The sequence below is a fragment of the Pinus tabuliformis genome, chromosome 4_1, assembly GCF_031772625.1.
Source record: "Pinus tabuliformis cultivar Carrire ecotype Pingquan chromosome 4_1, CPIR1, whole genome shotgun sequence".
Lineage (NCBI taxonomy): Eukaryota > Viridiplantae > Streptophyta > Pinopsida > Pinales > Pinaceae > Pinus > Pinus tabuliformis.
In genome coordinates, this window is record NC_142303.1 from 827,845,909 (window position 1) to 827,917,997 (window position 72,089).

Consider the following 72,089-nt stretch of genomic DNA (forward strand, 5'->3'; position numbering starts at 1 on the left):
ATTTACCTGCTTTGTATTTATTGACACAGTTATGTCAGGGTCTTCAATCAGCGGTCCTTGAACCTCGTGATGGCCTTCAGTTTCTAGAATGTTAAATTTTCATGGATCCTTGTTGTCTTCTTCATTATTTACATTATAACACTCCAACGTGCATCTCAACTAAGTAACCCATTCAGGCTGAATCAATTCTATTGGATCCTAGGGTATATTAAAGATAACTTCTTTTACTTCTTGTAGCATGTCATCAACAGTGTCCCATCAATGATCCTCAAATGTGAAGGTTAATAGGAACCCTTCACGCAAGATATCCCATCCACTCGTCCCATGGTGGAGCTCCAATTCTATATACCAGTTCATGGGTATAACATCTAGGGTATGACAGAACAGGTGCACCCACTCAGGCTGTGGTTCTTCCCCATAGACCTTTTTCCACTTGGCGAGGTGCACGCATGGATCATCCTGTTTTTCATACTTGTCTGTTAGTCACATCTGAGGCTTCCCAAAATGCATGCGCATCATTCTCCTACATTTGTGATAATCCTCAAATCTTCCTTGCTCCATACCCCACCACTTCACGAGCGTAGCATGTAGTACCCATTTCAAAGCCTCGAAAAGTTGTTGTTCTCACACCTCTCTTTCAAATCTGTTTAGGAAGGCATCTACCTCGCTTAACCCATCATATGTAGGCAGATCCCTTACTTCATTTGATATGCATCGCAACGATCTTGTCATCATGTTATAGTTCAGTGTGGTTACCTCATCTAACTAGTTCTACCATCGCTCTATCTCTTCATCTAAATCCGACATACAGGAGCTTTCAAGCTCCCATGAGATTCATCCATCTACCGTGGGATTTACCCAATCTTTCTCTCACGCAGTTATCTTGTAGATGTAGTCTAAGTCATTGTTGTTTTCATAGTCGCGCACTGGCTCCATGTAGTGACTTTTTCTCAAAAATCATCTTGTGCTTCTTCAGATTTATCACCCCGTTCATGTTAGTGGCCCAATCCTTTCCTAATAGCACAGGGTAGGGATTGTTGTCATCAACAATCTCTATCACTTCAAAGTTCGCTAGTGCGCTTGCTCCTTCAATATGCATGGTGATTCCCTACAATCTCCCCATAGGTATTATCTTTTGCTGGTTCTTCATTCGTAGCTGGATAGGAGACCATTGTAGCATAGGCCTTCCCATGTGCTCCCATGTCTGCTTTAGCAGAACGTTCGCGTCCAACCCTAGGTCTAGAATCACTTGGTCCATCTCATATTCTCCAATCTGCGTAGTCAATCTCATTTCTCTTCCCATCCTCGTCACATGCTTTCCAATATTCTAGACTATGTGTGGTTCTCCTGCCATGGTCCCAGCACATCTATTTATGAGTTCCTACAATTCCTTTATAGCCTTGTTGTTGCACAGTAGCTTCATGCATGTTTCTAGGAATGTCATGAGCATTGATGGGTCCATTTTTGGCTCCAATCTGTCTTTTCTTTCTGAAGTGGAGGCATCAGCGAAGCTCTTCCTAGCTTCCATGAAGGTTTCCTTAGCGTGCTCCAAGTCAAACTTTGGTTCTTTCGTCGGAGCCTTGTGAACCCAAGTACTATCTTCAGGCTGCTTTGCCTTTATCATCCCCTATTGTAATTCCACTTCAGAGCATAATTTTCATGTTAGGGTCTTCCTTGCGCGGCTAAGACTTCATCATTTGTAGGTTCTGAGTTGGAGGAGGTTGGAGCGCTCCCTTGTCGCGCAGCCTCGCTATCAGTGTGGGAAAATCCTCCATCTCATGATCAAACAAGGTACAATACAGACATGATGGACACATTGGATTCATACAATCACAGGCATAATGTCCCAGGCCCCTGTAATTGTAACATATTAGTTTTCTGTGACCTCTTCCAGGTCCTCCTCCACCTCAGCCTTGTCCGCACCCATGAAATCCAATTCGCGCCACTCCTCTGTTCTAGTCAAGGGGCCATGTTTCGGCCTAAACTTTGTAGGTAGGAGTCATATCCATCATCAGATCATAGCTTCTACAGGTGCTCTCATCATGTCCCACCGATCTACAGAAATTATAGAACAACCGCTGTGAATTCTATGTGTACTTTTGCAACAAATGGCAGTTGTCCATAGCATGCTTTCCTCTTATTTGACAAATTGCGCACCACAAAGCAGGTGCCACGCTAGGTCCTACTTTTGCCTCCAGTCTTAATGGCATCGGTCCTCCTCCTGCAAGGTAATTCGCGAACACTGGGGAATGGTTGTTGTCATGACCCTGACCCTTGCATTTAACACACCATACCTCTTCGCACACTTCTGAGCGAGCTATCTTGTCCTATTTCAGACTCTGCATCTCAAGGCATAGGTTTTTCAACTGTTTGTGGATCTGCTGAACTCCCAAGTTAGGATCCTATATCGAGGTCTCATGCAGCCTCATCGTGATCTCCAAGGCCTCTGCCTTAGTTTTTAATCTTTGTTGTGACAACGTGTTCCTTAAATGTGGCGTTAGTGATGCTACAAACCATTTGCAGTGTTGTCCATCCGTCAAAGTCATATTAGCTTCACGAATTGTGCACTTCAGTATCTAATCTAATTCCCAGGGGGTCTCGCCTGGTAGTATCATGATCTTCATAAACCCAATGATCGACTACACCTCTGACTTCGGCCTGCTAAATTCTCTGTTCAGCACAATCTGGATATATGCGATCCCCTCATTTGGATTGTCATTAGAATGCTTAATATACCAGGTCAGTGCATGATCTTGCAGAGTGCTGAACAACATCACTTTGTTTATATTGTCATCTGTAACTCCTTGCGCTTCCCATACAACTTTTATCACAAACCAAAACTAGTTCGGATCTTCATTTCCTACTCCCTTGAACACCGACAACTTTATCACACTTGCCATATTGACTCGCAGTGGTGGTGGAGGTGGTATGGGTAAAGATGGGGGTGAAGGCAGTAAAGCTTGTGGTGGTGCAGGTGGAGGTGGTATGCATGGAATCCTCTGCCTTATCAAATTGATCACACTTCTTGGTGAGACCTTTGCGAGCTCTTCCTCGTCCCCTTGCGAAGGTGAAATCAAGGGGCTAGTTTCTAGTTTTGCACTAACTTAGTTTCCATAAATTCTCCCACTTCGTGTAGCCCCGAATATCAATGTATTCGCATAATTTTATTTTCAGATAATAGCATTTTAATCCAAGTTTTCAGAGACTTAGTGTACTTACCTCGCGGTCCTTTGAGAAATTGTCGCTCTACCTCACTATAGCTGATTGAAGTATCTACCGCAAACTCAGTAATGAATCCTCCTATAATTTGATCAAGCCAATGATCAATAATGCACACGATCTTATCCTCTGATGCTTCCAATCTGCGCACCAACTCTGGGGTCCACATAATATCTCTATCAAGCTCACACCTTCCTTGGTTATCTGCTAACTTCGTGATCCACTTGTACAACTTAACAGGGAAATATGCGAAGAAAATTTCATGGATATTTGTGTACAAGTAGCAGTCTAACCACTCTTCTTTTGACAGTCGTGGATTCTTGTTCTCCTGCGCCTCGAACTCGTGAATTCTCCTGTCTAAACAACCGTCAATTTAGTTCTTAATTGGATTCCAATGATATGACATTAGACATCTCTATGAAGATTCCGGTCCCAGCAACGGAATCATTTGTTGGCTTGTTGGGGCCTGACCGAGGTTTATATTAATTAGCCAAAAAAATCCCTATACTACTGGCCCTTTCGGCAATAGTCCATGGAGCACGGACTGAGGTCTCACCCAAAACAGTATGGGGGGATGCTAGAACTAGGTTTCTGCACCCTTGAGATGTCTGAGGGGTTGATTTAGTCTAACTTTGAATACCTTCGTGCACTTCCCTGACCTGCGGGCCCTTCACGCCCTGTTATATTCGTCTTCGCATAGCCCTAACTAGGGGTTGTGGGGCTTTCGCATTGTTGGAGCAGTGATATGCACTATTTCCCCAATTCACACCATGGATCTTACTTATCCTCTTATAACAGTTAGTTATCTTCGCATAAACAGATACCTTATATTATATTCACTTACTCAGCACATTTATATAAGTTTGCATAGTAAATAAACAGTAAACTTTCAATTAACACCCGATATACTTCAATGCTTAAAATAGGAAAATATACATAGAAATATGGTAAAACTTCTATTTATTAATGCTTCCAATGGTTACATACTCAACCTGCCCTACGCACTTAGTTGCAGGGGTCCGCGCACTCCACAGTGGACTACCAAGCCTCTACGTACTCAGTTGTAGAGCCTTCTCCTACTCTACGACCCAAAGACACAACTCTACCCTTCGACTCAATGCTTCATGGCTTGATTTCCTTATATCCTTGTTCAGATATTAGATGTATCTTTACACTTAGAGCCTCACTCTATTTATACAATCCCATGGTTCGCGGACCATGGGTAGATTCCTCAAACCGACACTACATTTACAAAAGTAAGGGCGGACAACCCTATGACTATATTACAACTTCATGCTCCATGCCCACAAATCACAGAGTATTTACAATGGAATTAGTCAAAACTTGGGCTTTAAACCCCAAAAATTGCCTTGCGAGGATCCCACGCCCAACAACACGCAATCAGGAACCGATCCTTGAGGGATTGCACTATTTTTAGAGGCTTTATTTCCCTTTAAATATAAGCTATCCTTGATAGGAATTACACATTGGAATAGAGACTTGGAGTGCTTGTGAACTGGCTAAGTTTTGGTCTTGAGCTTGCTTATGAGTTGGAGATTGAATTTGTTGAGTGGTGAGATTGTTCTAGAGAGAACAAGCGTTGTAATTTCATCTTGATTTTCTAGATTAATACAAAATAGATAGTGGGGTTTTGGGCTGTGACTTTCCCTAGATATTTATTGTGTTATGTTCCTTTGATTCTCTTCCTCTAATGATTATTGTCTTCTTTATGTTTATTGTTGAAAAGTGTGCAACAAGAAATTCTTGTTGAGATTGCAACAAGATGATGGAGCTTAGTGAAAAGAGTCGCCTTCACTAAGTGGGCCCACAGGCAAATTATGGCGTAAGTTCTATTTTTGATCCCAGCAGGGATGATCACAGTATGGGTGATCACAGTATGGGTGATCACAGTATGAGTGATCACAGTATGGGTGACCACAGTATCGGTGACCACAGTATGAGTGATCACAGTATGAGTGATCAAAGTCTATTTTTAGATTGGCTGTCAAAAATAGAAAAGTCGAATATTATTGTCTCATAATAGTATTTAGACTATAAACTTGATCTTATTCTCTTGGAGCACTTCAGGATGAGCTACGGATGTGGTACATGCAGATCCCAGAAGAAAATACATGGTTACCTATGGGATGACTAATATTTGCATGCAGGACTTCAGTTAGAACTCAAGTGAGTTGAGTTTAGTGGACTGGAGGTGCAGTTGATAGAGTTGTGTTCAATTTAACTTTGTTAAACTAGTTGTATTTAGTCTAACTGATCAATAGACTAGAGATGAGTTGGGTGAATTAGTTATTAATTAATTCACAAGTTATTAACTCATAATGCAACTATAGAATACATCAATTAACTTAGTTGCACGTCAGTGCATGTTCAGTTCAACAGGGACAGGTGTTAGAGGATCAGATTGCTATCAGTTGTGACTATAGCTGTGCATGATGATTTGCACAATCAGAGGGATTGATTATGCCAATGAATTGGCCAATATCAAGAATTGTAGCCTGTGCTCACGTCCAACAGAGTGTGAGTGATTATTTGCAGGTCAAATACGAGTTTGGTAAACCATTCTCATCAATTCTTGAGCAGGTATTGAGGTGGAGAGGCAGGCAAGCAGTGGAATAGATTTGGAGATCAGATCTGAGCTGTATTGTGTGTAACAGGTGGAGCTGGTACTAGATTGCTTGTGATAAGCATTGTACTTTGCAATGTTACATGATTCAATCACTATAATATACAGATAGTGTGGGGTTTTTAGCGAGATGCTTTCCCCGGGATACATACTGTGTTAATGAGTTTGATTGATGCTTCTATGTGTGCCTATGAATGTTTCTGCTTCTGTAAATTGATGATCAACGTAGAGGAGATTATGTATTATACATGTTTTGCTTATAATTGTATGATCAGGATAATCTCTGTGAATATGTGTTAAATTATTCAAAATTTCTACATTTATGGTCTTCTGTTGTAAAGAGTAGAAGTACATTCTTATCTCTTGCTTTAGCTTGGGAATCTACAGGATTTTCTACATGGTATTGGAGCAAGATTTTTTTTGGGGGCCGAGATTTTGTAGAGAAGATCTGATAATTTATGTGCAAAATTTTCAAAAACAAATTTCATATTTGGATTCCTTGGGAAAATATACCTAAATTCAAAAAAAAATCACCCGAATTGGAGTTCAGATGAGGGAGATATCTTTGATTTAAAACCATCTCTCTAGACGAGATTTCGAAGTTTTGAGTTCTGGGTTATAGGTGAAAGTAAAATTTGCATACATACTTTAAGATTGGTAGATGGATTTCAATGGATTGAGGCTTGAGTATGCCTTGGAAGGCAGCTCAAATTTTATAGCCTGGAGAGATAGGATGTAGGTTGTGCTACAAGAAAATGGCTTGAAGGAATTCATTGGTCAAGAAGTCCCCAAGCCAGCGGCTATGGTTGCACAGAACTTGGTTGAATGGAAGAAGTGTGTGGTGAAGGAAAGGCAGATAATCCTTGAGGGATTTTGAGACCACATTGTCTTCAGTCTCCATGGCAAGGGAATTCCACATGCTATGTGGAAAACATTGATGGACTTATATTAGAATAACAGTGATCAAAAGAAGCTGGCACTGAAGGATAAAATTGATAAAATCAAGATGGAGAAAGTCGAGATGATTCCAAAATACTTGACCAAGTTCACTCAATGTCAAGATGAAATTGGAAGTGTTGGAATCATGGTTTCTGAGGAGGATATGGTGAGCCTTTCTCTTCTTGGACTCCCAAAGATTTGGCATAGTTATCAGGACTCTGTCAATGGTTAGGAGAAGCTGCCAAATTGGGAACAACTATGGTTGGATTCGATGCAGGATGAGATCAGGAGGAACACCAGGGATGGATCTTCTTCAAAGACTGATGATGAAGAGAATTGCACCTTAGCGATTAAAGCGAGGAAGAGGAAAGGTAAAATTTCCCATTCCAAATCAGATTCTTATCATGGAGGTAAGAAGAAGGACATAACGAAAGTTAAATGATTTCATTGTCACAAGATGGGTCACTTTGCTACAAATTGTCCATTGAAGAAGTCCAAGGAGAGGTCCTCATGAGGAGTGGAGGGTGAGGCTTTGACCTACCAATTTGAATTGGACTTTTCCCTCATTGCATGCATGGTGTCTTTAATAATGGGAAGTGTTTGGTAGTTAGATAGTGGAGCTTCATTCCACATGAATGGCGACAATGAGTTATTTAGTGAACTAGATGAGAAAGATCTCAAGATGCATATCGAGATGGGTGATGATGGTGAGTATAGTGTTACTAGTGTGGGCACTATTACTTTTCAAAAGGAGAATGCAGCTCCACTCACCTTGAAGAAATTTATGCATGTACCCGGACTAATGAAGAAATTGGTATTTGTTGCCATGCTTTAGGATAGAGGCTATGATGTGATATTTTTGAAAGGAAAGGTATTCATTCAATACATAGCCATGGGTCAAGTAACGAAAATAGGGATTCGAGTTCAAAATCTCTAAAAGATAAAGGTAGATTTTTGTGTTGATTTGAGTTCAAAAGTGGAAAAGATGTTGAGCTGAGACATCAGTGCATTGTGGCATAGGTGATTGGGCCACTTGCATGATGGGGCATTGAAGATATTGCAAAAAATCTCTACTGGTCTTCCCAAAGGTACACTTGAGCAAGTTGGTACATGCAAGGGTTGTACTTTGGGAAAATACAGCAAGTCTTCCTTTGGAGACAGAGATAGTCAAGCATAGTCTATTCTAGAGTGATTCCATTTAGATGTGTGTGGACCATTCTCGACATCATCAATGGACAAACACAAGTATTATGTTATATTTGTTGATGATTATTCTCGTAAATGCTGGGTATTTTTTATGTAGAAAAAGGATCAACCTTTCAGAAAGTTTTGTGAGTTCAAAGAATTGGTAGAGAAAGAGTCTAGCAAGAAGGTTAAAGTTCTACAGAGTGATAATGGTGGTGAGTATGTCTCCAATGAGTTTAAGAACTTATATGTAGTGGAAGGGATTAAAAAAGAGTTTACGTCACCACATAACTCTCGACAGAATAGTGTTTCTGAGAGGAAAAATAGGAGCATAGTAGGGGCAGAAAGGGGGATGTTGCATGATCAAAGCCTACCACTACACTTGTGGGTGAGGCATGTAACACAATGGTTTATGCTCAGAACCGTAGACCACATCAGATACTTGAGATGAAGACACTAGAGGAGGATTATTCCGGTAAGAGGCTAGATGTTGGTCACTTTAGGATTTTTGGGTCATCGGTTTATTGCCATGTGACCAAAGATGCATGGAAGAAGATTGAGCCAACAACAGAGTTGGGGAACTTTGTGGGGTACACTGATACACCCCACAACTATTGGGTGTACTTGTCGACTAGTCAGATGACAGTGGTTCGCAGGGATATCAGGTTCGATGAGGAGAAGGCCATGCGAGTATCCCTTGAGAGGGAGCTTCAGCTACATGGATATGAGGAGCTTTTATCTCCTAAGGTTGAGGGACCTCAGATTGATGTGCAGAAACCAAATGCAGTGGTTTAGAGAGTGGAGACATCCACTCAGATAGAGTCTTCCACAGAGGGAAGAAAGCACACTAGAGAGGTTGACAGATTGTTGGATAATACATGGGAGAATGTGGGATCACCCTATTCTCAACATAGAGAGAGGAGGTCACCAGAGAGGTACACTGGATACCTAGCACTTATGGGTGCATGTGTTGTGATAGAGCCATCTTCCTTTTAGGAAGTAATGTAGCAGCTAGTTTGGGTTGATGCGATGGTGGAGGAGTATGAATCCATAGTTTGAAATAGTGTTTGGGATGTGGTCCCGAGATCGGAGGACAAGTCAACTGTGAGATCCCATTGGATTTACAAGGTAAAGTAAGATGCAGAGGGTAGTGTGGAGAAACATAAGGCTAGATTTGTGGCCCGTGGATTTTCACAGGTAGAGGGGATTGAATATGAAGAGACCTTTGCTCCTATATCAAGGTAATTGTCAATCAAATCTATTTTGGCACTATCAACATAGATGGGTTGGAATATCCATTAAATGGATGTGAAGACTACCTTCGTCAATGGAATGATTGAGGAAGAGGTGTACATAGAGTAGCCCAAAGGTTTTGAAACCTTGGACCATGAGTCGCATGTGTGTCGACTCAAGAGAGTGTTGTATGGGCTGAATCTAGCACCTTGTGCTTGGTACACTAGGATAGATAGCTACTTCATTGGGTTTGGCTTCACAAAGAATGAAGCAAATGTGAACCTGTATCACATAGTGGTGGAAGGTAAGCTATTGATGATTGTACTTTATGTAGATGATCTCATACTGAAAGGTGATGAGAAGCTTATCAAATCTTGCAAGGAGGACCTTGCAAGGGAGTTTGGGATGAATAACATGGGGCTCATGCATTACTTTCTTGGCATGGAGGTATGGCAAGGAGATGGGGAGTTGTTTGTATCTCAGGGAAAGTATGCCAACAAGATACTCAGGAGATTCCACATGGAGAGCAGTAAACCCATGGAGACTCCTCTTGCTGGTCACTGGAGGAAGGAGGATGTTACTTCAAGGGAAGTAGTGGAAGCTACTATTTATAAGCAGCTTGTGGGTTCACTCATGTGCTTGGTGAACACATGACCAGATATGTGCTATGCAGTTAACAATCTTAGTCAAGCGATGGTTAGGCCTACCAAGTTGTATTAGAAGGCGACAAAGCATGTATAAGATACCTCAAAGGCACTACTCAGTTTGGGTTATGGTACAAATAGACAGACGAAGTGAAGCTTCAAGGCTTCACTAATGCATATTGGGAAGGGAATCCATCCCGATAGGAACAACACATTAGGAGGGATATTTAATATTGGTTCAGTGACAATTTTTTGGTACAATAGGAAACTAATATTTGTTGCACTCAGTTCAACAAAGGTAGAGTACATAGCTACAACTCAGGAAACATGTGAGGCTGTCTGGATGAGGAAGATCATGGTTGGTTCATTTGGTCAGCAGATGGATCTGACAGTGATTGATTGTGATAATCATAGTTGTATCAAACTCCCTGAAAACCCAATATTTCATGATTAGTCCAAGCATATTGATATTTGGTATTATCATCTCAAAGATTGTGTATTGAGGCAGATTATGTTGTTAGATTACATTCCCATAGAGGAGAAAGATGTTGACATATTGACAAAGGCATTGTGAAGATGTAAATTTGAGTTTCATGAAGACAGGATCGGGGTAGTTGGTAATCCCTTTCTTGTTGAGAGGGAGTGTTAAGAAATGACAACAAGAAATTCTAGTTTAATTTGTCCTTGAATTAAACTGTGAATTAAATTTGAATTCTATTTTCATAGCAACTTAAAATAGTTAAATTAAGTTTATTAAACTTAGTTAACTTAGGAATTTTGAGTTCAAAGTCTTTTTGAAGTCTGTATTTGGTCTCCCTATATTATAGGGGTCCAAGATGAGTTAATTATGAGTTCTAAAATAGAAGACTCAGTTTCATGAGTCAGTTCAGTTAAATTACTTTTCAAACTAATTGAGAGAACTAATAGTGAGTTAACAATCATTGGTGACACTAATGAACTCCACCAGTGATACTCTAGTTAATTGAATAATTTCTCATTAGAAAATCATGCATGTCAATTTTGAGAAAGATGTAGAGAAGACTAGAGTGCAGGTACAATATATGGTTTTTTTTATATTTTTCTGAGTTGCACTGATAGTACATGCAATCAAGGACTGATCCTTGAGGGATTGCGCTACTTTTAAAGGCTTTATTTCCCTTTAAATACAAGCTATCCTTCATAGGAATTACACATTGGAATAGAGACTTCGAGGTATTTTAAATTGGCTAAGCTTTGGCCTTGAGCTTCCTTATGAGTTGGAGATTCGAATTTGCTAAGTGTTGGGATTGTTCTAGAGAGAACAAGCATTGTAATTTAAACTTGATTTTCCGCATTAATACAAAACAAATAGTGGGTTTTTGAGCTGCGGATTTCACTGGATATTGATTGTGTTATGTGGCTTTGATTCTCTTCCTCTAATGATTATTGTTTGCTTGATATTTATGGGCTTCCGCTATAAAGAGTAGAAGTAGATTCTTGTCTCTTTCTTTAGCAAATTGCATTAGCTTGTGAATCTACGGGATTTTCTATAGTGCTAACCTAGATTGACTTATGCAGAGGTGATAGCCCCCTAAGATACATTGAGGTATGCATTTGATTATGTCGTTTACTTGGTTTATATAGCATGTTATGTTTACAAGTTGTTAGAATGTTTGATTAATTGTATGTTATGAGTATGTGTCTATAGGATTGCATGAAGGAATGATCTTGTTCTAAGACTACTTTACTAACACGTTATGTGTTGATACAATTGATATGCTCTTGAGGGAAAAGTAGGTAATAGTTGTAGCATTATGATTAATGATTGTGAGCTGATTGTTGATTCTGACATGGATGTTAGCCTTAGTAAAGTTTTATTTCAAATTAATAGATATGATGTCTTGATATTTGGAACATGTGATTGAAATTTGTGAGTATTTGTAGGGAAACAAGCTTGGCATTAGTGTGATAAGATAACATTTGATTTGTTTATTTAGCTAAAAAGTAAGAGTAAATTTCAGCAAGGTAAAAGTTAAAGGAAAGGAATTGGGTGAGAATTCCTTTGTCTATGTTTGGAAACCACAATTCGAATTGAATGAGTGCTTTGTATGAACATAGGAAGTCTTATTAACCTTGATTTTGTCTTACATTATGTGGATATGCGCTATATTTATGAAAATGTATTTGATAGGTCTAATAGATAATTTCTAGTTATGGCTAGATTCATCAAGGAATTGGAGTCCCTTAAGAGATGATATATGTATGTGTTCAGTTCCATGTCATTGTGTTGGGTAGAACAAGGTAGGGTATCTGGTATATTGTTATATTAATTTATACATAGAAAATTATATGTTTATGGAAATATGATGTAGGGATTGCATGTCAAAAGATACTACAAAATCTTCAAGAAGGCTTGGGTTTATATTTCCCATGGCAGCATTGGGAACCCATGGGGATTGAGTCATGGTGTTTGTTGGGAGTTTTGTTATTTTTGTCTTTTGTGACTTGTTTTCGTTTGACTTGTGGTATTTTTTATATATGGTGCATGGCCATGCCACTTAGTTTGTGGTGTCATATTTCTATTAGTGTTTCATGGTTTTCTTCTTTTTTGTTTCTTGTTCTTTCCTTTTATGTTTTGAGGGTCTTGGGAAATGGTTGGGGAAAGAGGAAAGATAATGGAACTAGAGAGATCTGAATGAAAATCAACAGGTAATGTAGGACCTAGAAGAAGCTCAATGCATGAGTAAAGGGACACTAAAGGTAAGAATATGCAATCGAGTTCCATTGGTTGAGTCCACTAGGGTAAATCAATGGTGGTGGTACAATCACGAGGAAGGTAATTAGGAAATGTAAAGTGAATGGATATGAGGCATCAAATTCTTTGGTTATCTTTGGAAAGATTGTTCTCAATGTTGTGCATCTTGTGCATGGATAAAGGGAGTTCTCTTAACCTAAACCTTACGAAATCTAGTAATTATGTTGTGATCACCATTATGTTGATGCCTATAGATATATGTGTGTTGTTTCCTAATAGGGTATTCAGTCATCATGATTTATTTATGCTAATGATTATATATATGTATGTGTTGAACCCTAGAATTTCTTCTTTTTTACACTCCTTTTTCCACCTTAATCCTTCCTTTTTTACATTCATAAGTTACAATCTAGGTATCAATTGACAAGGTTGAAGTATAACAAGTATATAATCATTATAGATTTCATAAGTGTCATTTTCCTTTATTATTTGACTTAATATCTGCCTAAGATACCAAATTACAGTGATTCTGTAGCTAATAAAAATTTCTACAGCTAGATCCAAGGTTCAATAGGTTGTGGAGCTCCATTTGAGAAACAGGGCACAGGGGTAGCTGGAAAATAATGAGGATAATGATTCATTCTTATTTTTAGAACCTATATTGATGAAAAAGGCAAAATATCAGTATGATCAAAGGATAATTCAAATGATGTGTAAGGCATGGATCAAGCGAGCGAGATGCAGATTTTCCATTTCATGATTTGCTACGTTGTTAGAAAATAATAATAAGACTACGATATCTTATATGTTAGGATACTTATAGCTAATGTTGATTAGCATAGGTTTAAAGTTCTTAAAAAATTTATTGCGTAAGGGTCTTATAAATATGCCTCTCGACAAAGCTAAATAGGACGAGAATTGTATTTGTGAAGTACTCTATTTTGATATAAAAAAATTATTTCAACTCCATTGTTTGTTGTGAATACCAATGTGTGAATAATTGTTTCGTAAAAAAAATATAATGTTTCCTGCTTCTCGTATGAGGCCCCCCTCAAGACAGTTAAGAATTTTTTTATTTATAGTCAGTGTTTCCACACATAATTCCCTTAGATTTGTCGATTCATTAAAGTATTCATGTTTTGATTTTTAGATATAGATTTGAAATTATTTTACTAATCATTTTATTGATCATGAAAGGATATATATCAGATGCATATGGATAGAGATTAATTAAAATGGCAGTAGGAATTTAAGATTTATATTGCAATAGATTTTCATCATAGTTTTCATAGAGATAAATTTATTTATGAGTACAATTTGAAGAGTGATTTTATTTAAGTACATGTGTGATTCTCATTCAAACAAGTGTGGGGTATGATTCTTATTCAAGCAAGTATGATTTCCATTTGAATGAATGTAATTTTAATGAATGATTTTCATTTAAAAAAGTGTGTTTGATTTTCATTACAACAGGTGTGATTTTACTTTAAGCAAGTATGTGAGTGATTTTATTTCAAACAAGTGTGAGTGCGACCTTATGAAGAAAGATTGAAGCTTCTTTCAAGTAGGATGAAATTGATATTTAAGTAAGGAGAGAATAATTGATTTCATTTGATGTAAGCAATTTGTTTGCTTATATAGTCGTAAAGAAACATGTGCATCTTGATAACTCAAATTGATTTAGGAATTTAATAAGTTACAAAGATTTTTAGCACATATAATGCACATACATTTCATCAATTTACTAGCCCTAGTTGATAATTTTATGTAAATAATTTAACATCAATTAAATTACCAAACATTTTGGCATCGTTTTTGGGGAATTGTGTATAGGAGTCTTTTTCTTTTGCTTTTTAAATGAAAAAAACAAACATTATATGAATAGACAAAGATATTCTAGAGGTAGATTTGTATGTAGAGGTAGAATTTTGATTCCAACATCATCACTCACCCCACCACAACCTCGTAGTGCCACACCATCCACCCAAACTCATATTCAACCTATTGCAGGAAAACACAAACTTCTTGAGGTACTTAGATCTGAAATCCAACCTAGAGATTCACCAACTTCATCAACTGAAGCCATAATAGAAGAAGAGGATCCTACATCCCCAACAAAAGGAGTAATTTTTCTATCTTCAACTGGAGAGCAACTTCTAGGACAAGAACTAGAAATCCCTAGTGAAGAAGAAGAGGAAGAAACTTATTTTAACATTCCATTTTTAAAAGAACTAGAAGAACTAGAAGAGGAATTAAAAAATCCAATTTTGGAACCTTACATTAGTTCTGAAGAATCTATAACGGTTGGAGAAGCACATAATGTGAATGGTGAACAACCTAGGATTGGAGGAGGAAGAGATGGAGGAAGAGGAAGAGGAGGTGGTAGCGGAGATCCAGAACCTTTTGGATTTCCCATCCTCGATGAAGACACCACAACCACAATGAAAAATATCTCACCCTCCATCCTTCCAAATTTTCATGGATTAAGGAGTGAAGATCTCGAAACATTTATGTTTGAATTTGAAGTATTGTATAGATCTTATGACTACTTTCTTGACACTCAAAAGTTGAAATTGTTTCCAACAAATCTTAAGGATGCAACATTAAAATAGTTCATGGGATTAGAATCACATTATATAAGAACATGGGAACAAACACTAGTACAAAGTGACTAATTAGTTACTAAAAAAATGACTAAAATTTGCATATAAACAAACAATTTTCAATCACTGACCAGTAGTAGCTAATTTATAGTATCTTATAACGTAACCAAATTTTAGTCATTTTTAGCGTAGACATTAACTGGTTGTCTCAATTTTATCATCTACTAGTATATTTAGTCATTAATTTGGTCATTAATTTAGTCATTGATTTAGTCATTAATTGCCACAATTAATGACCAAATATACAACAAAATATATTACTATATGATCATCCGAGAAAAACAATTAATGACCAAAGAAATATGACTATATTTTTTTCATGTTATAAGATATTGTAAATTAGCTACGAATAGTTGTATATATGCAAAATTTAGTTGTCATTTGTAGTCACAAAGTAATCATTTGCAGTAGTCATTTATATTTTTTTGTAGTTTCATATTCATTATATAAATCACTAATTTAGTAGTTTATGTTCATTTCATTTATTTTCATTAATAATCATTATAAACGACTAATTTAGCCATATATTCATTTTATTTGTGTTCAACATTAATCAATATAAACTACAAATTAAGTATTTTTAGATTGATTTTATGTGTTCATTATTAATCAACATAAAGTAATGAGTATGATTCTGTGACTAAATTAAAAAAATGGTATACAATATGCATTGGTTCGTCTAATATGAAAATAAAAAGTTACATGTGTTAATTAAAATACTAAACAATATCAAGTGCAACTATAAATAATTTGAACCACATAAATTATATTATATGAAATGTCAAGTATTACAATATGAGTTTCCAACTAAACATTGGTTGGACTACAATTTACACATGAAATGTTGTTTCATCACTACAAAACATTATCATTGTGTTGTCAAGTCATTTCAAGTGAATTCACCAACTCTGAAGACTTGAACATCAGTCTCTATATGTTTGTCTTATGTGGGATATTGGCTTTAAGGGTATCACTAGACCGGTCCTCTTCTCTCTCTTTTTGCATTTGTCACTCCAGTGTTAGTTTTCTCCTCTTTATTCAAATCATTCTCCTTACCATCAACACTGAGTTCTTTTTCTGAAAACAAAAGAAGATACAATGCAGAGTGTGAGACATTAAAGACGATGAATACTATAATATAAACTAAAGTAGACTATAAAGGATTTATATGACATATACCTCAACATCAACAATGTTAAATCCATTCGGGGAAAGTTTTGGTCTTATAAGGCTTTGATGGATGAGAGAGCTGAGCTCGAACTAGGGTTCTGAGAAAATCCTCAACGGCGCAGACTGCACAGCACGGAATACACTCTCGAGCTGAAAGGAAACCTCTGCAGCGTGATAGAGCTGCAGGACATTAGAGCGGCATAATGGAACATCCTCAGGGGAGGGCATCAGAGCCCTCCCCTTCGCAGCACAATCCTGAGCAAATGGTAATCTTTGGATCTGTCGATAAGGAGATTTTAAACAAAGGGAAAAAGCATCAGTATGATAACAAGGAGATGGGAAATCGGGAGGACAAAGACAGCAGTACACAAGATCGAAGAGAAACTCCAGAAGAAGGCCCGAAAATATCCTCAACAACATGCCGACCAGTGGCCAAAGAACGGCCCCGAATAGAGCTGCCGGGAGACAAGATTGACAGGCGAATAGAGTACATGAGAGATCATGCCCTCATTGGGAAGTTTATAGGGTTCTGGCCGACTGAGAAAGCCTTATATGGCTTGATAGCGGCGAAATGGAAACCCAAAGGAGATGTCACTCTACAGTTAGGGCCGAAAGGCTTCTTCACCGTGATCTTTTTCTGTCTAGAGGACAAATATAGGATTCTGGGAGCAGGGCCATACTTTTTTAACTCAGCGGGACTGTATTTGAGGGAATGGATCCCAAGATTTAACCCGGATAAAGAAGATCTCACATGGGCGCCGGTTTGGATCAGAATTTACTCTCTCCCAGATGAATATTGGGACGAGGACATTCTCAAGGGTATAGGAAACGGATTGGGAGAATACATCAGAGCGGCAGAAGAAACCAAATCGCGCAGATACACTTCCTATGCTCGAATTTGCGTCTTCATGCGCCTGAATGAAGCTTTACCAGAGTCGGTAACTCTCTCCCACCGAGATGAAGAATGGATCCAGCCTCTCGACTATGAACACGTACCCTTTCGTTGCAGAAAGTGCCATGCTATGGGGCATCTTTTCAGGGACTGCCCTCTGAACGCCAAAGCCAATATCCCTAACCCCTTTGAAACCCTAACCCAGGAAGGCTTCACCAAAGTCCCTAGCCGAAAGCGCTCGCATAAAAAGCCCCCGAATGGGAACAAACCCATGCAAACTAGTACCCATGGACCAGTAACTAAGAACAGCTTCGATATTCTTGCTCAGACCTCCGATGAGCAACCCCTGATCACTGAGACCAACCCTGCTCATCCTTCTTCCTCCTCCCATCCCCCTCCCTCAGCTCCCCCCTCCAAATCTCAACCCCCCATAATCATTCCAACTATCCTCAGCAGAAGTCAGAAAGAAACAGCAGAGATTCACAAGGATATGGAAGTCGACGGAAGGGAAAACCTCCCCCAGGACTCAGAGATCAATATAGAAGGAAGCAGCCAAGTGCAACAAATGGAATAAGAGCCAGAAAGCATAGATCTAAATGGCCTAGATATACTGGAATTAGAACTAGCATGCAAAAAGAAAGCATACGATACAATACAAGAGGATCAACTCAATAAGCTGGAAGTGGTCATCTCGAGGGCCTATCATCAGCACCAACTAGGGATACAACTAGGAAGTCATTGGGATGGCAGCCTACCCCCAAAAGACACTAAAAAGAGAGGAAGAAAAACAGATCTCCAGCAAACGATCGAGATTGGGAAAATCCTGGTCGATTTAGGCAGGTATGCTAAATTGACGAAGTACTACAAGCCCTCTATCAATAGTTGAACCATGAAGCTAGTATCATGGAACTTAAGAGGGCTCAACAGCCCTGGAAAACTCAGAATGTTAAAAAACATGATTAAAATGGAAAAGCCGCAGATGTGCTTTCTCCAGGAAACCAAGTGTAATAGCTCTACACTAGGAAGTATACTCTCCAAAGCATGGCCAGGTTGTCGCTCGGTTGCAGTCAACGCCTCGGGAGCCTCAGGAGGGCTTGCTATAGTATGGAATACCCAAGCGGTAACCCTCTCAGATTTTCATGCCTCTCATCACCTCATACAGGCGGCCTTTCACATATTGGGTACCAACATTCATGGCAATTTATCAAATGTATATTTCCCGCAAGACACAGGAAGCAAAATTGCGCTCCTTGACACTATAGAAGCTCTGAGCAATAACAGAAGGCACCCACTATGGATTGTTGGAGGAGATTTTAACATGATCACTAAAATCGAGGAGAAGATCGGAGGGAGAATCAGAATGGATCCAGAAGTTGCTCGCTTCAAGGACTTCATCTAGACAGCGTCTCTCATAGATCTGCCATTCTGTAATGGTACTTTCACTTGGAGCAATCACAGAGCTGGAAAACATCAAATTGCCTACAAATTGGATCGCTTCCTCATCTCAGACAACGCGGTTCATCTTGGAGGAGACATTTCAGCTGCAATACTTGTGCACACAGGGTCGGATCACTGGCCGATCGCTCTACAATGGCAAAGACCAGGTGACTTGACAAAAAGACCCTTCCGCTTTGAAGGGTTTTGGCTTTCGCACCCTACATTCAAAGACTTTGTTAAGACCACATGGGCATCCTTCGTCCCTCCAGAAGGATCAAAAATGTATCAGTTCCAACAGAAGCTAAGATTTCTAAAAACTCACCTAAAGAGATGGAATAGGGAGACCTTCGGAAATATTTTTAAGGCGCAACAAGAGTTAAATCAGGAACTGGTAGATCTCCAACAAAAAATAATCACAGAGGGGCATACGGAGGCAACCCTGGAACAGGAACGACACATCCACAACCAGCTCGAGGAAAGGAGAAAGCAGGAGGAAATCTATTGGAAGCAAAAATCACGGGTTAGATGGTTGAAGGAGGGAGAGCGTAACACCAAATTCTTCCACAGAACCATGGTGCAGAGAAGGATGCATAATAGTATACCTTTCATCCAGAATCGAGAAGGGGCAAAAGTAGAGAAGCATGAGGAAATCGAAGAGGTACTCCTCAATCACTTCCAACATGTCCACCATGAACATGTAGAAGATCGGCAACAGGCTATTGGAAAAATAACCAGCAACGTGCCAAAGCTCATCACGTAGGAGCACAATGAGCTTCTCCTACGCCCTATTCTCCCCCAGGAAGTGGATGAGGCAATGTCCCAACTTAAAGAAGGAAAGGCCCCTGGCCCAAATGGATTCACTACCACGTTCTTTCATGCTTTCTGGGATATGATAAAGCTGGAGGTTTGGCAGATTGTAGAAGAATCAAGGGCCCTACGCTGGCTACTTTCCTCCCTCAACTCCACCTTCATCACTCTCGTCCCTAAAGAGGAGGATTCTATCACCCCTGATAAATTCAGGCCAATAGCACTCTGTAACGTCATTTACAAAGTCATATCTAAAGTTATTGCAAACAGGCTAAAGCCCCTCTTACCTCTACTCATCTCACCGGAACAGTCGGGGTACGTGGAAGGAAGACAGATAATGGATGGCATTCTCCTCACGCACGAGATAATACACTCCCTCAAGCACTCAAAGCAAGCAGGTATGATACTCAAACTGGATCTATCTAAAGCGTTCGATAAACTCAGATGGACATATATTCAACATATGTTAAAAGCTTTTGGATTTTGCTCCATATGGATCTGATGGGTCATGAGTCTAATTACCTCCACTCACTTCTCCATCTTAGTGAACGGTATCCCCTCCCGCCCCTTCGAACCCTCTCGAGGTATTAGGCAAGGGGACCCCCTATCCCCCTTCCTATTTGTTCTTATGGCTGAGGGTCTAGGTCATCACATCAAACACGCCCTCCATTCCCAACAGCTCAAAGGCATTTCTGTTCACAACACCCCTGCCACCTCTCATCAGCAGTTCATTGATGATACCATGCTTTTTGGTTACCCCTCTGTCCAGGAAGCCTCGTGCTTAAAAACCCTTCTCAATGATTTCTCTGAAGCCTCAGGCACCAATGTCAATTGCTCCAAATCGCAGATTTTCTTCTTTCACACTCCTCCTTCTGTCAAATCTGCTGTCACTCGCATTCTGGGCTTTCCCTCTGCAACCCTCCCCTCTAAATATCTTGGAGCTCCCCTAACTGCCTCAGCCATAAAGCATCCCGCTTGGCGTTCTCTCCTAGAGAAGCTTGATTCCCGTCTCAACCTTTGGACGTACAGATCTCTAAATTTAGCCAGTCGTGTGGTGCTCATCAAGTCTGTCCTTCAGGCCATGCCTCTTTACCTTTTCTCAATCCTTGCAGCGCCAAAATGGGTTCTAAAAAGAATAAGGAACCTTCAGCATGACTTTCTATGGGGCAGCTCGGCAACTAACTGCAAGTGGGCACTGGTTAAATGGACTACTTTCTGCATGCCCAAAGACAAGGGTGGCATCGGGTTGAGGGACCCAGAGTACAGCAATTCCATTATGAACGCCAAAATCTGGTGGCAATGGGTCACTAATCCAGAAAAGCCTTGGGTAAAAATATGGACAGCCAAATACGCCAACAATAGACCTCAGGAAGAGCTCATCAGATTTACTCCCACTGACAAGGGGTCGCTAATCTGGAATGCGGCCAAACAGCACTATCAGCTAATTCAGCAGCACAACTTCTGGGAAATAAGGAATGGTCGCACGAAAAGATTCTGGACAGATGCCTGGAACCAAATGCCCAAGCTTACTAGTGTTCTGCATCCATCTCTGATACCCGACAGGCAGGAGCAGCAGCAGGAAAAAATCCAACAATTTTGGACGCAGGGGATGGAGCATGGCTTCAAGAAATGGAGACAGAGTAACCAAATACTCAATAACACAAATACCTGGGAGGTAGAAGAGTTGGAGAAAGAATTAAGGAAAAGAAGCATTAGGCATGATGAAGGCAATGACATCCTCAGATGGGGATACCAACCCAAAGGGACCTACACCACCTCCGAAGCTTACAAATTGGTTTGCAACTTCCCCACTCCTTCAGATCCAATATGGAGCAAAATTTGGGGTCTCGGATCCTGGCCCAAAATCTCCTTCTTCCTCTGGCTGGTAGGACATAAAAGAATTCTCACATGGGATAAACTAAGGAGATGAAACTTTCATGGTCCTTCTATCTGTCACAACTGCAATCAAAACGAAGAAACTCTCCAACACCTCCTGGACACTTGCCCACTAGCCAATCAGTTATGGGAAAAGGTGAGCTTCAGATGCCAAAAAAGATGCAGAATGGAGAACGACATCATCAACTCCATAAGACAATGGCCACAGAACCCTTACAAAAGCGAGCTACTCAACTATCTATGGAACATCATCCCCGGAATTGTCCTATGGAACATTTGGAAGGAAAGGAACAAACGTATATTCAAAAACAAGCACTCTCCAAATGAAGAAATATGGAACAGGCTACTTGGGAATCTCAAAGAAACGATGTCGCTACGATCCTGGACAAAGGAGGATCTCCCCTCTACAGATAATGAGAAAAGCATTCTTGACAATTGGCAACTGCATCTACCTCAAGAATTTCCCAAGAATGGCCCTTCTAAAAGCAGCATCAAGGATAACAGCCTCTGGAACGCCCCCCCTAAATTCTCATACAAACTCAACTTTGATGGGGCTTCCAAAGGCAATCCTGGAGCAGCTGGATTTGGAAGAATATTGAGGAATCATGAAGGCACTCCTCTGCAGGTTTACTTTGGAAACATTGGGTGGGATACCAACAACTCCGCAGAGCTAGAGGGACTCTGGCAAGGTCTCCTTCTCGCCTGGAAACTCAACCTTCAACCCCTGATAGTAGAAGGCGGTTCCCAGATCCTTATGAACATGGCTACGCGCATACAGAACGGCTCTCAAGCCAGGAAAGTTGCATCCAGTTGGAGGCTAGAAGTGAGGCTGAATGCTATTGAACAAGAATTGCGCAATAACAGGGCCATCTCCTTCAATCACATAAAGAGAGAGGGCAACAAGGTAGCTGACCTCCTGGCCAACATAGGGGTAGAAAATGAACAGACCCTCCTATCAGGAAACTTGGATATCATTCCAAACAATCTCCAGGTCCAGGAATGCGAAAGCCTGATCCAAAGAGATGCAGTTTCCCCGGATGCGGGTGACACGACGGTAAGCTACGAGGAGCCACATGCTAGACATGTGCTGCCTCAGGTGTAAGGTTGGCATTCAATGCCCGATCGCCGCCAAGGAATATATGGTAAGGTTTACCGCAGGTTTGCATTCATTGCTCCGTTCAAGCTGTGGGCTCGACTGCAACGAGCAGTTATGGCGTTCGAGGATCGAGGTTACGATGCAGCGGTTAAAAAAGGTGATGGGGGGGCTCAGCATAAGCTGCTTCATGCTCAGCGTTCGGCATTCACCGTTCAGGCCCTCGCCTGGTCTTCGGCTCTCCGGGAGACAATACCTGCCGTCCCTCTGTTTACTGTATGCAATCTCAAGTTTGAAGGGCCTCTGTGTCAATCCCGCCTCTGTGTCAATACCTGCCGCCCGCTCGCCTCTTTGTCAATTCCGCCTCCCCACCCCGCTCTGCTCATTTCCCTCGGCGCTCCTGCAAAAATGGTCAGGCCTCGACAGCGATTGCTCAGCCGTCGAGGCTCTGCACGCGGAGGGTCCTCTCGGCCTCCTGTTGACGATCCTCACTCCCATTGCTGTTGCTGCCGATGCCATCGCTTTACTGCAGCCAATCCTATCCAATCCAGACAATTCATGGACTCTAGCAGCCCAGACCCTGACTCAGCTCCTTCGCCAGCCTTTGGTTCAGCCATTTTTACCTTCAGCAGCTCGATGGACAGACCCCGTATCAATGCCCATGTTTCGGTACTTTTTCTGGAGGAAGCACAATCCGACAGCGAAGAGCTCCGCGGCAAAGGGACGCAACAGGGCGAAAGGTCAGAATTTGTCCAGGCCATGCCTGGGAAGGATGCAGAACAGGCCCCCAGCCTTCCCCAGCCTCAGGAAGCGCCCACGTCCAAGAAGGACGACATCAACCTGGACCCCTTCCCTTCTGTGGAGGAAATGGAACAATTTGGGTGGTGCCCGATCGTCGAAGAGGAGCCGGAGGAATAGCTGGCCTTCCGAGCAGCATTACCCACTCCAGCAACACTCAGGTTTTGCTTCGGCTTTCGGTTTATGTTATTTGGTCTTAATGCTTGTTCGTGTCATGTTTTTTGGGGCCCCTGCGTGGGAAAATGTTGTTGGCTATCTGCTGCCCCTGAGCGGGCTATCTAGTTCGAACTGGTTGCTCTTTTTTGAAGGACAAGGAACCCCTGCGTGGGATGTTTTGGTTAGTTATGGCACCTCTGCGAAGGTGGCTCTTTTGATCTCTTACAGTCCAGAGTGCCAAGGTTTGGCCTCTGGGGATGAAACTCTATGATTGTAATGTCTTTCCAGTTACTGTATATAATAGATTAGTTTTTTAGCGAGAAAAAGAAAACAATGTTAAATCCATTCTTCCCCATAAAAGAAAGAAACTCGAACAAGTTACCTCCAGTTGAGCGATAGTGGCCACTATGTGGCCAGATGACCTATATAAACAAATAAAATTCACCATAGAAATAGCACCTTAGTAAGTTAGTATTCAACCTTTAGGAAAATCTTAGGCATAATCCTGCCAACTAAGTTACATGCTAAAAAGCTCAAGATGTAAATAACTTGTGAAAACAAATAATATGAGGTGTGATGTCCAATCCTTGTCATTTTATTCATAACAAAATTTTATTCTCTAACGCATGAACTTGGTCAAGTATATAAACAACCTGTGCTCAAATAACAACATGAAAGTAAACTTTCTAATAGTCATGAAAATGTTTCAACACAAAACAATTAAAAGGATTTTAATCAGTGTCGTGTAATACTAATTTCATTTTCAAGCTTTGGTTGTTGTTTAAATAGACATGATACAAAGTATTTTCAATTTCATTATTAAGATACAAAGAAAAATCAAAATAAGTGTTCAAAACATAATCAAACAATAAACAGAGGATATTATGGAATGGACATTACAATTATAAAAAAATTTCTACCTATCCATCGATATCTTATCGGGCATTCTTAAAACATTTTCTTGCCCAAAATAACCATGAGGTGAAAGAATCACAACATTAAAAACCAATATAGGAATATCTACTAGAACCATTTCCAAAGTCGATGGCTCAAGTGCCTGAAGGATCTCCAACAACAAATGAATCATATCCAAGACATGATCTTTAATTGTCTCCCCATCCTTTTTCCAATCACATTTCATGCACCCTGCCCACACTAGATTCAAGTAACAATCAAATGAAGGCATTGACATTTGTCTTTATCTTTTATATCTATAAAATTTGAATCTAATTTTCTTTGGGAACATATTAATTCGTATTTAAATCCTTCCTATCATGAGAAGGTATCAATCAAGTAGGACATAAAAAAATCGACCTCAATGAGGTCCTCCAACAATTTCTACAATATCAATATTTTTCTTGTTGTGATATATTGGATAGAAAAAATAACATATCTACAAAAGAAAAATATATATATTACTTATGTTCAAACTATGGTGTATTCTTAGGTAGCTTTTTAAGATGTCCCTCTGCCTTTACTAAAGCGGATTGTAGCTTGGTTAAACTCTATAACCTTTCATTCAACATCAATTTTTGCAAGATAAATGTCACACATTATTCTTTCCCATTTCTCAACATGCTACATATGATAAATTGAAAGTCACATCAAAGCAAGAGAAAACCCTTTTCTAACCAAAACAAACAAACAAATAGTGCCTCTAATAAAACTTCACACCTTAGAAATTACTCTCCCAAATGCTTAGACTAAAGGTGATATTCTTTGAATCATCTTTAATTCATATTTAATCGGATATTCGTATGTTTACCATGACATCAATTTGGTGCTAAAATAAATATATAAATCAAGGTTACTATGACTAAAATTCAAGTATAATTCAAAAAATTAATGTCATTCCAAGGTATGTAGAGAGAAACATCTTCATAATTAGGATTCTCTATTTTAGATTTATTTGAGTTGAGTTGGTATTTGAATATATATTTATCTCTAAAGATGTGAAATAGAAAGATGAGAATTGAAATAGCCCTGTGAATGTTTAATTAATTCATATTATATATCTCTAAAATAGCCAGGTCATCCTTCTCTACTATTTGATAGAGATGTGTCGTGCATAGAATAATAATGAATTAACTATCAAACACAATTATGCAATATATTAACCAAGGAAGGAAAAATGACATGGATATGATATTTGTGTGCTCGAAGGAAATCCAATAATGGTTGCGTTCTTTCTTTATCATGAAATAGTATTGAAGACAAATGTCAGTTCAAAAATTGAACTCCGTTACCAATATGAGATTGCCATGTTGGCTAAGGAAAGGATGAATTGAAGAGCATAAGGTCTAGCTCCAATGCATAGTTATCCTTCTCACTACAAAATACAAAGTTTTCATCATTTGCTTATCTAGGAAAAAACAAAAGCAAGTTTGTATTTGTGTACTTGTGATAGAATTGAAAAGGAAAGCACTAGTGGAAATCAAAGTATGTTGTCCCATCATCCAACCTACACGAAAAACATATATATTTAGTTATTGACTATTATGAAAATAAAATGTAAAGCCCACTCAGCTCGATATTGACATGACATATGTGTAATGAACTAGTACAATAGAAGCATGCTAACTCAGAAACAAGAGATGATAAAAAAGAATAATGGAGAATTTTTTCCTGCCACATAAGTGGCATGCATAAAATTTCCACAGAATACATCCAAAAAAGGAGAAGAAATTATGGAAAAATAACATTCATTAGTGTTTTATACCCTCTGTAAAACATGTAGCCTGGGGAAGTAGAGGAGGCCAAATGTAGCAGGATTCCAATTGTGTGGGATATAAAAACAGAAATGTGGGAAAACACACCTACCAATTCACGAAATCTCACTCAAAATAATAGAACATGTTGAGGATAGTAATGATGAAAACAAAGCATGTATGAAGATAAAGTGCCTTTAACTTGCATTGAGATTCAGATTCTCCATGTTTTCTAATTTTATGAAAACAATCAAGAATATCTTGGGTCTACAGCTAAAAGACTATAGTTTGTCCTTTCCATAAATTACTTGAAAATTTATATAGTCCAGAGGATTTTCAAATCCAAATCTCAACATTATACATGTAGCTTTGATTTCTCCAGTTTGGTATACATTTATTTTTGTTGGTCTTCATACAATCAATATTTAGGTTCTTTATGATTCCATAGGAACTGACCCATCCTAAAGGTAGGCTAAAATTTGACTTTTTAAATAAATCCCTCCCTCGAATCTTTGTAACATGATTTATTTCATGCTTGTGAAAAAAATATGCATCTTTCGTTGCAAGCAATAACTATTATAAACATATTTCCAAAAAAATCTTGTTTGTCAATTCAGAATACGTCTAAGTTCCCCCACTCGTGTGATTAAATCTGAAGATGTAAATTAGCATGAGAAACCCTCAAATGCAACTTACACTTCTAGTAGGACCAGGAGAATGGATCAAGAACATGCCTTAACAGAGGGCCAAAGAGATAAATTTGAGGACATCCTTCATCATTTAACCTTGGAGAGAAATAAGATAAAAGAAGAAATGTGGTTTTCTTTAGACAATGTCGATGCAACTAATTAGGTAGTTGAGGTACTTACAAAGTCTTTGACTCTAAAGGAGATGCTTATTCCCACGAAAGTTGCAAGTCTTATGTTAGTTCTTGATATTCTTCACAATAGTAGTGCTCTTGTGAAAAGTGCTTCAGCATATAGGATAGAGTTTGAAGCAAAATGCTTGATATTATGAACAGATTTAATGACTTATACCGAAACATCACTAATCGGATTACTACATAAGCTTTGAGGGAGAGAGTGATGAAATCTCTCCAGGTTTGGTTAGACTACTAAATTCTATTTTCATATGCTTATGTGAATGGAATGAGAGATATATTTCTTCGGTCTGGAAATTCAAGTGTCCCTCCTTTTCATTCGATATGTGGAGATGCCCCACCATTGAAGCACCTTGATAGTTCTGAATCCAATCTTACAGACATAACAGATGGATCTGGTCCAAATCAAGATGTTGCTCTAGATATTGGAGAGGGAGCAACAACTCGAGAATTGTTTAGTATTCTTGTTGTGGATCTTGAAAGACGGTGAAGGAAAAATGGTTTATCTATTTATGGTGGTAGGGAGGTAATGTTTTCCCAATTTCTTAGCGTAGAAGAAGACGAGAAGCATAAGAACCAAGATTGAGATGAGGATGTCAGGTATGGGTATAACTTTGGAATTAGATGGAGGCATGCAAAAGAAACCAATGCTTATTTAAAATTGGGAGCATAGGTGAAGAAAGAAAATCCATACTTAATGATGATAAGGACTATATGTCCAGATCTAGGAAAAATGTTCAGGAAGAATCATCTTTATGGTTGTGGGCTGAGGAATGTGAATCAATGGATGCCTCTTGCAGTGGAACTTTACCAAAAAATGATGGTGTGGTGGGGACCTCAAAGTCATCAATCCCACATCTAGATCTAAAACCTTTAACAAGAAATTCTATGAAAATACATCCTGTATTATAGGCTTCAAAGTGGACTCATGAGGATGGTGGAACTGATACAGAGGACAAGGTACATCTTAAGCTACTTGGTTTGAATTATGCTTCTTTTCGTAGAGATGACATATTTGGGGGTTCTGGCAAAGAAGACAAACAAGAAGTCATAATGGATAACAATGCTTCTACTCTTAATGATAGTGGAATGGATGAAGGACACAGGTGATTCTCCTTGCCTCTAGGATGCTAATTTATTTTGTTCATTTATATATATACCATCTGGTTTGATACTGTAAACATTTAATATTAGTAAAAATCTACATTAAATGGAGGTAACATTCATGCAGTATCATGAGTCCCTTGAAGAACGTGGCACTAAGAATGCCGAAGAAATTGAAAGAAAAGTCTCTTCCCACATGAATAGATTAGAAGTTGAATATGGGTTAATAGACCTTGTGAATAATAAAGATAGTAGATTAGATTCTGGATACTATAAGTATTCGTCTCGTATGGTAGGTAATGCATGAAATTGTATATCTATTGGATTGCATTTTATTGAAGTGGGTTCCATATGAAGTCTCTCGTGCTTGGAAATTGCATCTCATTTTAAGTCAGGTTTATGACAAATGGTATCTACATGATTAATATCTTTGTGGCTTACCTATTTTACTTTATGATGGGAATTGTAGCAAGAGTTCCCCACACAGACTAAGTAAAGACCGGGAAATAGAGGATAGAGAAAAGGGTTTTTATGGGGATGTAGAATGAGATCCTAATATTGTTTCTGCTCATTGTGAAAGAGATGGTAATAGAGACAGGCTTCATGATTCTGATGTTGGAAGGGGGAGAGGGAGGAACGACAATAGATAACATGAAAATCATGGAAAGGATAGGGACAAAGATAGGGAGAGGGGCAAGGGAAGAGAGAGGGATATTGATCATGATAAACAAAGAGAGAGAGAGAAAAGGAAAGGGATTAGCTCCCATTGTTTCAAATGGTTTTGTTCTTTAGCTAGCTAGCCTTATAAAGGAGTATTCCAACCATCAGAGTTTATGTAGTGGAGCATAACTATTACTGTATTATATGTATTTTCTTTTCTGAACTCAGGGGTCATGGAAGTGAATTATCTGAAATACATTGTCATTATCATGTGACTAAGTGACATGTTTCATGGAATCTACTGAGGGACCTTAATTGTAATTTTTCCATGATTGCATGTGTCATTGTTAGTGAGTGTATTTGATTGCTCGCCTCTTTATGCCATTCTTATGTTTTCCAATTTAAATGCTTTGAAGGCTATAAAGTCTATAGGCATTTTAGTCTCTTTATAAACAAAACCTTTTTAGATTTAACCAGTGAAGATACTGATATACTCTGCAAAAATGAGATTAAACACAAATATAGTGGTGAGCATTTGAAAGATGAGAATGCTTGTAACAATTTGATAGGTGAGCCTAACTATTTTAGAATCAAGCCATGAAAAGATAATACTACATGCAAGGATGATTTGATTATAATAGTCATTAGTAAACACACACTTTTTTTAGTAATGCTTGCATGAATATCTTTATTCTTCATTTCTTTGTGTGTTGATCGATTTCTCTATTTTTTGTAATTATAAATAAATATTGAAAAATATATTGAAGGGTAATATGGGAATATTCCCCTTATCCTCTCACAGGGTGGAATCTAAACATATGCTTACTATCATAAATTACTAGTAAACATCCCCTGATTTTCAACCAATGTTTGCATGAAGATAAGTCACCCTTCATATGAAAATTATATAGAGAATCATACTTCAATATTAATGACCATATATATTATTTTGAATTTATTATTAAAGGCTATCTTTTTCTTTTATGCTTGGGCCTTCTTTAATGTGTTAAAAAACCTTGATGGGATGTGTAGACTTCAAAACTAATTTCTAATACCTTCCAGAAAACTTTGATTGCAATTGTCAAACCATCTTGCAATAATTCTATTTAGAGTTACCTAGGCTATCTACAGAACATTGACTCAATCTTTAGTTTTACTTGAATGATGCATCACAACTTTGGATGAGTGAAATTATATTTTATATAAATATATTGATTTTGAATCATCATATCTTCAATTATTGACTATATATTTTTTTATCTAGGTGGATACCACCACATTTACCACAAAATCATACAAAGAGTTGAGAGCATGAGAAAGCCTCAACTACAACTTACACTACTAGAAGGACCAGGGTAAGCACAATATCATCCATTGGGATTGATTTTTTTTTAATACTTTATTAAAGGTAATTTAAATCTTTTTGAGACATTGACACCAATTGACTTTTAGTAATGTTAAACTTCACCAAATATTCTGAAGGGTCAACATCTAATCAAATTTCTTTGAGTTTGAAGTTTGAATAGCTTTCTACCCCATTGTTTATGATTTGTAGTCTGATGTAATTGTACCAGAGAGTGGATCAGGAACGTGCCTTAACAAAGGGTCAAAGAGATGAATTTGAAGACATGGTTCATGCTTTAACCTTGGAAAGAAATTAGATAAAATAAGCAATGGGGTTTCCTCTAGAAAATGTTGATGATGCTGGTGAGGTATTATTCTCATGATGATGATGTAGTTGTGGACTTTATCTTGTCTCTTGTTTAAGCACTTTGACAAAAAAGATTTCTTTATAACTTAATTGGTGTGTTGAATGCATTGTAGGTAGTTGAGGTGCTTACAAATTCTTTGACTCTAAAGTAGATGCCTATTCCAACTAAAGTTTCAAGGCTCGTGTTAGTTTCTGATATTCTTCACAATAGCAATGCTCCTATGAAAAAAGCTTTTGCATATAGGACAAAGTTTGAAGCAACATTTCCTAATATTATGTAATGCTATAAAGCACGAAGCATGTCCTCAAATTCATCTCTTCTTCCATCTGTTAAGGCACATTCCTGATGCACTCTCTGGTAAAATTACATTATACTACAAATTAGAAACATCAGGGTAGAAAGTTGTTCAAACTTCTACAATGGTAGTGCTCATATGAAAAATTATTTTGCATATAAGACGAATTCTGAAGCATCATTTCCCTATATTATGGAAAGCTATAATGACTTATACTGAAACATCAATGGTCAGATTACTACAGAATATTTGAAGGTTTGTAAGTTTCTAATATGCATATCATAATAAGTGTAAAGTAGAAGAGCGGAGGATATAGAGAAGAGGAAGAGCAAGAGCAGGGAGAGGGAGATCAACGAGAATGGTGAATTTTCTTAAGAAAAACAAAGTTATCATTCTCTTACAGGGATGCTTTGCAAGTCGAAAGGTCATTATCATTAAAACCTTCGATGATGGCATTGTTAGATAGGTGTTATATAGCAAATTGACACCCTCATCAACTCAGAGGGGAAAGACATGATAGCTGAAGCAAAGACCAAGATCACATGCCTTGTTTCCACACTAACGTTGGCTATGCAATGACAACCTGCTTTATAAAGCTTCTCTACAAGCCTAAGGGAGTGTTAGTGACCCAACTAACTCTAGTTGCTAGTCTGGGAACAACATTAGTGGACCCTAATGAAGTTCTAAGGGTCAAAGGAGCGAATTGACTCATAAATATCTAGATATTTGCTCCTAGATCTACTCAAGAAAATCAAGGAAACATCTCAAGTTCAACCTATTTGGGGGATTTCTAATCCTAATGAAGGAGGAAAATGGGAAAGAGCTAAAAAGAATGGCAACTTCATTGATTTTACCCTAAGGAACTCATGGAGGAACTTGGCAACCCTAACTCAATACTTGGGCACCTTTACGCACAACACACAATACATCTGCATGTGCCACCCAAAACTACAACATTGTAGAAGACTTGGCACAAGCGCCATTGGCTATGTCGGCACTCGAAGTATTACAAACATGCCCAGCACAAAGGAAAGCTTTACTTTAAGCTATTGGTGGTATTGGCCCACAGGATTCCATGCTTGTAGTTTTCGACATGGAAAAGTGTAAACGTCCCATTACCCACCAGCTTGCATTTCACATGCATTTTTTTTTGAAAGGTAAAGGTATACACAGAACTGTCACCGACAAAGGTGCTTCTACCTGCATCATGTCAGCTTCATGTTGGCTCGCTCTGGGTTCTCCAACCCTATCCCTATCGTCAAATTCCCTTAAAGCTTTCGACAGCCACACTTTCATCCCAAAAGGTTACCTAGCTCACTATCCCATCACCTTGAGTGGGAAAATGGTAACGGTAGATATTGAAGTCATGGATCATAAACTCAACTATAATCTGCTTTTGGGCCGCACTTGGGCTTATGCCATGAAGGTCATTGTGTCTTCGGTCTTCCATGTCATCCTCTTTCCCTTGGTTGGAAAGATAGTCATAGTGGACCAGCTATCCTTTTGCACCCTAGATTACTCTCCGTTACCTAACAGCTCTATACCCTTAGCGGGTGGTGTACCTGACTTGTACGTCAGTATTGGTACCATTTTACTGAAGGGCTCTTCCCTAATGGGTTGTTCCCCTCTTCCGCCACCCGTGGTTCCACAGATGATCTCTATGGTTTTATCCATTCCTCATGAATCGACAGATCCTTGGATCCTCATGGCCACTTCAGATATTGACACTTACGAAGAAAAAATGTTGTTGTCACCATCTGAATTGGCCTACGAATCCATTCAATCTGCATCCAAATCTCCAGTCACTTTGGTTTTGGCCAACAATACCACTGCCCCTCCCATAACTGCTCCTTCTTTCGATCCACTCAATCAAGTCCTACCTATGGATGAAGCTGTTAAGGAGATCACGAGTTTAGAAGAGAGATCTTGGGAGGAATCGCACCATCATGTTTCGATATCTGATTCAGACATGATGCCTCTTCAAATCCTGTCATCTAACACACCTGAAATCATTTCATCACCATATACGACTATCCAAACTTTGGACTCGGAGGGAAACATGGGAAATCTTTCAAAACATTTCTCATCGATATTTTTGTCATGACAGGCATCATGGAAAACATATAGATTGGAGCCAATCACAATCCCGAGGAAATTGTGAGCTTCACCTACCCTTTTAAGGACTTCCGCGATGTTTTTCCTTGGTCTTATGAGGAAATGCATAACATCGAACCTTCTATTGTCAAGCATGAGATCAAGGAAGATCGAGCATTATTTTTATGGTATTTTTCTTGCTCATTAATCCAAAAGATCTTTGAGTCTCCTTCTTCAGGCTCATTAAACTACCACGAAGAAGATCGAGCATTCTTTTTATGGTATTTTTCTTGCTCGTTAATCTGAAAAACCTCGAGTCTCCTTATTTGGTCTTGTTAAACTACTACAAAGAAGATATGAGCATGTTATTTTATGGGATGTTTTCTTGCTTTAAAAACCGAAAAATCCCCAGGTTTGTCATCATTGGGCTTGTTAAACACATACGACAATGGTACGAGCAACTCATTTTCACTCTTTTTCTAGCTCATTAAACTGAAAAAGACCACTAGAGCATTCTTTTTAGGCGCTTTTTTCTCGCTCATAAAACTAAAAAAAATCTCGAGTTTTGTCTTTAGGATCGTTAAAAATTTATAAAGATAACTCAAGTTTTGCCTTTAGGCTCGTTAAAAATTTATAAATATGACACGAGCATTCTTTTAGGTACTTTTCTTGCTCATTAAACTGAAAAATCCCGAGCTTTTTTTACCAAGCTCGTTAAAAATGTTTGCATTATGACACAGGTTTGGTGCTATGAAACAGGTGTTGTCCTTGATGGAAACTCACTCAAATGACAGATCACAATTCAGGCTCTCAGAATGAAGGAAAAAGTGATATACGCGGGTTCCCCTTGACCAAGCTGCGTATACACGCGGGTTCGCCTACCAAAAGGCGCATATGTGTATACATGCACTTTCATGCAAGGAAAGGCACATACATGTTGAAAACTTGGTTTTGGTCCGTGGTATTTGGTCCCCGGTATTTTGACCCATGGTATTGATCCAAGGTATCTTGACCGAAGTATTGACCCTAGGTATTTGGTCAAGGTATTGCTCCTAAGTGGTTTTGGACCATGGTATTGAGTAAGGCCTAAGACTATAAAAGGACGAGGAGATCAATAGGCAAAGGCAGTCAAGTATTGAATATCTAATGAAGAGCAAGATCTAGAATACTGGTGATTAGGTTATGGTACATAGCTGGATCTGAATCAAGGAGGAATCTGAGCACTTGAAGAAGGATAAGCTCTATTGAAGGGTCAAGATCTTAAGGCTTGAAGAGAAGTATCTTTGTGTGGTTTTTGATCTTTTATAATTGGCGCATGTCTTGATCTATAAATCTGATGATCTAGGTATAAGTAGATGTCTGAATAGTTGAAAAGGGTAAATCATCTTTTATAGATTTGTACGCAGGTTTAGTATAGCAAAGGCGCATATACACACTGGTTCGGCAATTCAAAACAGCATATACGCAGGTTTGCCTTCATATAATAGTGTATGCATGTAGGTTCAACACATTGAAGTAGCATATGTCTCATAAAATATGTTTTAGCCACTTCTGTTTACTGTTTCAGTGTTCTGGGTTCTAGTTGGGTTTTGGTACTATTACTGTATTCTAGTTACAACATTCATAGAAGTGATTGTTTGATTCAATTTTGGTTAGTGCAAAGAAGATTGATTAATGTAGATATATTTTGATGTTTGATTGATGCTATTGATGGATCTAGTCTGAAAATTTATGAAACGTGGTCCCTAGAAGAAAAGAGAAGGTTGTAGCCTTCTGCAGGTAGAATCCTGTGTACTGGTATAAGACTACACCAGTACAGAAATACTGTAAAATGAAGTTTCTTATTAAAAGAAGATAGAGACGAATTGCAGTAGGCGGTTTTCACCCACATTAGGTTTCCACCTTATATCTTGTGTTCTTGTGTGTGATTGTCTGCTCTATTTTACTATACCTATTACTGCTTATATGATTCTGATTCACAGATTAAAGATCAACTGAATAAATAATAAGTTTACAAGGTATATGCTGGTTTCTCTAAACACAGCGGCGTATATATGCAAGTTGCATTAACAGAAGTAGCGTATATAAATCTGTTTATGGAAATGAAATATTGTTAAGTTGCTAATACTGATTCACCCCCCCTCTCAATATTATTTCAAACAATTGGTATCAGAGCAGGGCCTTCAGAAGAAGCTTGATCGCTTGAAGGAAGATCTATCATCATGAGCAACTACGAAAGAGAGGCATCCATTAGGCCACCAATCTTTGATGGGAGCAACTTTGTCTATTGGAAGGTAAGAACCACAACCTATCTTCAATCTCTTGGAACAGAAGTTTGGGATATCGTGGAAGGAGGATACACATTTCCATCAGCAACTCCTATAGATACGGTAGGTAAAAAGAAGTATGAAAAAAATGCAAAGGTTGTTAATAATCTATTGGGGAGTCTATCATAATTAGAATTTGTCAAGGTTATGCAGCTTGAAACCGCCAAAGAAATATGGGACAAGATCATTCTAAGCTATGAAGGAGACGATCAGGTAAAACGTGCAAAACTACAATCCCTCAGAATTCAATACGAAACTCTCAGAATGTGCAATGATGAAAGTGTAGCTAATTATTTCCTACGTATAGATGAGATTGTTAATCACATGAAAAACTTGGGTGAAGACATAAAATAAGTTACTTTAGTTGAAAAGGTTCTAAGATCCTTGTCTTCTAAGTTTGAATCAAAAGTTTCTGCCATAGAAGAAAAGTAGGATCTTTAGAGTATTACTATGTCACAGCTACATGGAATCCTAATTGCTTTCGAAATGAGAAAAGGGGGTCCATCAGATATGAGAGAAGCCACATTCAAAGCTTCAAGAAAAGGAGAACTCAATGAGTCGGGACATACGTCATAAGGAGAGGAAGAATCAAACTTTTTCAAGAACCTTCAACGAGGCTCTGGAAGATTTATAGGTAAACTACCTTTCAAATGTTTTTCTTGTGGAAGAGTACGTCATTATGCTGCCAAATTTCCTCACAAAGATAATCTTGATAAAGGTAAGGAATCAGCAAAATGGAGTATAAAACAAAGTATAAACAAGAAGAGCTACTATACGCATGAAGATAGTGATGGTTTATCAAATAGTGATGAAGATGAAAATAATAATGATTACAGGCTTCTGATGGCTTTTGAAGATGATGATTTCTTGGATGCTTTAGATGAAGATGGTCTCTATGAAGAAATTTCTAAACTTAAAATCGGTTTAGAAGAAAAGAGTATGATTATAGATACTCTAACATTCCAACTTACTCAAAGGGAAAAACACAATGAAAAGTTAGAATGTGAAATTGTGGGTCTAAGAAATGAAATTAAGAAAACAAAAGCTCTCAATCGTAGGTTTTCTAAAGGATCAGAAACTTTAGATGAAATTATTAAAGCGCAGCATTCTCCTCTGATAAAGACAGGTCTTGGATATACTGAAGAACCATCTCAAGCACAAAATCCATCAACCTCCAAAAGCTATCTTGATGCAGCAAGGAGAAGTGAACAGGTTGACAATCAACAACAGAGGTTTAAAGCAGATCACCAGGTAAATCAAGTTCAACCTACTTCAAGGATGAACAGAAGCTATAACCAACCTCAGGTAAATCATTCTCAATTTGCTTCAAGAATGAATGTCAATGGAAACTACAATCATTAGGTTAGTAGATTCGATAATCACAGGAATTTCTTTAATGGCCAATGTTTTTCATGTCATAACTATGGACACAAAGCTACTCAATGTGTTGCTTACAAGACCATCATGACTAGAGAAGTACGAAATCAAAGGAATGTGACTGGGATCATGAAAAGGACCTACAATAACTTTTCTACTCTTGAAAATGAAATAGAATGCTCTATCTGTAACAACTTTGGTCATGAAGACTTTAAATGCAGGAGTAAATTTCAGAAAACACCTCAGAAGGAGAAAGCCTCATTGGTTCCCAAAACATGGAAAAAGAAAGAACCACAAATAGAAAGATGTGGTATAGCCTTATATGTAGAAGGACAAGAAAATCAATGGTACATCGATAGTGGATGCTTGAAACACATGACATATGATAAAGAAAAACTTCAGTCATATAGTGCCTTAGAAAAGGAAAGGAAGGTCTCATTTGGAAATGACACCCCTACAATCATAAAAGGTAAAGGCTTTGTTGTCTTAAAAGAAAAGGTCAAAGCTGGGAATGTTATGTGTGTTGATGGTTTAAAGCATAATCTATTGAGTGTTAGTCAAATGTGTGATCAAGGAAATGAGGTAGTATTTCGATCAAATGGATGTGTTGTTCATGAGCTTGATACAGGAGAAACAGTGATCAAAGGCATAAGAACTCCAAATAATTTATACATACTCAAGGGAGGATAGCAACAATGCTATCTAAGCAAAAATGATGAACACTGGCTATGGCACAGAAGATTGGGGCATCTAAGCTTCCCTCAGATAAGGAAAGCATGCAAATTCCAGGTTGTTTGCGATCTTCCTGACATCAGAATTCTAGAAAATACAATATGCAAATGATGTCAATTTGGTAAGAAAACTAGAACACATTTCCCTGAGAAAGAAGGATAAGCTAGTAAGCTACCTGAACTTGTCCATACTGATTTATGTGGTCCATCAAGGAAAAAGTCACCTCGTGGAGAAGAATACTTTGTAGTGTTCATTTACGACTTTTCCAGAATGTGTTGGATATGACTTCTGAAGCATAAAGACAAAGCATTTGAAAATGAATCAGATCGCCAAATCAAATGCCTCAGATATAATCAAGGAGGGGAATTTACCTCGGATGAATTCCTCAACTTCTGTGAAGAACATGGAATAAGAAGGGAATTCTCTACTACAAGGACTCCTCAGCAAAATGGACTGGTAGAAAGGATGAACAGAACTGTTCAACAAGTGGCTCGTGCTATGCTAGATGAGTCTAGAACTCATGAAACCTTCTGATGTGAAGCTACATTTTCCGCCATCACTATTCTCAACAAAACAAATGTTCGAGGTAAACAACACTCAAACTCCTCATGAACTTTGGTATGGTAAGACACCTACTATAAAATACTTCAAAGTTTTTTGAAGTAAATGTTACATCAAAAGGACTGATGAAAAACTTGGCAAGTTTTAACCTAGAGTAGATGAAGGCATTCTCCTTGGTTACTCTTCCCAAAGTAAAGGATACAAGTCGTATAATAAAAGACTAGGGAAAATTGTTGAAAGTATTGATGTTGTGGTTGATGAAGCAGGGGAAAATTCAAAGCAGGTAAAAACTGAAGAGTGGGAAGAAGATGAGGATTATCCTTCCACATCAAATAAAACTAATGCTAAAGAAGAAGAAACCAATGAAGCACCAGAAGAGCAGATAACGGTAGAAGAAAATACTCCATCGAGATATGTTCAGAAAAATCATCCAGAGACTCAAATTTTGGGATAGAAAGAGGCAGGTGTACAGACAAGACGAACTATTATGAAAGCTTCAAGCTATCTATCATTGCTTTCCTCCATCGAACCGCAAAATGTACATGAAGCACGCAAAGATGAATGCTGGGTCAAGGCCATGAATGAAGAGCTTGAGCAAATTGAAAAGAATAATACTTGGGAATTAATTCCTAGACCTCATGATAAGAATATCATTGGAACCAAATAGATATTCAAAAACAAGTTGAATGAAAATGAGGAAGTTGTTAGAAGAAAGGCTAGACTTGATTGTAAAGGATATGATCAACAAGAAGGTAGGGACTTTGAAGAAACTTTTGCACCTGTTGCTAGACTTGAAGCCATAAGAATGTTCCTTGCTTTTTCTAGCTTTCAAAAGTTAAATGTATATCAAATGGATGTGAACTTTGCCTTTCTTAATGGAGATCTAGAAGAGGAGGTATATATTGAGCAACCAGATGGATTCATCCTTAGAAATGATCCAAAACTTGTATGCAGACTCAGAAAGGCGCTCTATGGTCTAAAACAAGCTCCAAGGCCTTGGTATTATCGTCTTAACAAATACCTTCATCAACAAGGTTTTTCAAAAGGATCAGCTAATAGTAATCTATATATAAAAATTGACAATGATAAATTGCTAATACTTGTTGTGTATGTTGATGATATCATTTTTGGGAGTAATGAAGAAGCCATGAGTCAAAAATTTGCTTTGGTAATGCAAAAAGAATTTGAAATGTCCCTTCTTGGTGAGCTCACATATTTTCTTGGTTTACAAGTTCAACAAAATAAAGATGGTATTTTTCTATCAAAAACCAACTACCTCAAGCAGATTTTAAGAAATATGGAATGGAAGATTCTAAACCAGTATGTACTCCTATGGTAACAGGATGCAGCCTCAACGCAAATGATGAATCAGTAGCAATACATCAACCAACCTACAGATCCATGATTGGTATTTTGCTCTATCTAACAGGTACCTGACCAGATATCATGCATGCTGTGGAAATAGTTGGAAGATTCCAAGCAAATCCAAAGGAAGCACGCCTACAAGCAGTCAAAAGGATTTTTAAATATCTTCAAGGGACACAAAACTTTGGTTTATGGTATCCCAGAGATACAGATCTTACACTTCATGCATATACAGATGAAAATTGGGCAGGAAGCGTGGATGACAGAAAAAACACTAGTGGTGGTGCATTCTTCATGGGTTCCATATTAGTGTCTTGTTTCAGCAAGAAACAAAGTTCAATTGCATTATCTACAGCTGAAGAAGAATATGTGGCTGCTACATCTTGTTGCAGACAACTTCTTTGGATGATGCAAACATTGCAAGACATTCAAATCACATGTACTCCACCCATCTCCATTCCATGTGATAATACAAGTGTAATTAGTATTTCAAAGAATCCTATCATGCATTCCAAGACCAAGCACATACCTATCAAATATCACTTTCTACGGGAACAAGTGCTTGAACAAAATGTCGAATTGGAGTATGTTCCCTCTAAGGAACAGGTTGTTGATATATTCACCAAACCACTGCCCAAAGAGACATTTGAATACCTCAGACAGAAGCTGGGAGTAGTTGATGCATCTTCTTGCCATTGATACTTATCTGTTTCAGAGAAAAGTGGTTGTACGCGAGTTTCATGAAGCGTATCCGCGTACATATGTCGGTTGTTGTGGATACAGTCGCGTATATGTTGGTTTGAAGAATATCAGTGGGACAGACTCAGGATGAAAAGAGTCTGATATGGGTCTAATAGTGATCATCTGGCACAGGTTCAGGGGGATCATATACTTCTAATAATGCATTGTTGGCATTATCTTAGAAGATCTTGGTACAATTTCACAGCTGTTTTTGTTTCAGGTGGAACAGGTGCAGAGGGAGATCATGGTTTCTAATGGTGCTTGACAGATGCTGCTGATGATAGTTGTTGATAACTATCTTGTTTTAGATATTTTGTCTTTATGTCATGTATATCTTTTATTATCAAGGTCATGTAATGAACTAATTTGTTTCCCCACTATGCCTAGGATGGATGATGTAATGTTCTTGTCCTATCATGTATCCCCACTTGGTTGGGAGATGGATGTATGTATGAGTCCTTGGTGATAGGAAGGTCATTTATAATGTATAGAGTCATGTTCTTCATGTAGAAACTCTTTTTTCAGACCTTGATTACTTCAGCATATTAGAGAATTCAGCATGTACTCAGTGGGAGCACAACTCTTTGCCCTTGATGACAAAGGGGGAGAGTGACTTGGGGTTGCCGTCAAGTCCAAAGGGGGAGATTGTTGGCATTATGACACAATTTTGGCGCTATGACATAGGTGTTGTCCTTGATGGCAACTCACTCAGATGACAGATGACAGTTCAGGCTCTCAGAATGAAGGAAAAAGAGATATACGCAGGTTCCCCTTGACCAAGCCGCGTATACATGTGGGTTCACCGACCAAAAGGCGCATATGTGTATACACACACTTTCATGCAAGGAAAGGTGCATACATGTTGAAAACTTAGTTTTGGTCTGTGGTATTTGGTCCCTAGTATTTTGACCTGTGGTATTGATCCAAGGTATCTTGATTGAAGTATTGACCCCAGGTATTTGGTCCAAGGTATTGCTTCTAAGTGGTTTTGAACCATGGCATTGAGTAAGGCCTAAGACTATAAAAGGAGGAGGAGATCATTAGGCAAAGGAACTAAAGTATTAAATATCTAATGAAGAGCAAGATCTAGAATACTGGTGATTGGTTTTGTTGGGTTGTGTTATATTCTTTCCACGACTAGCCCACGTTGTTAACCAAGGGGTTAGAGGTGGGGTGGAGCCCCCACTTCGTTTTGTCGATTGTGTAGCAGGGGGGAGGGGTCATATGGGGTTTGAGGCATACCCGTAACCCCACTAGCACCTCAGAAAATTTTGGTTTTGGACCCTATGTTAGGTTGGGTGGACCCACCTATGGTTTTGTGCATGATTTTCACACATGTTTCTTGGACGCGATGGTTTTCAGTCCATGGTTTTGGATGCGATGGTTTTTCAGTCCATGGTATTGGATGCTTCGGCATGTATAAATATGTATTGTAACATTGAAAGGAACATAATGAAAAATCAAGCTAGTAGTCCCGGTTTTGGGATCCAGGGGAAAATCTCTGTGTATATGTGTTTTATGTGTTATGCTCTCGCATTGTTTATTTTCTGTGTTTTAGAATTTGTATGGAGGTAATTTCTGTACGGGGTTAAAACCTACATTTGGCATCAAAGCAGTTTTGGCTTCAAGGGGATGCCTTTGTTGCCGAGGGGTTTCGCTCGGGCCTGTGGTAGACCCTGTTCAGTGGGAGATCTACGAGATTGATTCTGGTGGTGAAAGAGGATGGCGAGTAGTGGAAAGATAGAGACTGAGAAGTTCAATGGTCAGAGTTTTGAGTTGTGGAAACTTAAGATGGAGGATTTGTTGGTGGATAAAGATCAATGGATTGTGGTAGATCCAGGTACTAAACCAATGAGGGTGTCTGATGAAGAATGGAAGAAGTTGGATTGGAAGGAAAAGAGCACAATACAATTGTGTGTCTCAGATTTAGTATTGTTGAATGTATTAGGGGAAGCTATGATGAAGGCTTTGTGGGACAAGTTAGGGACTTTGTACCAATCTAAGTCTCTGGTGAATAAACTGTACCTACGGAAAAAGTTGTATAACATGAGGATGAAAGATGGAGACTCGATGACAAAGCATCTGAACACATTTAATGTTGTGGTAAGCCAATTAGCATATGTTGATATTAGAATTTCAGATGAAGATAAGTGCATCAATTTGTTGTGTTCTCTACCAAATTCATGGGATAGTCTAGTTATTGCAATAGGTAGCAATGCAACTGCTTTGCATTTTGATGAAATAGTCTCATCCTTGCTAACGGAGGAAATGAGACGGAAAAGTATGGAGAGCCAGAATGGTGGTGCCTTGTCTGTATGAGGATGATCCCAGAACAAAAACAAAAATAAGTCATCGAGTGGGAGATCTAAATCTAGAGGGAGATATAAATCTCCACGAAAACCTATAAAGGTGGTGTGTTGGAAATGCAGAAAGGAAGGGCACTTCAAAAGGGACTGTAAATCTAAAGCTCCTGATAAAGGAAAGGGATCTGATGATGTTTCTTCTGCAGAGGCAAAAACCACCTCAGATGAAGGTGGGGATGTGTACTTGGCTTCTTCAAGTACACATGTAGATCATGAGGCATGGTTGATTGACTCAGGTGCATCCTTTCACTTCACCCCCATAGAGAGTGGTTCTACGAGTATGAGAAATACGATGGTGGTGATGTCTTCTTAGGGGATGATAGGAAGGCTAGAATTGTTGGTTGCGGAAAATTAAAGTTGAAGTTGCAAGGTGGAAGGGATAGAACACTTCCGGGTGTTCTGCATATTCTTGCATTGCCTAGAAATCTGATTTCTATAAGCAAGCTGGATGATGCAGGTGTAAAAACAGTGTTCGAGAAGGATACATGCAAAATGGTTTAGGGAGAATTGGTACTGATGCAGGGAGTTTGAATTGGAACTCTGTACAAGCTACAAGGTATCATTATTATTGATGGATGCAACAGTTCTATGGTTCCTGAAAGTGGAGTAGAAAATCTAGTGGTCTCTGGATAGATGACCATGTTGTGGCATCAAAGGCTTGGACAGATTGGAAAGAAGGGCCTTCGAATACTACATGGTAAAGGTATGGTAGAAGGTATGAGTAATAGCTCTCTAGATTTTGATTTTTGTGAAAATTGTGTATATGGGAAGCAGAATCATGTGACTTTCCCATCTGGTAGTAAGAGGGCGAAACAGATATTAGAACTTATGCATAGTGATGTGTTTGGACCTGTGAAGGTTCCATTAGTGGGTAATTCTATGTACTATGTATCATTTATAGATGAATTCTCAAGGAATACATGGATATATTTCATTAAGAAGAAATCTAAAGCCTTTGACAGGTTTAAAGAATTTAAGGCTCTTGTGGAAAATCAAACAAAGAAAAAGATAAAAGTGCCAAGGACAGATAATGGTGGAGAGTTTTGCAGTAAGGAATTTGAAGAATTCTATAAGAAGTGTGGTATAGCATGATAGAAGACTACTCCATATACACCTCAGCAAAATCGAGTTGCAGAAAGAATGAATAAGATGTTGACGGAAAGGGCAAGAAGCATGCTCAGTGGTGCTGGGTTAGGACAAGAATTCTGGGCAAAGGCGATGGATACTACATATTACCTGGTCAATAGGTCACCTTCATCAGCGTTGGAGGATAAGACTCCACAAGAGGTATGGACTGGTAAGAAACCCTCTCTTTCACATCTGAGGGTATTTGGATGTGATGCATATGTACATGTTCCAAAGGAAAAACGAACCAAGTTGGAGAGCAAATCTAAAAAGTTAATCTTTATTGGGTATAAGGATGGTTTAAAGGGTTATAAGCTTTGGAACCCAGTCACATGGAAGGTTGTGTATAGTCGAGATGTGGTGTTCAGAGAGGTAAAAGATGTTATTAAACATGAAGTCCAACCAAAGGAACCTAAGAAGATAGAGTTTGAGCTTAAGGAGGAAGAATCAAACTCTACAACAGAGGAGGAATCAAAATATGAAGAGCCACAAACTCTGGGTGTGAGAAGATTAGTTCGAGAAAGAAGGCAGCCAAAAAGCTATTGCCCATCTGCTTTCTATTCAAATTTTGCTTTATCTATTACTGATGATGATCCCAAAACTGTGAAGGAAGCAGTAGATTCAGAGGATGGAAAACTCTAGAAAGAGGCCATTGTTGATGAAATGGCATCTTTGCACAAAAATGAGGCTTGGGATCTGGTGAAGTTGCCAGCTAGAAGGAAACTCGTTGGAAGCAAATGGGTGTTCAAGAAGAAGACAAATGTAGAAGGAAAGGTGGAGAAATACAAAGCTCGGTTGGTAGCAAAAGGTTATTCCCAGGTGCCGGGAATTGATTTTGGTGATAATTTTTCGCCTGTTGCCAAGGTAACTTCTATTAGATTACTTTTATCTATTGCTGTTTCTTGTGATTTTGAGGTAGAACAGATGGATGTGAAGATAACATTTCTTCACGGGGATTTGGAAGAGGAAATATAAATGAAGCAACCTGAAGACTTTGTGGTGAAGGGTAAGAAAGAACTGGTATGCAAGTTAAAGAAGTCTTTGTATGGGTTAAAACAGTCACCGAGGATGTGGTATCAGAAATTTGATACATTTATATGGGGACTTGGTTTCACCAGAAGCAAAGCAGATCACTGTGTGTATTTTAGCTTTAATTGGTGACCGTGTTATTTGTCTAGTCTTGTATGTGGATGATATGTTGCTGGTTGGAAATGACAAAGAAATTATCCAGGATTTGAAGACCCAATTGTCCTCCAAATTCGACATGAAATATATTGGTGCTACAAAATATATTTTTGGCATGGAAATTAAAAGAGATTGGGCAAAGAGGAAGCTCTGGTTAAACTAGAGGAAGTATGTCGAGACAATACTCTAGAGGTTTAATATGCAAGATAGTAAATCGGTGAAGGTTCCTATTCTTGTAGGTGTGAGGTTATTTGCTGAACAGTGTCCCAAGACACAAGAAGAGGAAGAGGACAAGTCCCGTGTTCCATATGCAAGTGTAGTCGGTAGCCTGATGTATGCAATGGTCTATACTAGACCAGACATTGCACATGCAGTGGGAGTACTGAGCAGGTTTATGTCAAAACCGGGGAAGGAGCACTGGACAACAGTGAAGCGAGCTTTCAGGTATTCGCATGGCATTAGTGATTATGGTTTGTGCTACCAAGGAAGACTAGGATTGGATAGAATGTTGGATATTCGTGGCTTTGTTGATGCAGACTGGGTTGGAGATCTGGATCAGAGAAGACTTACAAGTGGGTATGTGTTTAACCTATTTGGAGGTGCAGTCAGTTAGATGAGTAAGAAACAATCTGTAGTGGCACTGTCAACTATAGAGGCAGAATACATGGCAACCACTCATGCAAGCAAGGAAGTAGTTTGGTTGCAAAGATTGTGTTGAAGTATTGGGTTAGTACAGGGAGCTATAAGGATAGACTGTGACATCCAAAGTGCAATTTTCTTAGCAAAGAACCCCACATATCATTCAAAGACAAAGCAAATTGATGTTCAGTATAACTTTGTGAGGGATATGATAGAAGACAAAAAGGTGTTGCTGGTAAAGGTGGACACTTTGAAGAATATTGCAGATGCATTGAAAAAATTTGTGAGCTCTGACAAGTTCTCTTGGTGTAGAGAGACAATGGGAATTTTAGGGCTGGAAAAATGACTAAGCTCTCTTGTGGCCCCCTGTGGAAAGAAAACAAGTGGGAGAATGTTGGGTTGTGTTATATTCTTTTCACAACTAGCCCACGTCGTTAATTAGGGGGTTAGAGGGGGAGTGGAGCCCCCCCTTCGTTGCACTGATTGTGCGAGGGGGGGGGGGGTTCACATGGGGTTTGAGGCATACCTGTAACCCCACTTTATGGGGTCTGGGGCAACACCATAGAAAATTTTGGTTTTGGACCCTATGTTAGGTTGGGTGGACCCACCTATGGTTTTGTGCATGATTTTCTCACATGTTTTTGGACGTGATGGTTTTCAGTCCATGGTTTTGGATGCGATGGTTTTTCGGTCCATGGTATTGGATACTTTGGCGTGTATAAATATGTATTGTAACATTGAAAGGAACATAATGAAAAACCAAGCTAGTAGTCCTGGTTTTGGGATCTAGAGGAAGATCTCTCTGTATATGTGTTTTATGTGTTATGATCTCACATTGTTTATTTTCTGTGTTTTAGAATTTGTATGCAGGTAATTTCTGTACAGCGTTAAAACCTACAAGGTTATGGTACATAGATGGATCTGAATCAAGGAGGAACCTGAGTGCTTGAAGAAGGATAATCTCTATTGAAGGGTCAAGATCTTAAGGCTTGAAGAGAAGTATCTTTGTGTGGTTTTTTATCTTTTATGATTGGCGCATGTCTTGATCTATAAATCTGATGTTCTAGGTATAAACTGATGCCTAAATAGTTGAAAAGGGTAAATCATCTTTTACAAATCTATACACAGGTTCAGTATAGCAAAGGCATGTATACACGCTAGTTTAGCAATTCAAAACCGTGTATACGCAGGTTTGCCTTCATATAACAATGTATGGACATAGGTTCGACACATTGAAGTAGTGTACATCTCATAAAATATGTTTTAGCTACTTCTGTTTACTGTTGCAGTGTTCTGGGTTCTAGTTGGGTTCCAGTACTGTTACTGTATTTTGGTTACAGCATTCAGAGAAGTGATTGTTTGATTCAGTTTTGGTTAGTGCAAGGGAGATTGATTGATGCAGATATATTTTGATGTTTGATTAATTCTATTGATGGATCCAGTCTGAAAATTTATGAAACACGGTCCCTGGAAGAAAAGAGTATGTTGTAGCCTTCTGTAGGTCATCACCTATGTACTAGTACATCAACTAGTAAAAGAGCTAAGGGGGTTGTAGCTCCCTTCCAGGAGAAGTTGGAGAATGAGAGAAGGTTGTAGCCTTCTTCATGTAGAAGCCTGCGTACTGGTATAAGACTGCACCAATATAGAAATACTGTAAAACGAAGTTTCTTATTAAAAGAAGATATAGACGAATTGTAGCAGGTGTTTTTCACCCACATTGGGTTTCCACCTTATACCTTATGTTCTTGTGTGTGATTGTCTACTCTGCTTTACTATACCTGTTACTACTTATATGGTTCTAATTCACAGATTAAATATCAACTGACTAAATAATAAGTTTACAAGGTATATGCAAGTTGCTCTAAAAACAGTTGCATATATATGCAAGTTGCATTAATAGAAGTAGCGTATATAAATCTGTTTATGGAAATGAAATACTGTTAAGTTTCTAATACTAATTCACCCTCCCCCCATTATTATTTCCAACAAAATATCTACGGCAGCAACAAGAGAACTTGTTTTTTTGGGACCATTTCTTGCTCTTAAATCAAAAAATCCCCGAGTTTTTCCCCTTCTTTGGGCTCATTAAATCTACGAAGAAGGAATGAGCAGTGCTTTTACCTCTTTTTCCTTGCTCAATAAACTGAAAAAGATACTTGGAGTTTTCTTCATTTGACTCATTAAAATTTGATGAAGGTATTGAGTTTGTCGTCGCGGGACTCATTAAAAATTCACGACGAAAAACGAGTTTAGTCTGTCTCCTTGTACTCGTAACAAAATGAGGTCGACATCTATTGAACATAGGTTTCTCTTTATTCGGATTCAATAGATTAACTCATGGAAAGGTAATCGATCCGAGTATACTATTAACCTTTTGTCACACCCGGTTAACAACTATGACAAAGTGACCACCATGGAGTTGTTCTTTATGATCTTTTCAGACTCTCTAAATATGAAAAAACCACTAAGTTGTCTAGTATAGACTCTTTAAATTACACAGACAAGATATAGAGTTGCTCTTTTTACGATCCTTTTAGACTCTCAAAACATGAAAAGATTGACGAGTTTGTTTGTCTGGACTCATTAAACTAATCAAATAGGGCATAGAGTCATTCTTTTCACAGTCCTTTTTAGACTCTTAAAATATGAAAAGATCGACGAGTTTACCCGTCTCGACTCACTAAACTAATTAGATGGGGAATGTAGACAATACAACTGCATTCAGTATTAGAAAGCATGGTTTGGCAGTAGTCATTCCCTTGAACATGGCACTCCCTCAGATAAACCTTCCTTGTGATGGCCTCTCAATATGAATCCTACCATCCTATGAGTTTATCCTAAATACCCCAATGTTCTTGCATCTCTGTATCCTAACTCTCTTTAGTGTTCATGAGTCTAGTGCTGCATGGTTAAAACCATTGTCATGCCTTCTATTGTTCAAGGGTTAACCTTTTGTTTCCTCCATCAACTCATCAAGCATATCCTTTCATCATGCACTCTATTGTTTAGACCCAATGCTCATAGATTCCTAAAAAAACTAATTATTCTTGTCCCGCTCCGTGTCGATTGATGTAGGACACATTATTTGTTAGGCCCCTATACTACTAGTGTAACCCCTTATTGTTATTAGTATAACCCACTTATTATATTGATGTACCCATGTAGTGCCCATATTGTTACTATTGTGCCACATAGAAGCCCACTATTGTTATTGTTGTGCCCTACAATATTATTGTTATGTAGGCTTTGATTGTATTGGGACCACTTAGACTCCTATATATAGAAAGGAGGTATTTTCATTTGTATCATCCAAGAATTGTTCATTTATGTAATGTAAAGGAGGTTGCCCCCTCGAAGAGGCTGAATTCTAAGGCGTGGATCTCTCTTTTCTATCTTTTTGTGAGCTGGTTTCATAACATTTGGTATCAGAGCTTTGGATTCTAGGGTTTCGCTGCTCCAAATAGGTCATCGTGGCATTTTCGCTATAACTTTTTTCCTGTGACATTTCAGAAGTCGCAAAAAAAACCCATTTGAGAAGCATTGGCGCTGAACCTTGGGTCCAAATTTCAGATCTTTTCGCGCGATATTTTCGGAGATATCATCTGCGGAAGTTGGTCTTTTTGCAGACTCCTGAATTACACTAAAAATAGGTGACCTGGGGAAAATCGTCATAACTTTCTTTCTGAGCATCGGATTGAAATTTCGTAAGAAGGTGCAGAAAGAGGACGGACTGTAGTTTCTGTTTATATATTTTTCAGAGTCAAAGGTTGAAACAGTGACACGTGGCACTTCATACAAGTTCGCTCTACTGAACTAGTCTATAATCAGGTCACTGCGGGAGATTGGGCATAACTCTTCCTTGGAGAATCCAATTTGGATCAGACTTGTGGCATTGGAAAGAGGACGCAGAGGGCTACTACAGGTCACAATTTCATAACTTAAAGATCCGAAAGTACAGAGTTAGATTCATTTGAAGGTAGAGCTCCTAAAATCAAGAAAAAGCAAGATGAGGAAGTTTGATGGCAAGGATCCGGTAAATTGGATACTTCAGATGGAGCAATATTTTGATATACATGGTGTACAACTGTTACAAAAGGTATGTATTGCATCTTCATATTTAGAACCAGATCAATTTTTATGGTACAAAGGGCTTTGTTCTCGTAAAAAACTTGTTACGTGGTCAATTTTCACGGAGGAAATGATAGCACATTATGAGGATACAAAGAGCAACACCTTCTTTAGAGCAACACCACAACAATTGGAAAGAGTAAAAGGGATTTGTGACATAATGGAAAGCAAAATTATGGAAACCAGGAAGCATACCCCTCACAACTATAAAGATGGAAGTGTTGTTTCTCCCAGCCTTCCACAACCTATAAGGGTTACACCACAACAATTGGAAGAAAAAAGAGAAAAAGGGCTTTGTTACAATTGTGATAGCAAATGCACTAAAGGTCATAGGTGTGCTGAGAAGAAATTCTTTTACATAGAATATGAAGAGGAGGAAGAAAAGGATCAAGAAACATCAAAAGAAGAGGATCTACGTCAGGACACCACCCCAGAGAAAGAAGAAATGAATCAGACCATATCTTGTAAAGCATTGGCAAGAATTACCACTCCTCAAACTCTCAAGATAGAAGGACATATCAAGAAGAAAAAGGTGCAAGAAGTGAAAGATCAGATCGAGAAAGAAGAAATGAATCCAACCATATCTTGTAATTCAATGGATGAAATTACCACTCCTCAAACTATCAAGATAGAAGGACACATCAAGAAGAAAAATGTTCAAGAAGTGAAAGATCACATCGACCATCAAGAAATGAATCCGACCATATCTTGTAAAGGACTGGAAGAAATTACCACTCCTCAAAAGATAGAAGGACATATCAAGAAGAAAAAGGTTCAAGCAGAGAAAGATCATATCGAGCATCAACAGCAAGTTCTCCAACTTTTAAAGGATAACGCCACTTCGGTGCAAAATCAAATGAAACAACAGGTAGATCAACATCGTAGTGAAAAATGTTTTGATGTAAGTGATTGGGTATTTTTACTGCTACATCTCAAGCAAGCTATTTATGAGAAGGAAATGTTGGCAATACTACATGCACTTAAAACATGGCGACCTTACCGAATGGGAAGACGCTTCAAGGATGAGGATGGGGAAGCATTGTTTTGTGCTATTTATATTATCCAACCAAATTGGATAAACGAAGCAACGAATGAATGGAAGAAGAACGAAGAAGTATGGCCACTTATTCAAAAGTTGCAAAAGATCCCAATTCAAGCAATATTGCCAGAAATTGAAGAGGAAGGAAAAATCATATTGGAACCTGGAACAGTCACAGAAACAAGAACCCGACATCTACGAAATCGATCAATTTCAGAGTATCTCATCAAGTGGAAGAACTTACCCGCTGAATATTCCACATGGGAGGACAAGAATTTTATATAGAAGCATCAAGAACTACTCAAGCGTTGAGGACAACGCTTTTTGAAGGAGAGGGGCATGTTAGGCCCCTATACTACTAGTGTAACCCCTTATTGTTATTAGTATAACCCACTTATTATATTGATGTACCCATGTAGTGCCCATATTGTTACTATTGTGCCACATAGAAGCCCACTATTGTTATTGTTGTGCCCTACAATATTATTGTTATGTAGGCTTTGATTGTATTGGGACCACTTAGACTCCTATATATAGAAAGGAGGTATTTTCATTTGTATCATCCAAGAATTGTTCATTTATGTAATGTAAAGGAGGTTGCCCCCTCGAAGAGGCTGAATTCTAAGGCGTGGATCTCTCTTTTCTATCTTTTTGTGAGCTGGTTTCATAACATTATTGCCTACCTTTCGACAATTATCTTCCTATTGACTTCAACACTCTATCTAGGAAGACAACCCAAAAACACATTTAGTGCCTTGGTACTTGCAGACATTAGTGGTAGGTTGCCTTGTGTTTGATCAAGGGTTCTCATTATTGGCTCTTGGTTAAGCAATTCTATGGGTGTTCGATGACAAAAACATCTTTCATACTCGTTAGATTGTACTGTGCATCTTGGAGACCATCACCATTATTGGTGGCCTTCATCGCATCTGTTAACAGTCTCCATTATTGACTGGTAATGAGATGATTTCGTGCATGTTCGACATCAACGCATATATTCACATGTATTGATCTATGCTGTTTGGTGAAGTGTAAATGAAGATGGACCTGCATTGTGCTTATCGGCAGCCAACATTGTCATATCTCTTTGGAAAAAATCACTCTGACATAGCTATTGAGCATGGGAATTCTCGATTCAGGACATGATTTTAGTAATTATATATATGTGTTGTATTAGGTTTCCCGTACACCCAAAGCTCCGATCCTCTCTCTCTTTTTGTTGAAGAAGGAAAATTACAGTTAAGTAAAGTATTTTGGCCATCATCGTAACCTATGATCTCACACTTTAGGGGGCATCCGTTATACAACAAATTGACCTCCTCATCAACTCAGAGGGGAAACACATGATAGCTGAAGCAAAGACCAAGATCACATGCCTTGTTTCCACACTAATGCTGGCTATGCACTGACAACTGGCTTTATAAAGCTTCTCTACAAGCCTAATGGAGTGTTAGTGACCCAACTAACTCTAGTTGCTAGTTTGGGAACAATTTTAGTGGACCCTAATGAAGTTCTAAGGGTCAAAGGAGTGAATTGACTCATAAATATCTAGATATTTGCTCCTAGATCTATTCAAGAAAAGCAAGGAAACATCTCAAGTTTGACCTATTTGGGGTATTTCTAATCCTAATGAAGGAGGAAAATGGGAAAGAGTTGAAAAGCATGCCAACATCATTTCTTTTACCCTAAGGAGCTCATGGAGGAACTTGGCAACCCTAACTCAATCGCTACATAAGCAAAGCTATGGCTATGGTTATAGAGGTCAGATCATTTGAAAGGATAAAATACTTGATTGCTGAGCATTGTCTCAAATCAGAAGAAGTTGGTAAGAAGGGAGAGAGAGAGAGAAGCTAGAGGGGTAAGGGAAGGTTGATGCAATAGATGGTTGTAATCACTCTTCTGACATTAATATAGAACTGCAGTTGTACTATCTACTCTATGGTGTTAGTACTATCATTCATTTAGTTGTTTTTCCAATGCCTTTTAGCATGAGTAGGTCAGTTATGTGTAACTAGATGTTCTTTTATGTATTCATGTATTAGTTATCAGAGTTGTATGCTATGATTATGCTTGTCTCTTCTATATGCAAGACTTGGTCTAGAGCCAACTCAGGGGACTTCCACCTAGCTGCATTGTGCTCTCTAGCAAATCTACACAAAGGCTTGAGGTAATCTATTTGTCCTACTTTGATAGTTAGTTATTGTTTATGAACATGCATATAACTTTGTGATGGTTGCAAATAATATTACAGTTTGCCAAAGGTCTTGGGAAGACCTTTGAGAGTATCTCCATTCTCCATGCACCATGAATTTTATCCTATAGCAACGAGCATATGACCACTTCCTTGTATCGGGTATTGCAGAATACCCTAAGAAGGTCATCAAAAATGACTCTATGAAGAAAATGACGAAGAAAACAACGTTGTTAAATACAACCATATCATGCCCAACAAGGATAGTTTAGATGTGGATTTGAAGAATGTGGTTACCTTTGATAAATTAGAGACACGCGATAAGAAGGTGGCAACACTAAAGGGAGTTAAAGTTTCCTTTGAGGAGAGGTTCAAGGTAGGGAAGAATAGATGGTTCTTTACAAAACTTAGGTTTTGAGATTCTCATTTTTGAGAAGTACCATGTTAGAACTTTCAAGTTTTTATATTTTGATTATTTATAGTGGCCTTGGTACCATCGTACTATTTGCAATTCCTAGACATTTTTGAGTTTCTTGAGAGTTTTGATAGGAAAGTTAATGCTAATCTATCTTATATCTACCATTTATTTAACAGTTTTAGATTTGATTTATTGTGTTAGTGGGAAAAGTGTAGGGAATATTACATTATTGGTCATCAATTAGCAAGGTGGTTGGTAATTTTTACTTGTAAAAAAATATCATAATAAGTGTAATCACTGTGTGGATCATTCTGTGAATTTCTTCACATTTATATTCTGGAATACTTGTGGGAGAGAGTGACGAAAGATCTCCAAGTTTGGTCAAACTGGTTTGTCTTTTTGTATGCTTATGTGAATGGACTAAGATCTACCTTTCTTTTGTCTAGAAATTCAGGTGTCCCTCCTTTTCATTCAATATGTGGAGATGCCCGACCAGTGAAGGACCTTGATAGTTCTAAAGCCAATCTTGCAGACATAACAAACAGATCTGGTCCAAATCAAGATGTTGCTCTGGCGATTGGAGAGGGAGAAACAACTCAATAATTATTTTAGTATGCCTCTTATGGAGCTTGAAAGATGGTGTAGGAAAAATGGTTTATCTATTCGTGGTGGTAGGGAGCAATGGTTTCCTCATTGCTTAGCTTAAAAGAAGCAGAGAATTATAAGAACCAATATCAATACGAGTATGTCAGGTATGGATATAGATTTGCAATCAGAGGGAAGCATGTGTTGGGCATGGAATCTCCCCAAGGCATGTTTTGGGGCTCAAAGCCCAAGTTTTGACCGAGTTTTGTTGTAAAGCTCTGCGAATTGCGGGCGCGGGGCACGAAAGTATAATAGAGTCATAGGGTTGTCCACCCTAGTTTTGTAATGTAATGTCGGTTGGATAGACCTACCCATCATCCACGGACCATGGGATTGCATAAATAGAGTGAGGCTCTAAGTGTAAATGGAAGATAGAGAAGAATAACAACTCTAAGTGATTGAGTCACAAGTGTAAAGTGTGTCTTTGGATCGTAGAGTAGGAGAAGGCTCTGCAGATGAGTGCACAGAGGCCTAGTAGTCCGTAGCTAAGTGCCTACGGTGGAGTCAAGTTTGTAACTGAGGAAGAAATTAATAAAGAGAAGTTTTATCATAATTCAGTATATTTGTTCTTGGGTTAGTGCATGTTTGATATGATTTGCAATTATACTATTTATTTACTGCGCGCACATGTATGACTGGTTTATATTGTTTAGTATACTTAAAGCACTCAGGTTGATAGAGTCAATTAACTAACGTTGGAATACTATTGAGGTCTTGGGTAATAACGTAGAGTGCGACGTTCATCCCTCGGTAGAGCTGCACGAAGGTAGTATATTAGGCTACGAGGTAAAGGAAAGTGTGCGTAGTGACTTGTGCGCAGGGTCAAACCATGGACCACTTGATTTCATCAGACATCTCTAGGGTGAGGAAACCTAGTTCTAGCACCCCCCCCCATACTACTTCGGGTGAGACCTCAGTCCACGCTCCAAAGACTATTGCTGAAAGGGCTAGTAGTACAAGGATTTGTTTGGCTAAATCAACTCTAAACCTAGGTCATGCTGCAATAAGTCCACAAATGGTTCCATTGCCGGGAGCAGGATCTGCATAAGAGATGTTTGATGTCATATCATTGGAATCTGACAAAGAAAGGAATTGAAAAGTGGCTGGACAAGAAGATTCACGAGTTCGCGGTGCAGGGAAACATGAATATGCGATTATCAAAGGAAAAGTGGTTAGATTGCTATTTATATACGGAATCCACAAAATTTTCTTGCATCCTTCCCCTCTGAGTTGTACAAGTGGATCGCGAAGCTAGTAGACAATCAAGGAAGGTGTAGGCTTGACAAACCTATTGTGTGGACTCCAGAGTCGGTCCGCAGACTAGAAGCATCGGAAGATAAGATCGTGTGTGTTGTGGATCACTGGCTTAATCAAATTATAGGGGGATTTATCATTGAGTTCACGGTAGATACTTTAGTGAGCTATAGCGAGGCAGAATGACACTTCCTCAAATGATCATGAGGTAAGCACGTCAAATATTTGAACACTTGGATTAAAATTCTACTATGTGAAAAGCTATTTATGTGAATAAATTGATGTTTGGGGCTACACGAAGTGGGAGGATCTACAGAAACGAAGGTAGCATAGAAATAGAGACTAGCCCCTTGATTTCACCTCTGTGAGAAAGCGAGGAAGAGCTCCCGAAGGTCTCACCAAGAAATGTAATCAGTTTGATAAACTAGTGAATTCCATGCATATTTCTTCCACCTACACCACTGCCAGGTTCACCATCTTCACCCCCATCTTCGCCCACACCACCTTTTCCACCACCACAGTTCAATATGGCAAGCGTGATAAAATTTTCAGTGTTGAAAGAACTAGGGAATGAAGACCTGGACCAGTTTTGGTTCATGGTAAGGGTTGTATGGGAAGCACAAGGAGTCGCAGATGACAATATAAAGAAAGAAATGCTACTCAGTGCTTTGCAGGATTGTGCAATGACTTGGTACATTAAGCACTCCAATGACAATCTGAATGTGGGAATCGCGAATATCCAAGCTGCGCTAAACAAGGAATTTAGCAGACCAAAGTCAGAGACACAATCGATCATCAGATTTAAGGAAATCATGATGCTTCCAGGTGAGACCCCTTGGGAGCTGGATTAGAGACTAAAGGGTATGATTCGTGAAGCCAACATGACCTTGACAGATGGGCAACACCACACATGGTTTGTAGTGTCGCTAACGCTGCATCTAAGGAACCTGTTGTCATAGTAGAAGCTATCCACTCAGGCCAAGGCCTTGGAGATCGCAATGAGATTGCACGAGACCTCGATACAAGATCCTAACCCGGGAGTCCAACAGATCCACGTGTAGTTGAAAAAATTATATCTTGAGATGCAGAGTTTGAAACAAGACAGGATAGCTTGCCCAGAAGTGCGCGAGGAGGTATGGTGCATAAAGTGCAAGGGCCAAGGACATGACAAGGACCATTGTCCAATCTTCGTGAACTACTTGGTGGGAGGAGGACTAATGCCATTGAGACCAGAGGCACAAGTAGGACTAAGTGCGGCGCTTGCATTATGGTGTGCGATTTGTCAGATAAGAGGGAAGCATGCTACAAATAACTGTCATCTATTACAAAAGTATACGCAGAGTTCCTAGCAGTTGTTCTGTAATTTCTGCAAGTCAGTAGGCTACGATGAGTGCATCTATAGAAGTTATGAACTGATGATGGATCAGACTCCTACCTATAGAGTTCAAACCAAAACATGGGTCCTTGATCAAAATGAAGTGATGGCGCGCACTAGATTTTAGGGGCATAGACGAGGTCGAGGTGGAAGGGGACTGGGAAGAGGTCACAAACAGCTGATATGTTACAATTGCGGAGGACTGGGGCATTATGCCCATGATTGTACAAATCCAATGAGACCATCATGCTTATATTGTACTCAGTTTGATCATGAGACAAAGGACTATTGCACGCTAATAGAGAGGCTACGTGACAAAGGAACACTCCAACCTCCCCCAAATCAGAACCTTCAAATGATGAGGTCTGAGCTGTGCGAGGAAGACCCGAATATAAGAATCGTGCTCTGAAATGGTATCACAATAGGAGATGACAAAGGCAAGTAGCCCGAACAGAGTTCCTATGTTCGTAAGGCTCCAACGAAGGAATCGGAATTTTATTTGGAGCGTGCTAAGGAGACATTCATGGAAGCTAAGAAGAGCTTCATAGAGGCCTCCAATTCAGGTAGTAAAGACAAACTGGAACTTGAAATGGAACCATCAATGCTCACTACCTTTTTGGAGACATGCATGAAGCTACTACACGACAACAAGGCTGTGAAAGGGCTGCAAGAACTCATAACTAGATGTGATGGGACCGCACCAGGATAACCACACGTAGTCGGGAAGCTCCAGAAGCACACAACACGAATAGGAAGAGAGATGAGATTGATTGCTCAAATCGGGGAAGATGAAATGGATCAAGTGATTTTGGATCTAGGATCAGATGCGAATGTCCTGCCAAAGTAGACATGGGATTGCATGGGCAGGCCTACACTACAATGATCTCCTATTTAATTGTGAATGGCGAACCAGAAAAAGATCCTACCTATGGGAAAATTGCATGGAATAACGATAGATATTGAAGGTGCGAGCGCGCTTGTAGATTTCGAAGTGATAGAGATTGTTGATGACAGCAATCCATATCTTGTGCTACTAGGAATAGATTGGGCCACTGACATGAATGGAGTGATAAATCTAAAGAAGCGCAAGATTATTTTCGAGAAAAAGTCACTAAGCGTAGTGGTACCTTTAGACCCTGTGGAATGATCACGTTACGTAGAGCCAATGCATGACTACGATGGAGATGAAGATCTAGAATTCATTTATAAGATAATCGTGTGGGAGTAGGAATGGGTGAATCGAACAGGTAGACTCTCGTGGGAGAACAAAAGCTCCTGCACCTCAGATTCGAACGAGGAAATAGAACAATGGCAGAACCAGTTACACGAGGTAACCACGATCAACTGCAACATGATGATAAGGTCACTGTGCTGCGTGGCAATAGAGGTAAGAGATCTGCCTATGTATGATGGGTTGACAGAGGTGGATGATTTCCTGAATTTTTTTTAAAGAGAAGTGTTAGAACAATAACAATTCGATGCTCTAAAATGGGTATTGCGCGCTACGCCCACAAGGTGGTGGGGTAAGCACCAGCAAAATTTTAAGGACTGGTGTGAATGTAGAAGAATGATGCGCCTATGATTTGGGAAGCCATAGATGTAGATGAAAGCCAAGTATGATGGATGAAATAGCCCGTGCACCCACCTATCTAGATGGTTACAGGCATATGGTGCGCAACTTGCATAAGGGCACACTGTTCGCATGGTAGGAAACACGATCAGTGAGAAGGGATGGGCAAGGCAATGGCGTGAACAACAACTAGGAAGTATGGTAAGACCAAGCATGTAGAAACATATTCACATAGAAGCTTTTGAAAAAGTACCCAAAGCACTGAGCGTGGTCCACCATGTGAAGCAAATTAATTGGGACCTGAGCGTACCAGCAGTTCTATGGGCTTATAGGACCATGTGCAAAACCCTGACCGCATGGGCACTTCTAAAGCTGAAGTATGAAGCAGAAGTTGTAATCCCTATGGAGCATGCAAAGCCTAGTCTATGCATAGCAGCACCAGTAGATACGATGGTTCATGAAGCCTGGAAAGAAGAAATCGTACAGCTGCAAGAAATAGAACGCATGGGACTTGAGGAAGAAATCCAACAGGGAAACCTTAGACTCCAAGAACTTGAAGAAGACATGGTATGATTAAGAAATAAAAGTGCGCTGGTGGACACAGAAGTCAAGAAGCTGGAGGATGAGATAAATGAAGATTTTATCACCCAAAAAACTAGGATGGTAAGCCAAGGTGCGTACAATCATACTAACAAGTTTGAGAACTATCACCATGAATTGATTAGTTTGATGCCTTGGCTTGGACCGCATATTGCTAAGTATAGTGACTAGGGTAGCGTGATGCAAATGGTGAAGTGCGCGATGCCGACCATAACAATAAAATGTGGAGATTCTACAGGAACCATGACAGAGGACAGGATGGAACTCCACACGAGTGGTGCGACCACCTGACTAGCTAAGGGAAGGACAGTCTTAGTGCTCCAGGAAGTTGGAAGGGAGTGTGGGACTATAAATTATTCTGCCTGGGGGCTGCACGATATTGGAGATGCACATAGAAGCAAAGAGTCGCAAGGTTGGGAATCGCGCATGGGGGGCTGCACTGCCGCATGGGTTGGCTAGAAAGTGACCGTTGAAGACACTATTCACGATGGGATGCTTCACTTGAGGCCAAATGGAGTGAGCAGTAGGCATTTAAGACGTGATTTATGGGTAATATTTGGGAAAATCTACCGCCAAGAAAGCATTAATGAACTAGAATTGGCAACGATCGAATTCAAATTCAAAAAGCACTATAAAATACAAAGAGATGCCTAGCAAACAACACTTGGTCATTTGTGAATTGAGAGATTGAGAAAAACCCTGAGTGTTGTGAGCTGAGTGTTGATTGAACCCCTGAATTCATGAGTGATAGATTGTTGCATAGCTACGATGACAACAACTAAGGATGGTATGGGGACAGCAGAAGTGATCGTCGAGGAGGCTGCGCAGGCCCTAACTTTGGGGGGTGTTCTAGAAGGTTTTGGGATTATGGAAAAAATCCAAAAATCACCATGCACACCAAGACCCAAGAAGGACAAACAAGAAATGGCTCCCATACACGTGTCCCCGCGGTACCTGCTCCACAGCAAACTTTCGATGGAGGAGAAAGGGAAGGTTGTCACTATAGAAATAAACAATGAAGAAGAAGATTTGTAAGATCTCACCATCGTAGAAGAAGAAGATGAAGGCATAGAGGTGGATACTCAGCCTAGGCATTCTACAAAAAAACTACCCACCTATGTCCCCCCATGGAAAGGGAAGGCCAAAGTGCCCAAGGACCTAGACGAGACCAAGAGCTCGCTCGAGACCCTGCTCCTCTCGGATGGCATTATGTTTGAAGGCACACACCTGGGCCATGTGCCGACTATGAAATTCGAAGATTTGGACCTCGCTAACCACGAGAAGTTCCCTCACCTTGAGACTAAAAACCTCATGAAGTAGAACACTATGGGGGTGGTGACAACATTAGAGCCACGGAAGTGGTTGCGAGGAGTGGAGAAGGCCAGGCTACTGAACCTATTTTGGGTGCCACACTTCCACCGCACCCCAATAACTATTTTTGTCATCAAGCAGCTACTCTGCCTGGTGCATGATGGGTGCTTATGGCTGGAGGAGCCCATCCTCATCATGACAGACTTGATTCATCATGTTCCCCAGCTTCCATACAAAGGAGAAGACCCCGCGGCCATATCGGAAGGAAAGGGCAATGATTTGACCATCTCGAAGGCCATGAAGAAGAAGTACAAGATGGAAAAGAAGAAGAGGGGTTACGCCATCTCCAGCATCAAGGACAAAGCAGTACACATGGCAATCCAAATCCTCGTAAGAAAATTTATGCGCAAGTGCCATGTAGATGAGGTACTTGCGATGGTGGTTACACTGGCCAAGAAGTGCATGGAGGGGGTCCAGTTTAACTGGTCTGAATTCCTTTGCATGAAATTTTTAGAGAACTACTGTGAAGCCGAGGAGTAGGGTAAAACCTTCCACTATGCATGGTTGTTCCTGTCCATAGTGCTCGTAGCAGGGGAATTGCCAGAGGATAGTTAATTCCCCATAATTGACAGAGATTTACTAGAGGCCACAAAGTACGATTTGCTCTAGGCCACGAAGGATTCTACAGGGATATGCGTAGGAAGAGCTTCTGGGTGATCATGGAGATGAACATCTAAATGTGGATCAACTGTAAGTCATGGTTGTCGCCCATGGTTTACAACAGTCTGTAGAGTTTTGCAGAATTTAAGGCAGATATGCATAACATATATATCAGGGCGCGCAAGGATCTGATGAAGTAGTGGACAAAACTACCTTTTGTAGCCACTGACGACGCCATTTTCAATATCTTGGAGGCATGGCCACCGAAATAGTGCGCCCCAGACATTGCAGAACTCAAGAAGTTGGCAGAGCAAAAGAAGAAAGATGATGCCAAGCTGCGCATCGCCCAGTTTGTTGAAAAATGAACAAAGGAGACAACAACAATAGAAGTGCGGGTAGTGTGCAACATGACACATAAAGCAACTGAGCAGGAAAAGGTAGCAGCAGTAGCAGCACAAGAAAAAACCGCGAAGGTGGGCCAGGGCCAAACAACGCCTTCACAAGGGTAGGAGGCAGAGGAAACAGAAACAACAGAAGGAAGCGCGGACACACGAACTGTGTCCACACAGCTAAAGCACCAACACCCAGTAGAGTGGGTAGGGTCACGGAAGAAGGTCAAGGCCTCGAAATTTTCCATCGACCTGATCACCCTAACCGAAGGTTATCTACATGACATCGGTGAGATGGTGTGCAATGTCACAAATGAGGCTCTCCAAGATTTCATGCAGGAGCACCAGACTGTGTTAGGGGCCCTCAGAGCATAGCTTTAGGACTTATAGGTGCGCCCCCATCAGGTTGGTACCCTTTCAACCAACCTTGTAGTTGGATCCACGACAGCAGAGCAGATGTTGCGTGCATGGATGATGAACACAATAGTGTTGCTGGAAGGGGCTCTAGTGACATCAAATAAGGCCAACAGATTTTCGGTTAGCATAATTAAAGGTCTTGGTGTTAATCTAGCTGCCCTTCCACGGGAGAAATTATATCTATTATAGGATGGGATAACGACAGAGCTGCATGATATGGAGAGTTGCGTGCTCTAAGTCCTCAACGAGCAGAAGATAAATATGGAACAACTCAGCTTGCAGTGTGATGAATTGGTGTCACAAAATCAACAACTGGTGCAGGTGATAGATGATGCTTGTTGAAGTGTCCCAGAGCTAGCCCTCCCAGTAGATATACTAGTAGAGGTGTGGATCCATAGGTTAGCAGCAGGAGTCTGTGAGGCCAGGGAAGAAATGACAAAGGGTCAGCTAGAGCTAAATTTTCAAATTGTCTAGCTGCAATTACAGATGCAGCCATTAACTCCCCTGGAAGTCATAGAATAGCGCGCTAATGCTGTCATAGCGGGATTGGAGGAAATTGGAGGTGCAGTGCGAGACTGCACCATCATGTTGGAAGAATCACTTGAGGTCCTCACAACTTTGCAGGAGGACCCCAACATCCAGCACTTAGAGACAGAGGTGCGAGAACTCCAACAGTAGTATGACAGTGTCTAAGGAATTATGTAGATAGTGGTCCTCACCCAGTGGCTTGTGAGGATGCAGCAGGCTAAAGCACTGAAAGAGCAGGTGGACACGGCACGACATAAGGAGGCAGTCCTAAAAGTGCACGTCCAGCCTTAGATCGATGAGGCCTTCACCATCACAACAGACATTGAAGGCAAGTTTGCAAATATACAAGGGATGCACACATTGATGCATAGAAGCACCCTAGACATAGAGGTCTCAGAACAACATATGCAGTAGATCCAACAAGCAGCAGCTCAATGCGCTACCAACCTCCGCACAGTTCAAGAACAGTTGGAAGGACTCCATGTAAAGAATGTCGCAACGACAGAGTGACTCAAGGGCGAGTCATGATGTTTGTGTTGGGGGCATGTTAGGCATGGAATCCCCCCAAGGCATGTTTTGGGGCTCAAAGCCCAAGTTTTGACTGATTTTTGTTGTAAAGCTCCAAGAATTGCAGACGTGGGGCATGAATGTATAATAGAGTCATAGGGTTGTCCGACCTAGTTTTGTAATGTAATATCAGTTGGATAAATCTACCCATGGTCTACAAACCATGGGATTGTATAAGTAGAGTGAGGCTCTAAGTGTTAATGGAATATAGAGAAGAATAACAAGTCTAAGTGATTGAGTCACAACTGTAAAGTGTGTCTTTGGGTCGTAGAGTAGGAGAGGCTCTACAACTGATTGTGCAGACGCCTAGTAGTCCACAGCTAAGTGTGTGGACCCTTGCAGTTGAGTGTGTAGGGCAGAGTTGAGTCTGTAACCGAGGAAGAAATTAGTAAAGAGAAGTTTTATCATAATTTTGTGTAATTGTTCTTGGGTTAATGCATGTTTGATATGATTTGAAAATATACTATTTATTTACTGTGCGCACTTGTATGAATGGTTTATATTGTTAAGTATAGTTAAAGCACTCAAGTAGGTAGAGTTAATTAACTAATGTTGGAATACCATTGAGGTCTTGGGTAATAACGTAGAGCACGATGTTCAGCCCCTCGGTAGGGTTGTACAAAGGCAGTATACCATGTTGCGAGGTAAGGGAAAGTGCGCGTAGCAACTTGCGCATAGGGTAAAGCCACGGACCACTTGAACTCATCATACATCTCCAGTGTGCAGAAACCTGGTTCTAGCACCCTCCCATACTACTTCAGGTGAGAAATTATTCTGCACTCCATGGACTATTGTCAAAAGGGCCAGTAGTACCAAGATTTGTTTGGCTAAATCAACTTTGAACCTGGGTTAGGCCCCAATAAGCCAACATCATGCAAGAGAAATTGATGCTTATCTAAAATTGGGAGGGTAAAGGTGGAGCATAGGTGAAGAAAGAAAATCCATATTTGATGATGATAAGGACTATATGTCCTTATCATCATCTAGGAAAGATGTTTAGGAAGAATCATCTTTATGGTCACGGGTTGAGGAACGTGAATCAGTGGATGCCTCTTTCAATGGAACTTTACCAAAAAATATTTGCACGGTGATGGTAGTGTCACGTGAGGTGCCCCCAAAAGTTCAAAATATTCTAGGAAATGTCAAGGAAAATTACTTTCTCTACTCCTTAACTCATATTGTGCCCCATCAACATTTTGATAGACCAATTATCAAGATCATAGAATGATCTTCTCTTTAACAAGGGAATATAAGGACTAACATTTTAATGATATGATAATTTTTTTTTTAAATAGATAGTCTTGTCTGACTTGCAAGCACTTGGGTTTCAAACTCACAACTGAGCCAATCTTATTCACATGTCAAAATTTTGAGTGTAACTTGGGGCTGAGCTTGACTAAGAGGAGTTTGCTTAATATTGTTTAATCAAGGAAAATAATCAAATTTAGAGTCCCTTTGAATTATGATTCATGAACCATAGTAACAGAGTTGGTGAGCTTAATAGGGCCCATCCTTGTTGTGATCTATTACACTCAAATGGCATGAATTTCAAAAGGTTGAGATATGATATAAATCTTGGGAAATTTTGACCAAATAAATAATCCAAACCTGATACCTGAGATATGATATAAATCTTGGGAAATTTTAACCTAATAAATAACCCAAACCTTAAACCTAGTAGTGTGAAATTTTTTGTTTGAATTGTGGCTACTGAAGACAAATTTCTTAAATACTTTTAAAAATTAACATACAAATAATTTATAAAAGCATGGCATTTCGTTGTTAATCAAATGTCAAACCGAATAACAACTCAAGAGATAACCCACAACGACAACCAAAAATCGACAAGGCGTGTTGGACTATGCTCAAAACTCATTGGGAACATCTTAATCCCACAGGTTGTTTGTCTAAAGCAACCGAAAATGTTACTTGGCCTAGGAAACATGGAATTTTAATGATACAAAGTGACTAGTTTTAATGATAAAAAATTAAAACTAGCTGTCGGAACCAGTGTAAACAATGAATGATAAACAAAATGAAAATGTGCCAAAATGTCACATACCCACTCCATGAGACTGCCATTTTCTTCCATACTCAATGATGCCCTAGACTAAGTAGGTCATTCAACTAGTGTCCACATTCTCATATCCACATACAACCTACATTGGCCATACCCACTGTAAAGAAAAAAATAAATGAAAATGAAACGAGAAAACCTTTTTACTAGTCAATGGTTTAATGATTTTGAAGCTTGTATTTAAAAAGAAGGTTCTCATACCAATATCCTTGCTTTATTTGAAACTCTATTTAAATACATCACTTCTTCCAAAAAATTTACATACTGTGGATCATCATAATCCAAGTCATCAGTTAAATGGAGTTCCATCATCTCTAGAGCAGGGTTGCTCTGAAGAAAGAAACCTAATAAACCAATTTCCCTATCATGAAATTCAATTATGTCTACGTAAACCTATATCATATGGAGATGAGAGAGTGGGGATCTGAGACGTACGGTATGAGATATTTTGCAAGTTCTGAAATTGCATTTCAAAACCACAATAAACCAACTCTGCACTCATTTACTAGGTAAAAGACATACATATTCATTATGAACATCATGGAAAAAAACCATGTAAGAATTTTATGGTCTTTTCACATCTTATAAAGTCGTCTGTCACTGACCTCGACTACAGAAGGCATGGAGACGTAGTTTGATAGTGTCACTCCTCCTCTAAACATCTCATTCGTGGGTCTTTTATTTGACACCACCTCCAACGTTAAGATTCCATAACTATACACATCCCCCTTTGCCGAAATTTCGCGTTTCATAACAACCCCCTACTCCACATTCTACATTCAACAATATCAAAATTTAATAATTTTATAAGAATTTTGATTATGTTATAATAATATCTTCAGATAAACAATTTTAAAAAGATGAAATAATATTATAATAACATCTTGAAATTAAAGACTATCGAAGATGCGAGAAGCTACTAAATGGGAGTAGTTGATATCAGGGGCGATATACCATGTGGATCCATTCAATATTGAAGTACATGGTGGATGCCACGTTGGATTGGGTGAACATACAGGCCAATCTGAAATTAGCTAGATGAGTTGTCATGTCTTCATCTAATAACACGTATGCGGTTTCAGATCACAGTGCACAATAGGCAGATAACTATTGTGATGAAGATACGATAACCCATGGGCAACATCCAACAGAACGTGTTACCACACCTCACTGACCTTCTCACTCTCTGATCCATGGATATGGCCGTCTAGGTTCCCACTGGGCATGAATTCTAATACCAAAGTGTTACAAATCCATTTGGGAACATCAACCCTAACTTACAGATCAGTACTATTAGAACCCATCAAACCTTAATTGAATTGTTTCATGCCCTAAATGAAGTCAACCATCAGAATTCCTTCTTCCTAAGATATTCCATGACTGAAATCATCCAAAAACTGCCTCTAAGAAGATCAGCGTAGGCACGCCTTCATCAGGGTGCACTGCAATGCAGTCTAGTACACTACCTAGGTGCTATGCAATGCACTTGAGCCCTCTTTCGTCTACGCTGGGAGAATTTGAGCGAAATTTCATTGGGGTTTGGGAATATTCTTATCCATTGGATGCATCTAGAAGCTTCCCAAGTTTATCTACTCCTTTGGGCTCGAATTGGATGAGGAATGGAGTTAAGGAACATCAATCCCTTTATCCCTTCCTCCATGGAACTAAATTCTATGTTTGGAAGGGCATTCATTATCACCATTTATGGAATAACTTCCTTCATTCACTGATAAAAAGACCACTCATCTAAGTGATCAGGGGCTGGAAATCATTGAATTATAGGGAGATGTTGTTAGTATGAGACCTGAGTTGGTTTCAAGTATTGTAATGGTGTCAAAATGTCTTGCTTGTTATGAGGAGAGGATGGGATTGAACTGGAGGAGTGACACTAAATCAAGCAAATTGGGTTGTAACTTTTCCTTTTACTAATAAAGTGTTCAAATCTTTTTCCATATGTTTGTATTGTTCATTGATGCTTTCATATGTGTATTATGAACTTGATTCCACTCTATGTTTAATCAATAGATCATTATCATATGCTTTGATCAATTTTTGTCTTCTCTCTATGTGCAGGTACTTTTCAAGCGGATTAAGTACGGAAAGGAGCAAAAGAATTGGTCAAGGGAGATAAGGAGTAAGCGAAAGCTACATGTAGGGTTCTTTACTATCTTATTTAATCTATTGGTTATAGAAAAGGTAGAGAATGCTTTGCACTGTTGTTTTAGAATTAGCTACTAGTCTAGGGGTTTAAGCGTTTATCCATAGACAGTAAAACTTCCCAAAACAAATTGTGACTCTGCTGGGGATTGATTATCCATCCTAGTAGCTAATCCACCTCCTTAAACACCTTGACATACTTTACTTGTTGTAATTCAGCCTTTTGCATTGAATTTTAGTCAAAATTTGAGGTTAGATGACTCTTGAGTAGCCTCACAGGAATCAGCACAGGCTAGCCTTAGAGACAGTGCGCTGCAATGCACCCTCTAGTTAGAGACAGTGCACTACAGCGTAGTTACTCCCTCTTTGGCCTACGCTGATCTTTCTAGGGTCAGATTCCCACCCTTGGAATTAATTATTTTGCCAAAATTCTTCTGATTGCTTGTTTGCTGATTGTAAATGGATGTCTTGTCTCTGAAAATAGGTTTTCATCTCCTTAGCTAGCCCTACTTAGACTAGGATTGATAAATGTTTCATATGTATTTACTTTGTCATTTTCAATCTCTAGTCGAGAGTTAGTTTTTTGGTTGATTGATCTTTGTCGAAAGAAAGTGTCATAAAATTATCTTTTCCTTTGAAAATTGAATTGTCGTAAAGTATTCATTCATGAAAGATCGATTGATTGATATGTGCATATGGTTAGTCTTTTCGTTGAAAGTGTCATAATTCTTAATTTCTTTGAAAACGAAAGTGTCGTAAAGTCTTCCTTTCCTTGAGAAGCAATTGTCTCAAAATCGTCATTTTGATGAAAAGAGTTTATTGATTGATTGTGCATTAGTTTTCCTTTTTGTTCATTCACATTAATGGAAATCAAAAGGAAATACATGCATTTTACATTATAGATATTGTAGTTTGTGAATGACTGAAAGGAATAGCTAGGGAAATTGCATTAGATGTGCTCTTTTCTCTTTGTCAAAAATCTAATTGCTCTATCCCTACTAGCTAAGGATTTTGATTGTTAAATTGAATGGAAAGAATGCTTATCATATTAGTTGAATTTTAGGAATTGCAAATATACATCACATGGTGAACCTAAAAGGAAAATTCTAAAGAAGATCAACTTAAAATTGATTTGAATTTACCTAATGGAGCATTGTCACCTAACAACAAACATTTAGAGGTCTAGGTTGGAGACGTGTTCCGGCGTTGTAAAAACAAAGCAATTGTTGCTAACTTGTCTACAATACATGCCAAGTGTGATACCTTATTCCATGTACATAAGTATATCATAGCTCATCCACATACCTTCGGGTATATAGGGGGGTGTTACAGTACATAAAGTATATGGGAATGCTCTCACTATGAGGTTTTGCATTAAACAGTGCTTATACGGACTGGGCCTCCACGTACTTTTGGGTATCTATGGGAGGACAACTCTAGGTTGCTATCCATCCTTAGGTAACCAAGTTGGCCGCCTTGTACACTGTGATACACTGAACACAATATTCAGGGAGATTTCTTGCCCGTACTTCTTGGTTTGCCAGGAGGTATTCTGCAATTCACAGTTGCTTGGTAAACCTTTTGCCTAGATTATCCCTCTTTCGATTTGTCATGTTACTTTTATTAAAATAAATTTAATTGACCACGAATAACATCCTCTATGCTCAATCCTTAGTTTATCTTAGGTTGAAACATATGGCGACAAATCCAGAGTCCACCGATCAAGGAATTCCTTTTGATGGGAATCCTAGTCCTTTTCCTCCTTTTGGAAATATTGGTGCTCCATATATGGCTACATTGTCCCTTCCAAGATTTACCATTGGCTTGCCAGTATGGTTGTTTTCAACCTCCTTAGTTCAAAATGTCATGATTTCTCCGCAATCGGGTACACCTCCAACTGGAGAAAATCAACCTCCAATTGACCCTTTGCCTTCTTCCTCCCCTTCTTCCTCTTTGCCTGGTGAAAGTATTGGTACTAGAAACCAGGTGGCTAAGATGAAGAATAAAGGGAAGATGAAGAAGAAGAAGCAAATTCAGCAGAGGGAAAACCAAGAAACCATTGCTTTGAATGCAACATCTGATGAGAAACCATCCATAAAGCCTCACAAAGTTTCATATCCATGCAAACTTTGTGTGGGAGACCATCTTCTTCGAAATTGTCTTGATATTCCTTAGATCTTAGAAGAATGGTCTTCCCATTCACATCATCCTGTGTCATCAACCTCTAGAAATCATGCTGGTGACACACCATCAACTAGTGGTAGTAAAGTTCATGGAAAGAAGGGTAAAGTTAAATTTCCATGTAGGTTATATGAAGGGAATCACCCCATTCACCTTTGTCCCTATCTGGATGAAGCCAAAAGAGTGTTGGATAACTATCTTGCTTCACTGCAACGACTTCCATCTCGTTACAGGAAACTCTCCCTAAATCCTTCACTAGTTGATGAATTGACTGACCAAAATCAACAATCAGTCAAATCCACTCTCTCTAAAAGTGAATCCTATGAGTCTATACCCAACCCAAATCAACAAGTTGAGGTAATAGTTGACCTGATTTCACCTTCAATAAATCGTACCTTTCCTGAAAAGAGTGAATATGATACCACTCAAGTTATTTTTGTTTCTTCAGATTCAAATGAGCTTGGGGGCAATTCTCCTAGTCCATCAAAACAGGAGGAAAATCCTCTCGCTCTCATAACTCAAGGGGTTAATTCTTCCATTCTTATGGTACCCCCCCAAGTAGTCTAGTCACTTTGATTGGAACCGACTGGTAGGATTCTGTCTTCCTTCTTATGTGACTTTCCAAATCATAGAACATGTTTGTAATATGATTGTATCTGGCACTATTATAGATGAAGCTACATCTGTGAGTATCCTTTCCTTAACTTCTTGGCAAGTGCTTGGTTCGCCACCACTTGTGTCAGTTACCCAGAATCTGTTGGCTTTTAATAGAGGAACCAGTCGACCATTAGGGATCCTCCCTCAGTTACTTATTACTTTGGGAGGAAAAATCGTTTATCTGAATGTGATGGTAGTCCTAGGCCCTTTAGATTACAACTTACTTCTGGGGCGTGACTATGTTTATGACATGGGAGCTATTGTTTCAACACTCTTTCGAGTGATTTGTTTCCCGCATGAAGGCAAGATTGTCGCCGTTGACCAGCTCTCATTTCCTGATCCAAATATGGCTCCTAGTCAACCATATTCCCTAAATGGTCCTTTTGTACCAATGATATCATCCCTGCCATGAGTTAATTATGTGGCAACCTTTTCCATACCTACATCAACTGACGATCAATTCAGTGATGTTGTACATCATGTACTGGGGGCATTGGAACTAGATCTCTCCTTCATGACCTCATATGGGTCGTGAAACCAAGGAATATGAGGATAGTTCTTTTACTGTGTCAACCTTGTTAAAAAATGAAACAGGTCCACGAGGATAGTTCCTGGTCTTATGTCAACCTCGTTACAAATTGAAACAAAGAAGATGAGGATAGTTCCTTGTTTTGTGTCAACCTCATTAAAAAAATGAAACAAAGAATATGAGGATAGTTCCTGGTCTTGTGTTAACCTCGTTAAAAAATAAAACAAGGAATATGAGCATAGTTCCTTGTCTTGTGTCAAGATCATTAAAAAATGAAAGAAGGTCCCTTGGAGCAAAGTTCCAAGTCGAGTCTTTGATTAGATCTCGTAAAATCCTAATCGAGTCTTTCACTTGATCTCATATATGAACCTTCATTCCAGCCACTTAATAGCCACGAGTAGTCTACTTAGGTGAATGTAATGAAGCTTGGGGGGCATGCACCTAGTGGTAAAGTTAAGTTTCCCTGTAGGCTATGTGAATGGAATCACCCCATTGTAGAAATTCCCACTGTAGATCAACAGATTATCCAATATACTAAAAAACAATACAAGATCTACTTCTACAACATATTGCAGAAGCTTAATCAAATTGAGCAAGATCAAACGAACACATATAACTGAGAATGAGAAATGAATCACATATAACACAGAAGAAATAACCCACGGAAAGCCTCAGCCTAAAACCCCAATCTATGTATTATCATACAAGTCGAAATCTTGTTCAAGTTACAAAAGGAATCAGCTCTCAAGCTATCCTGCTCTCTCTGCAATCAAAAAATACAGCTCACAGACTGAATAGACATAGTATATGTCCTCCTCAATCCCTCCAAGCCTCCTATTTCCTTGCGCAGTTTTTATTTGGGTCCAATGATGTCACATGTGTGAATTGGCCTCATCACACTCACTAAACCTGAAGAACTAACTGCGCAATCCTCAAGGAAAGAATTCCTTCTGCATGCAAGGAATATTCACAATGGAATATTCTAGCAACTGATAGTACATTGCCACTCCATCTGATCTTAACTGGGTCTCTGTCTGAACTAACATGCATGAGTTATTTATGAGAGAATACTCAGTTATCTAAAGTGCAGTAGTTACATGCATGAAAGAATTAACGAACTAAACTTACATTAATTCAACAAACTGTTTGAATCAATCTAACTAGACTTGACTCAGTTAACTGAGCCAACAAATTACAACTCAATATTACAACTCATCCTTATCTCTTTAACTAATGGATAAATTCCTCAATTAATGGAGAAACTGTTGCATGTTCCCATGTAGACTTCATGTTTGATTTTCCTTAACCAATTAACTCAAGATGAATTAATTAATTAATTTACAAACAGCTGCTAAGATCAAATTCCAATTTTACTTCACTATTTTAGTTTAGGGACTGACTAAAATAGGAAGGTATCCTGAAATGCTATTTATAGAATGCTATTTTTAGCACTTCCATTTTTCCATCCATTGTTGCTAAGATCAACACTAGTTGAACTGCTATTTATAGTAGTACTATTTTTAGCAATTCTATTTTTAGCATTTCTTGTTGCTATTTTCAACACTCCCTCTCAACAAGAAAGGGATTATTAGTAACCCCACTCCTATTTTTGTGGAACTCAAACTTGCATTTTGACAATGCCTTAGTCATAATATTTGCATCTTGTTCCTTGATCAAAACATACAGCAACAACATGATCCTCTTGACCACATTGTCTCGAAGATGGTGATACCAGATATCAATGTCCTTGGACCTCTTACGAAAAACTGGATTCTCCGAGAGTTTGATACAACTCTGGTTATCACAGTAGATCACTGTAGGATCCATCATCTGACCAAAAAATCCCACTAGAATCTTCCACATCCAAATGGCCTCACATGCAGCCTGACTAGGAGCCATGTATTCAGCCTCTGCTGAGCTAAGTGCAACTGATCTTTGTTTCTTACTGTACCAGGAAACTGCAACTGAACCAAGGTTGAAAATTCCTCCAAAAGAGCTCTTCCGATCTAATGGACTCC

At 39.2% G+C, this 72,089-nt stretch overlaps 2 pseudogenes; both read left to right on the forward strand.

The window, feature by feature from the left end:
- Positions 1-23,553: 23,553 nt before the first annotated feature.
- On the forward strand, positions 23,554-28,402 carry LOC149178794 (protein RRC1-like; annotated as a pseudogene).
- Positions 28,403-31,227: 2,825 nt separating this feature from the next.
- LOC149178795 (large ribosomal subunit protein eL27x-like) lies at positions 31,228-53,154 on the forward strand (annotated as a pseudogene).
- Positions 53,155-72,089: the final 18,935 nt, after the last annotated feature.